This window comes from Scyliorhinus canicula, chromosome 8 (genome assembly GCF_902713615.1).
Source record: "Scyliorhinus canicula chromosome 8, sScyCan1.1, whole genome shotgun sequence".
NCBI lineage: Eukaryota > Metazoa > Chordata > Chondrichthyes > Carcharhiniformes > Scyliorhinidae > Scyliorhinus > Scyliorhinus canicula.
Window position 1 is genome coordinate 191,131,091 of NC_052153.1, and position 72,089 is coordinate 191,203,179.

General features: G+C 49.4%; 2 protein-coding genes across 2 annotated transcripts in view; one reads left to right on the top strand and one right to left on the bottom strand.

Moving 5' to 3' along the window:
- Positions 1 to 9,779: 9,779 nt before the first annotated feature.
- On the bottom strand, positions 9,780 to 33,459 carry LOC119970762 (sialic acid-binding Ig-like lectin 15). Its single transcript, XM_038805909.1, has 4 exons — positions 33,383 to 33,459; positions 21,916 to 22,281; positions 13,783 to 14,166; positions 9,780 to 9,988 (listed from the first exon to the last, which is right to left on the bottom strand). The coding sequence occupies exons 1-4, from the start codon at positions 33,429 to 33,431 to the stop codon at positions 9,984 to 9,986; spliced, it is 804 nt and encodes a 267-aa protein (XP_038661837.1). The 5' UTR covers positions 33,432 to 33,459; the 3' UTR covers positions 9,780 to 9,983.
- A 33,340-nt stretch (positions 33,460 to 66,799) lies between these two features.
- Positions 66,800 to 72,089, top strand: part of LOC119969944 (sodium-dependent multivitamin transporter-like) — an 84,056-nt gene continuing 78,766 nt past the window's right edge. The window contains exon 1 of the mRNA XM_038803911.1: positions 66,800 to 66,921. The gene's annotated coding sequence lies outside the window, so the exon portion shown is untranslated. The remainder of the gene's footprint in view (positions 66,922 to 72,089) is intronic.

Below are 72,089 nucleotides of genomic sequence, written 5' to 3' on the forward strand. Positions count from 1 at the left end.
CATGAAAGGGCCGGCGTGGTCAATATGCAGGCGGGTCCACGGTCTGCCTGGCCATTCCCACGGGTGCAATGGCGCCGCTGGTGGCACTCTTTGCCCCTGTTGGCACTCCTGGCACCGACGTACCAAGGCTGGTGTGTCTGTGTCCAAACCTGGCCACCAAACGTGGCTTCGAGCTAGCATCTTCATTTTAGACACCCCTGGGTGTCCGTAATGTAACTCGGTTAAGATTGCCTGACGGCCCTGAGCTGGGACTATTACCCGGGCTCCCCATTATAGGATACCGTCTTCTACGGTTATTTGGTCCCTTCTGCTCCAGTATGGATGAATCTGGGGCTCCACTGGTCTTTCCAGTTCCCCTGTTAGCATTAAATGCTTCATCTTGGATAAAACTGGGTCTTTTTGCGTCCACAACCGAATATGTTGTGCGTCTACTGGTAGGGTGTCCAAAAAATTTAGAGTCATTACTGTTTCCTCTACTTTTGGTATTTGCGGCGGAGTGTCCGGGAGGGGAAGTCTGCTCAAAGCATCTACATGTGCTACTCGCGTTCCCGGTCTGTGCTCCAGAACGTATCTATATGCCGGCAGTAGCAACGCCCAGCGTTGGATTCTAGCTGATGCAATCGGGGGTATTGACTTGTCTTCTTTTAATAACCCTAATAACGGCTTATGGTCCGTCACTATGGTGAATTTCCACCCGTACAGATACTGGTGACATTTTCTTACTGCGAATATCACCGCCAGTCCTTCCTTCTCGATTTGGGCGTACTTCCTCTCAGCCATCGCCAAGGTCCTCGAAGCATAGGCTATTGGCCGTTCTTCCCCATTCCTTCCTCTATGGGCTAAGACGGCTCCTACCCCGTAGGGGGATGCAACACAAGTGACCACCAACTCCTTCCTTAGGTCATAATGCTCTAGGACATTTTTCGATGACAGCTGTTCCTTAATGTCCCTAAATGCTCGGTTTTGGCGGGAGGACCATTTCCATTCTTGCCCCTTTTTTAGTAGCTGGTGGAGGGGTTCCAGGATGGACGCCCTATTTTCAATAAATTTTCCATAATAGGTTACCAACCCTAGAAATGATCGTAACTCCTGGACCGTGGTGGGAGCTGGGGCTTCTTTTATTGCCCTTACTCTGTCTTCTAATGGGTGTAAGCCTGACTCGTCTACTTTATATCCCAGGTACGTCACTTGTGGGGCCAGAAAAACACATTTTTCCCTTTTTAGCCGTACGCCTGCCTTTGCGAAACGCCTGAGCACTTCCTCCAGGTTCCTTAAGTGTTCCCTGTTTGTCCTACCCGTGATTAAGACATCGTCCAAATAAATCACCACCTGCGGTAGTCCCTGCAGAATATTTTCCATCGTACGCTGGAATATAGCGCAGGCTGATGACACTCCGAAAGGTAGCCTAGTATAACCAAAAAGGCCCTTCAGGGTGTTGATCGTAGCGAACTTCTGGGAGCCCTTGTCCAGTTTTAACTGCAGGTAGGCGTGGCTCATGTCCAGTTTTGTGAACAAAAGCCCACCTGCCAATTTGGCATATAGGTCGTCTATTTTCAGGATTGGGTATTTGTCCAGCAGTGCGTATTTGTTTACCGTCTGTTTGGAATCTCCACAGAGACGTATGGAGCCGTCTGGCTTCAAAATTGGTACCACTGGCGCTGCCCATTCCGAGAACTGTACTGGTCTGATAATGCCGTCGCGCCGTAACCTTTCTATTTCGTCATCTACTTTCTTCCTTAATGCAAAAGGTACCGGCCTGGCCTTACAAAATTTCGGAAGGGCTTCTGGGTCCACGTGCAAAGTTGCTTTGGCGCCTATGATTTCCCCCAAACCTTCCTGGAAGACCTCCGGGTATTTTTGGAGTACTCCACAGAACTGCCCACTTCCACTCTGGAAAATTTTCATCCAATCTAATTTTAGGTCTGTTGGAACCAACAATTCTATGGACACGTGCTTGTAGGATTAGAATAGCGGTTTTAATATACTTACAACAGAGCCAGCCTGTTAGCCGTTGAACTTTCGGTGAACTGGCTGGCTGACCCTGTGGCACGGATCTTATACAGCAGCTCCAGGGGGAGGAGCCCTGGGCGGAGCAAAGGGAGTAGCCCAGTACAAACTCTCGAGTACTCCCAGAGCTACTCCCCCTGGTGGTCAGATAGTGCAACTGCACTTACAATATTGATGCATATATACAGATTATAATACCGTGTGAATTCTCATTCACCACAAGGTCTTTCAGCCAGTTTCATCCAATTAAGCTTGGTCTGGAGCCCTCTACTATCGTCAACGGTAATCTGAGCAATTGTTTTTCATATTCCACGGGCACATGAGTCGTGCCAAGAACTTCCAGGGGTTCCCCCATGTAGGTTTTAAGTTTTGTCGATGTTTTTGTTAGGGTTAGTGGCTGGAGTCCATCTTTGATTTTTCTAAATGCTGCCACTCCCATTACTGATACGGCCGCACCCTTGTCTATTTCCATTATTGTCGGCCGCCCATTCACCCGTATGGTAATCTTAATGGGTTCTGCTTTCTTTGTTGCAATACTATATAATTGTTCCCCTTCGGAGGAGGATGGGGCGTCTAGGTTGTGTACTTCCCTGCGTCCCCACCTGCTATTCCTCTTTTGCCACCTCCTTCTAGGGTTTCTGTCGCTGTTACCCCACTCTGTCTGGTGCCAGAAAGGGTCCTTCTCTGTTGGGGGAGTCTCAGCCGGTACTTCCCTCTGTCTCCAGTTAGTCCTGGCAGACTTGGGGGCAGTTCTGGGGTTTTCCTTTTTCCCTCTATTCCTCAGGTTTTTCCTGAGAGCGGCTATCTGGTAGCAGGACCTGTTGTGGTAGTCCCTCTCACAGGTATCTACCTCCATTGGCGTGCCCTGTAGTTCCTGCGCCCCACTTGCTGCCTTTTCTAGGGACAGTGCGAGCTGTAACGCTTGCCTGCAGTCTAGCTCCGTTTCCGCCAACCGGTGTTTCTGTATTGTGAGGTCGTTTATACCACACACTAACCGGTCCCGAAGCATTTCATTTAGCGTCGGGCCGAACTCACATTTTTCCGCCAGCCTTCTCAGGCGGGTCAAGAAATTTGTGACTGACTCCCTGTCTTCCCGCTTCGCTGTGTAGAATCTGTACCTACGCAAAATGAGGGGTGGTTTTGGGTCGTACTGCTCTTTCACCAATTTTGTTACTTCTTGGAAAGTTTTCATGTCCGGCGCATCGGGATAAGTCAGACTACGTATAATGGCGAAAGCTGAGGGTCCGCACGCCGACAGCAGGATAAGCCGTCTCCTTTCGTCCGTCAGTATATCATTTGCCCGGAAGAAGTAACACATTCTCTCCACATACTGGGACCAGTCCTCAATAGCCGGGTCGAATGCCTCTAACCTCCCAAAAAATGCCATTTTTAAAATGGCAAGGCTTACCCTCCGAGTGCGGCAGCTGGTCTCCGCAAAATTCTTAGTTTACCTCGTCGCCACTGTAGTAATCCACGAGAGGCAGGAGTTCCGTCACCACACCAATATTTATTTACAATAACGATATTACAGGAGCAGCTACAAACAGTGCTGCTAGCAGTCCAGTCAACTTAAGACTGGCTCACAAAGCCTACACAGGTGATTATATGGGCCCCCTCAATGAGCTATCATCGAGGGAGCTCATACTCCAATTGGCCAACCAATAAAGCCAATTGGAGTTCATTAGATGCCAGTTACATGTGGCTCTCACCACACCCGCAACAAAAGCAGCAGCAATCTGCAAAAGCATTTCTTCAATGGTGTCATCAGCTGGCACATTTGGATCAATGTCGCGCACCAGGTTCCGCAGCGTCTTCTTGCTTCAGACCAGATTGCCTTCTGGACTCGCACGTCTGCCTGAGCCAGTGTTCCAGGACCCAGGTACCTTTGAAAAAATTGTCCTTCTTTCCAGCTACAGAAAAGGAAGGAAACAGCAACAGCAGCCTCCAGGCATCAGCAGCCACCAGCAGGAGCAAGCAGCAAACACAACCTGCAGCTGTGAACTGCTCCCACAATTAACATTGGTTAGCTCTGTGCTTCACAGCTCCAGGGTCCCAGGTTCAATTCCCGGCTTGGGTCACTGTCTGTGCGGAGTCTGCACGTTCTCCCCGTGTCTGCGTGGGTTTCCTCCGGGTGCTCCGGTTTCCTCCCACAGTCCAAAGATGTGCGGGTTAGGTGGATTGGCCATGATAAATTGCCCTTAGTGTCCAAAAAAGGTTGGGTGGGGTTACAGGGTTTCAGGGATAGGGTGGAGGTGTGGGTTTTAGTGGGGTGCTCTTTGAAGGGGTCGGTGCGGACTTGATGGGCCGAATGGCCTCCTTCTACACTATAGATTCTATGATTTCAAATATTGGCCAGGATGCTGGGGGGAACATGCCAGCTCTCCTCCATAATAGTGACTGAGATATTTTGTGTTCAGGTCAGACAGGCCTCAGTTTAACATCCCATCGAACTTCGGGTGGCGGCCATGGGGGAGTGGGCCTCACATTTGATAGCTCCCGCCTGTAACGGTCTTTTGAACCTTTTTCCCACGTTTTTTTCAGATTTTATGGGATAAGTCAGTGAAGAGTGAGACAGTGAGGAGAAATCCCCCTCCGGTGTAGGGAGAATTGGACCAGACGTGGCCGTGTGAGAAGATAAAGTTCGACAAGGGAGACGCGAGCAGTGCTGGTAACGCGGGACAGCACGGCGGAGAGCAAGGGCCCCCGCGGCACAGTGGTCGACGGAGCAGCTGGTGAAGTTTTTCGAGGAATGCTTCGCCAAGCTGAAGAAGGACACGCTGGACCCGATTAAGCTTCGATTGATCAAGTGGTTCAGAATCAGGAAACCCACGGGAGAGCGATCCAGGAGGTGGAACAAAAGTTGTCCGAGCACCAGGAGTATATAACCGTGCTGGAAAGCAAGGTGGGGATGATGACCGACCGCCAGGAAAGAATGCAGGAGAAGCTGGAGGACCTGGAGTACGGGTCCAGGAGGCAGAATCTCAGAATTGTTGGCCTCCCTGAAGGCAGTGAGGGATCGGATGCGAGGGCCTATGTGACGGACATGTTGGAGAAGTTGATGGGGGCTGGGGCGTTCCCTCGGCCCCTGGAATTGGACAGAGCGCACAGAGCCCTCGCGAGGAAGCCCAGAGCAAACGAGTCGCCGAGGGCCATGGTGGTACGTTTTGGACAAGGAACACGTTTTGAGGTGGGCCAAGAAAGAACGGAGCAGCAGGTGGGAGAACTGTGAGCTGCGCATCTATCAAGACCTGGGAGCGGATTTGGCCAAGAGGCGAGCTGGGTTCAATCGGGCAAAAACGACCCTCTTTAAGGAGGAGGTGAAGTTCGGGATGCTGTACCCAGCCCGCCTGTGGGTCACACATGAGGAACGGGACTTCTACTCTGAAACGCCAGAAGAAGTATAGACCTTCATTAAAGAAATGAAGCTGGAGGTGAATTAAAAGACACTTAAGCCTTGGAGAAGTACTGTGGCAGCGATTTGTGGTGCTGGTTTGTATAAATTTAAGTAGCTCTATGTGAAATAATGGGCTGTGTGGATGGTTAAAGGTTGATCTGTCTTGAGGAAGGCAAGGGGGTGATCTAAGAGTACGGGGAAAAGGCAAGCAGAATGTTGGCGCACCAGCTCAGGAAAAGGGAGGCGGCCAGGGAGATAGGTAAAGTAAAGAGTAGAGACAAGAATACTGTCCTGGACCCAGCGGGGCTGAAAGAGGTGTTTAAAGACTTTTACAGTCAATTATATGAGTCGGAAGCCCCGGCTGGGGTGGAGGGGATGAGGCAATTTCTGGATCAGTTAAGGTTCCCGAGGGTGGAGGAGGACCTGGTGGAGGGGCTGGGAGCCCCAATTGAGATTGAGGAAATAATCAAGGGGCTGGAGGGCATGCAGTCGGGCAAGGCCCCGGGGCCTGACAGCTACCCGGTGGAATTCTACAAGAAGTTTTCAGAGATATTGAGCCCACTGCTGGTGAGGACATTTAAAGAAGCAAGAGAGAAGGCAGTCCTCCCCCCAACAATGTCGCAGGCCTCGATTTCATTGATCCTGAAACGGGAGAAGGATCCGGAGCAATACGGGTCATACAGGCCAATTTCTCTACTGAATGTGGATGCCAAACTGCTGGCTAAGATACTGGCCACAAGGATAGAGGACTGTGTCCCGGGGGTGATAGGGGAAGACCAGATGGGATTTGTTAAGGGAAGGCAACTCTGGGCCAATGTTCAAAGGTTTCTAAATGTTATTATGATGCCCTCAGAAGGAGAGGAGGTGGAGATGGTGGTAGCGATGGATGCGGAGAAGGCGTTTGATCGGGTAGAGTGGAATTACCTGTGGGAGACGCTGGGAAGGTTTGGGTTTGTGGAAGGCTTTATTGACTGGGTGCGGTTGCTCTATCAGACACCAGTAGCGAGTGTGCGTACGAACTGGCTGATGTCGGGGTATTTTGAACTATACCGAGGGACGAGGCAAGGGTGCCCCCTCTCCCCGTTACTGTTTGCTCTGGCCATAGAGCCATTGGCCATGGCGTTAAGAACCTCTAGGAACTGGAAAGGGCTGGTTCGAGGTGGGGGTGGAGCACTGGGTCCCGCTTTACGCAGATGACCTGCTCTTGTACATTTCGGACCCGTTGGAGGGGATGGGGAGTAATGCGAATCTTGGGGGAATTTGGCAATTTTTCAGGGTATAAATTGTACATGGGGAAAAGCGATGGAGGCAATAGGACAGGAGAAGAGACTGGGAGAGCTGCCGCTTAGAATGGTAGGGAAGAGCTTTCGATATCTGGGAATGCAGGTGGCCTGGGAATGGGAGGCACTGCACAAGTTAAACCTATTCTGGTTGGTAGGACAAATGGAAGGGGATTTTGAGGGATGGGACTTGCTCCCGCTATCACTGGCGGGGAGGGTACAGACTGTGAAAATGACGGTTCTCCCCAGATTTCTGTTTGTCTTTCAGTGCCTCCCCATCTTCATCCCGAAGGCCTTTTTCAAGCGGGTGAATAAGATTATTTTGGGCTTTGTGTGGGCGGGTAAAACCCCGCGAGTGAAGAAAGTGTTGCTGAAGCGCAGTCGGGGGGAGGGTGGGTTGGCGCTGCCGGACCTCTGCAATTACTATTGGGCGGCTAATATAGCCATGATTAGGAAGTGGGTAGTGGGGGAGGGGTCGGCATGGGAACGGATGGAGGCGGCGTCATGTACAGACACCAGTCTGGGAGCATTGGTAACGGCACCACTGCCGTTCTCGCCGGCCCGATACTCCACAAGTGGTGGCTCTGAGAATCTGGGGGAATTGGAGGAGTTATAATAACCATAGGTTGGATTGGATTGGATTGGATTGGATTTGTTTATTGTCACGTGTACCGAGGTACAGTGAAAAGTATTTTTCTATTTGGTTTGTACCGGGTAGGCTAGATGGCGGGTTCCGGAGTTGGCAAAGGGCAGGAATTAGTAGGATGGAACAAAGAACAAAGAACAAAGAAAATTACAGCACAGGAACAGGCCCTTCGGCCCTCCCAGCCTGCGCCGATCCAGATCCTTTATCTAAACCTGTCTCCTATTTTCCAAGGTCTACTTCCCTCTGTTCCCCACCCGTTCATATATTAGAACAGTACAGCACAGAACAGGCCCTTCGGCCCTCGATGTTGTGCCGAGCAATGATCACCCTACTCAAGCCCACGTATACCTATCCCAGTAACCCAACAACCCCCATTAACCTTATTATTTTTTAGGACACTAAGGGCAATTTAGCCTGGCCAATCCACCTAACCCGCACATCTTTGGACTGTGGGAGGAAACCGGAGCACCCGGAGGAAACCCACGCACACACGGGGAGGATGTGCAGACTCCGCACAGACAGTGACCCAACCGGGAATCGAACCTGGGACCCTGGAGCTGTGAAGCATTTATGCTAACCACCATGCTACCGTGTTACCCCTGCATCTGTCTAGATGCATCTTAAATGATGCTATCGTGCCCGCCTCTACCTCCTCCGCTGGCAAAGCGTTTCAGGCACCCACCACCCTCTGCATAAAAAACTTTCCACGCACATCTCCCTTAAACTTTCCCCCTCTCACCTTGAAATCGTGACCCCTTGTAATTGACACCCCCAATCTTGGAAAAAGCTTGTTGCTATCCACCCTGTCCATACCTCTCATAATTTTGGATCTATTTATCGACGGGAGCTTTCCCAGCTTGAAAGCTTTGGAGGATGAATTTAAATTGCCAGCAGGGAATGGGTTTAGGTATTTGCAGGTGCACGACTTCCTGAGAAAATAGGTGCCGGCCTTTCCGCTGCTGCCGCCAAGGGGGATACAGGATAGAGTAGTCTCCAGTACCTGGGTGGGAGAGGGGAGGAGTTTAAGGGCAAGTGGGAGGACGAGCTAGGAGGAGAGGCAGATGCGGGGCTATGGGTGGATGCCCTAAGCAGCGTTAATACCTCCTCATCATGTGCCTGATTCAATTTAAGGTAGTTGACCGGGCACACATGACAGCGGCTAGGATGAGTAAGTTCTTCGGGGTAGAGGACAGGTGTGCGAGGTGCGCGGGAAGCTCAGCAAATCATGTCCACATGTTTTGGGCATGCCTGAAGCTTAGAGAGTTTTGGCAGGTTTTGCTCAGGCAATGTCCACGGTGCTAAAAACACGGGTGGTGCCGAGTCCAAAGGTAGCGATCTTTGGAATGTCGGAAGATCCGGGAGTTCAGGGAGCGAAAGAGGCCGACATCCTGGCCTTTGCCTCACCGGTAGCCCGGAGACGGATCTTATTAATGTGGAGGGACTCGAAGCCCCCGAGTATAGAGACCTGGGTCAGCGACATGGCTGGGTTTCTCAGCCTCGAGAAAATAAAGTTTGCCTTAAGAGGGTCAATGTTAGGGTTCATCGGGAGGTGGCAGCCGTTTGTCGACTTTCTCGGGGAAATTAAAATGTCAGCAGACACAGGGGGCGCGATTCTCCCAAAGGGAGACAAAGTGCCAACGCCAGAGTGAAAACCGGAGTGTTTCACTCCGGCGTCGGAGGCTGCTCCTTGCCCCCTATTCTCCCACCCCCAGGGGGCTAGGAGCGGCGGCGCGTTAAACTCGTGCGCCAGGCCTTGACGCCTGTGTCAAAGCGGCGCCGCCTGAATGACGCGGCCGGCGGCGCCTAAATAACGTCACCCATGGATACGCGGTTGCCGTCCTCCCCTCCGCCGCCCCGCAAGACATGGAGGATTGATCTTGCGGGGCGGCAGAGGGAAAAGAGTGCGTCTTTCAGAGACGCCGGCCTGACGATCGGTGGGCATCGATCGCGGGCCAGACCCTCCCTGAGCACCCCCCTGGTGCTCGATCTTCCCTCCGCCCCCCACAGGCCCCACACGCAGCAGTCACGCGCTGTTCACGCCAGCAGCAACCAGATGTGGTTGGCGCCGGCGTGAACCGGTCGTATTAGGCAGGCCGCTCGGCCCATCCGGGCCGGAGAATCGCCGCTCGACCGGAGCGGCGATTCTCCGAGCGGCCTGTCGCAAAACGCGACCGACACGCCGTTTTGGGGGGGGGGGGGGGGGGTGGGAGAATCACGTGCGGGTGCCAGGGCGGCGTGGTGTGAATCAACCGGCGTTGGGGTCAGAGAATAACACCCACAGTATTCCAAAGGGGGGGGGGGGCGGATTGTTGTTGCATAGTTGAGGTGCGTGAAGATTGGGCTGGAGGGGGAAATGTTTATTTTACCATGTTGTTGTCATTGTTTATGTCACTGTAATAAAAATTTTCAAATACCTTAATTAAATATTTAAATAAAAGTTTAACATCCCATCAGATCTTTGACAATGCAGTACTTCCTCAGCACAGTAGAGGGAGCCACAGCCTAGCGAGAGAAACAAGAACGGAGCAAAGACAAATCCTGTGGATGCTCCACCTTCAGGACTGGAGCCTAGTGGAGACGGACTGGAGACAAGCAAAGGGTCATATGGGGGGTCAGGGGGCGCAGGTATTTTCTCACCCTCAGCTTGTACAGTCGCTCAATCTGTGGGAAGAAACAGAAGAGTTAATAATTTTCAACTGGAGCTCATCCAAGAGATGTTCAATATTTTAAATGTACTGTAGATAAGAGATGGTGGATGGAAACTTCGCCACAGTCCCAGGGGATCATAGGCTGCTCGGCCCTCTGACAGGTGGGTGGTTTAACCTGAGGGTCACCACAGGCGGCGGGCGGGCGCTGCCCATTTTGCAGGATGGCTGTATGCTGGTGGAAGGCAGATCACTTGCAGGTAGGTCTAACATCAACTACTGGTACCATGATGTGTTGGGTACTCTGGATCCGTGGAGACTGCGTTTACCTCAGCAGTAACACATACAGGCTACCAACACTTGAAATAGTACAACACTATTTTATTAAGCTAGAAACTGTTGAACATACTTTCACTGTGGGTCGACACTATGTTAGATTAAACTAAAGACCTATGTCTATCCTAAACAGTCTATACTATCAACACATGGTAAAGATCTGTGCTGCAAGCTGTGAGCTCTGTCCTTCTGAGAGGCTGCATCCCGAATCAACGGGAAAACTCATGCCCTCTGTCTTTATAGTGAGTGTGCTCTAACTAGTGATTGGCTGCTGTGTTGTGTGTGTTGATTGGTCTTGCTGTGTGTCAATCAGTGTATGTGTCTGCACCATGATATACTGATGTGTATTATGACAGTTACGTTGAGAGGGCTGGGCCTTCATAGATAACCTCAGCCGGTACGGGAATTGAACCCAGGGTCGTCGGCATCTCTCCCCATCATGAATCAGCTCTCCAGCTAACTGGGCTAACCGACCCATATTAAACGACAGATATTTAATATATAGAATAATATAGAATTTAAAATTAACACTGTAAAGTCAGGCCAGGTCTCCAACCTTAAAGTTGAGGAAGATGCTTAAGATTTTTGAAGGACACAGAACATACGGGCAAGGAGCAGGAGGAGGCTATTCGGCCAATCTGCCATTTATTAAAAATTAATTTCTCGGGATGTGGGTGTCGCTGGCTAAACCAGCATTTATTGCCCATCCCTAATTGCCCCTTGTGAGCTTAAGTGGGTCGGTACAGACTCAATGGGCAAAATGACATCCTTCTGCACTGTATGTTCTATGCTCTATGTTGACCGGCGTCCCATCACCATCAGTGTTTTATTATGAATTTATCAGTTAATTGAATTTAAATTTCTCCCGCTGCTGTGGTGGGATTTGAACTCATCTTTCGAGGGAATTAGTTGCGGCCTTTGGGTCATTAGCTCAGCGCCATTACCATAATGCCACCAAACCTTTACTAAGCCTGGGAGAAGCAGATTTATAATTTGCATTCTGCTTTCTTACCTTTTTCCACTATTAACACTCTTTCCCGTACCAGCCTCCCCGAACAGGCACCGGAATGTGGTGACTAGGGGCTTTTCACAGTAACTTCATTTGAAGCCCACTCGTGACAATAAGCGATTTTCATTCATTCATTTCATTCATCCCTGAATGGCATCATTAACACTCCCCTTTGTCTCATGTCCATGTAATGACTCAGACCAGGCCTTTGAGATTGGCCAATTGCAATACGAGTTCCCTGATTAGTGGGCCAATCAGGGATTTTTTTTTTTTGTATATAGCAGGGATTGTCAGATCCTCTGCACTCCCAGGGTGAATAGCGAGCTGAATGCACATGGTTGTACTGCTGTTGGTTTTGTTAATAAAAGGAATTCCTTGATCCCGGATTGCCTTGATCCACTACAGTTTGCCTACCGCTGCAACAGGTCCACAGCAGACGCCATCTCCATGGCCCTGCACTCTACCCTGGAACAGCCTCCCGGACAGGCGCCGGAATGTGGCGACTAGGGGCTTTTCACAGTAACTTCATTTGAAGCCTACTCGTGACAATAAGCGATTTTCCTTTCATTTCACCTAGATAACAAAGATACTGATGTCAGACTCCTATTTATCGACTACAGCTCAGCCTTCAACACCATCATTCCTACGGAACTCATCTCCAAACTACGTGGCCTTGGCCTCGGCTCCTCCCTCTAGGACTGGATCCTGAACTTTCAAACCCACAGGCCACGATCAGTAAAGATAGGCAACAGCACCTCCTCCACGATCATCCTCAACACCGGTGCCCCACAAGGCTGTGTCCTCAGCCCCCTACTATTCTGATTATATGGTGTGGAGATGCCGGTGTTGGACTGGGGTGAGCACAGTAAGAAGTCTTACAACACCAGGTTAAAGTCCAACAGGTTTGTTTCAAACACTAGCTTTCGGAGCGCTGCTCCTCCCTCAGGTGAAAGGAGGAAGGAACAGCGCTCCGAAAGCTAATTCTCCTTGCACACCTATGACCGTGTGGCCAAATTCCCCTTCAACTTGATTTTCAAGTTTGCTGATGACACCACCGTAGTTGTTCAGATTTCAAACAATGACGAGTCAGAGTACAGGAATGAGATAGAGAATCTGGTGAACTGGTGTGATGACAATAATCTCTCCCTCAATGTCAACAAAATGAAGGAGATTGTCCTCAACTTCAGGAAGCGTAGTGGAGAACATGCCCCTGTCTACATCAATGGGAACAAAGTAGAACGGGTCGAGTTTTTAGGTGTACAGATCACCAACAGCCTGACCTGGTCCCCCCCATACCGATACGATAGTTAAGAAAGCCCACCAACGACTACTTTCTCAGAAGACTAAGGAAATTTGGCATGACCTACCACCAACTTCTACAGATGCATCATAGAAAGCATTCTTTCTGGTTGAACCACAGCTTGGTATGGATCCTGTTCTGCCCAAGACCGCAGGAAACTACAAAAGGTCATGAATGTAGCCCAGTCCATCACGCAAACTAGCCTCCCACCCATTGACACTGTCTACAATTCCCGCTGCCTCAGAAAGGCAGCCAGCATAATTAAGGACCCCACGCACTCCGGACATACTCTCTTCCACCTTCTTCCGTCAGGAAAAAGATACCAAAGTTTGAGGTCACGTACCGACCGACTCAGGAACAGCTTCTTCCCTGCTGCCATCAAACTTTTGAATGGACCTACCTCGTATTAAGTTGATCTTTTCTCTACACCTTGCTATAACTGTAACATTATATTCTGCAGTCTCTCCTTCCTTCCCTATGTACGGAATGCATTGTTTGTACAGCATGCAAGAAACAATACTGTTCACTGTAAACTAATACATGTGACAATAATAAATCAAATCAAAATCAAAGGAATTCTGGTGAAAGGACTTCTGACTTATTACAGTGACGACGAGGAAAAAGGAACGACCCGAAGGAACCTGCTCATTGTCAGTCGCCACATATTGAGGGTAAGCCTATTACAGTCCATATCTGTCAATATCTCCTTTGCCCCAACTTATCCCTGTTCTTCTATTCTGTCCCACCTCCTCCACCCTCTTCTCCTACTACATAATTCGTTGCTTATCTCATAAAGTCATAGAGTTTTACAGCACAGAAAGAGGCCCTTTGGCCCATTGCGCCTGCACCTATCTATTCTACTCCCATTTTCCAGCACCTGATCGGTAGCCTTGTAGGCCGTGGAATTTCAAATGTTCACCTCAACGCTTCTTAAATGTTGTGAGGGTTCCTTTCTTCAGTTCCGCAGAAGGGTTGTTTGGACTTGAAGCATTAACTCTATTTCTCTTCACAGGTGCTGCCAGACCTACTGCGTTTATCCAACATTTACTGTTTATATTATCATTTTCAATCACATTTAGGGCCCACTTTGTCAATTTAAATGAACAATTGTTTTTGCTTGTTCCTCCTTTGAATCACAAAACAGGCAAAAGCGAAATGGACGTACCTTTTATTTTGATGAATAGAATTATCCCTGTTATCAGGAGGAGGAGAAATTTAATCAGGGGGATGAGGCAGAACATCCCAATGATGAAGTTTGAGTAGTTGAAGCCAGCAGTGCCTAAAAGAATCTGACGGACATCTCTCCCGTGCTCATTGACAGCCACACAGCCGTATGTCCCTCTCAGCGTTGGGTCGAGAAACCTTCCTACAGTCTGATATTTGCCTGGCACTCGTGTGACCGTTGTGCCACCGCTGTCCTCGTGCACCGTGCTGTTTTCAGGGGCGATCCATGTGATGTTGGCAGGTGGCTCCCCTTCAACGCGGCACACAATGGTGTCTCCGGTTATATCATCCGTCACGGCCGACAGATCCAAGATGGTGGCTGGGGCTTGGGGAAGAAAGAGAGATGCAGATGAACAGTTTGGATTAGAACATAGAACATAGAACAGTACAGCACAGAACAGGCCCTTCGGCCCTCAATGTTGTGCCGAGCCATGATCACCCTACTCAAACCCACGAATCCACCCTATACCCATAACCCAACAACCCCCCCCCTTAACCTTACTTTTAAGGACACTACGGGCAATTTATCACGGCCAATCCACCTAATCCGCACATCTTTGGACTGTGGGAGGAAACCGGAGCACCCGGAGGAAACCCACGCACACAGGGGGAGGACGTGCAGACTCCGCACAGACAGTGACCCAGCCGGGAATCGAATCTGGGACCCTGGAGCTGTGAAGCATTTATGCTAACCACCATGCTACCCTGCTGCCAATTGGATTGGATTTTGTTTATTGTCACGTGTACCGAGGTGCAGTGAAAAGTATTTTTCTGGGGGCAGCTCAAACAGATCGTTTAATACATGAAAAGAAGCTAAAAGAAAAAGAAAAGACATAAAAGGGCAACACAAGGTCCACAATGTAGATACATAGACACCGTCATCGGGTGAAGCACACAGGGGTGTCATATTAATCAGGTCAGTCCATAAGAGGGTCATTTAGCATTCTGGTAACAGTGGGGAAGAAGCTGTTTTTGAGTCTGTTCGTGCGTGTTCTCAGACTTTTGTATCTCCTGCCCGATGCAAGAAGTTGGAAGAGTGAGTAAGCCGGGTGGGAGGGGTCTTTGATTATGCTGCCCGCTTTCCCCCGGCAGCGGGAGGTGTAGATGGAGTCAATGGATGGGAGGCGGGTTCGTGTGATGGACTGGGCTGTGTTCACGACTCTCTGAAGTTTCTTACAGTCCTGGGCCGAGTAGTTGCCATACCAGGCTGTGATGCAGCCCGATAGGATGCTTTCTATGGGGCATCTGTAAAAGTTGGTAAGGGTTAATGTGGAGAGGCTGAATTTCCTTAGTTTCCTGAGGAAGTATAGGCGCTGTTGTGCTTTCCTGGTGGCACCGTTGACATGGGCGTCGCTGACTGGACCAGCATTTATTGCCCATCCCTAATTGCCCTTGCGAAGGCAGTGCCAACCTGCCTTCTCGAACTGCTGCAGTCCAACTGGTGTAGGTACACCCACTGTGCTGTTAGGGAGGGAAATTGGTAAAGTCCGAATGGAACATCAGATCTGAATGAAGGATAAGTCGCAACACTCTGATTTTTAATCTCGAGTCCTGTCTGAAGCTTGTTAGTTGTAAGCTTGTGTCAAAACTAAACACATCCACACCCTGTTCAGAAAAGCAACTTTTGCATCGCAGGAATATATTCCAATTGGTGAAACCCATTTCACGAGGAATAAATTGAGGTTCTTGGAGGATGTGGGGAGGCTGGTGTCCCGCACAGACTTATCAGAATAAAACCAGGACTTCAACCGTCGATTTTTAAAAAAGTAAAAAGGATTTGATGGAGTTGACACAGAGAATCTGTTTGCTGTGGTGAAGAGCCCAGAATAAGGGGATATTATCTTAAAGTTCGAACCGCTCATGTGTGAAATCGGGAAACGTTTTTAACGCGCGGATGGTCCTATGAGGTATTTTGATATCTCTGATATTTCTGTTACACTGTGAGGCATGGAGTGTGGAGCACATCGGGATGGAGGGAGAGGAATGCTGACCCAGGGCATCATCAAGGGGCTCATATTGAATTTTTAAAAATAAAGATAGTTTTAACTGAACAGGGACTCACACACACACACACACAAATCAGGACATGTAATTTCAACTGTCATGAAGGTGGTGATGTGTTGGGTAAGCTGGGTCTGCGAGGACTGCGTTTACTGTAGTAGTGAGAGAGACAGGCTTCCAACACTTAAAGAAATGCAACTCGATTTTATTGAACTCTTAACTATCATACATACTTTAACTGTGGGTTGACACTATGCTGACTTGACTGGAGACCTGAGGCTAACCTGACCAGACTATCTTACTACCACATGGTGTTTGTTCTAGTTGCTGCTCACGGGCTCTGACTGTCTCAGAGGCTGGATCCCAAGAGAACAGGAAAACTAGTGCCCTCTGGCTTTATAGTGGCCGTGTTCTGTCTGGTGATTGGCTGCTGTGTTCTGTGTGTTTATTGGTCATCCTGTGTGTCAATCACTGCCTGTCTGTGCACCATCATACACGTGTGTGTATGTTATGACAGGTGGTGGCCCAGACTAATTGCACAACCTGACACTCCCTCCACAACAACTCACATAGACAATGTCCCCTCTGGAAATGTGGAAATGGGTTTCTCCCAGACTTTTCAAGATACACGTGTTATGTTCTTGTATTGTTCTCCAAGATACCCAAACCCGTCGTGTTTATAAAGAACATAGTGTTGCCCTGTAATAATGTTGGTGAACCACAAGCCTTCCCTTATATCGATCAAATGACCGCACAACCAGTTAGTTAGTTCAAAAGATGGTTTACTTACACACACGAGTTACCTCGACATGCACACACAATATCTACAACGAGTTAAACTACACCTATCAGCTACAATCACCGATACTTAACTTCAGGGTGACCGGCACTGTGCAAATGGATAAGGCCTTTATCTGGATTTCACTTGGCTGGTTCGAAGAAAGTGGCTCTGTCTCTGCTGGGCTCATCCATCAGGTAGCGATCGTTGGTCTTGAACTTGGCTGGCTGTTCCTGCTACAATTGGGTTAGCACAAGCCGGATCCAAAAGAGACAGAACACATGGCTGTGTCCTCTTTTATCCCTCTGAGATCTTGCGCTCTTTGGGGCGGTCCTTAACCTTGGACCCAATAGTTCGACAGGGCTCTGATCACTGTCTTCGATTTCGGCCAATAAAGGGGCGGGTGCCTTGGTAGCTGGGCGGGTCCTTAGTGTCATTGACCTTGGCACTTTCTGAGTGAGTGGAGTGGCGCCAATCAGTCTGTGGCTGTACCGGTTGTTTGATTGGAGTTCTATTGTCCTTGGAAAATGGGCCATTAAAATGCAAACGAGCGGGGGTTTCGATCAGGTCTGGTTACCTGTGTTACAGATACACATAGGCTCTGTATCTGTCTGAGTACTGGGTTGGCCATAATTCCCATGGTCCTTTGCAAGTGGCTATCTTAGATGGCTACAATAGAGTTTAAACCAACGCTAGTTTATTTTACACTACTTGAAATGGTTTGCACACTCTACTGAGTAACAGCTAATAAAATAATAGCATTGAATCTATGTTACAGTAATTAATTATCTCTCACTAATACAACCTACACTCTAACTCAACCTCACATTTTCCTGCTTCATCAACTTCTCCAACAGCTTCTCCCAGAATGCTTAGAGACGCAGCCTTTTATAAGACTACTCGGTGATGCCATCTACTGTTGATATAAAGGAACATCACCTTGTTAATCCTTTACTCTCCTTATATTATACATATCATTACAACACGTATTCCATCCAGTGCTGGTTTGCAGCTGGAGATCCTTCCTCCTCCGGCAGAGAGCAGGAAATGACCACATGCAGATGATCTTGCAAAGCCTTGGCGGGATTGATAAGACACTGAAACCTGATTGGATGACCCAGATATGTCAAGGGACCCGGGTCAAAAAGCCACAGTCCACAGAAAACACTGGGCGGGATTCTCCGTTTTGCCGGCACCCGGGAGTTTTCCGATGGTGTGGGGCTGCCCCCAATGGGAAACCCCATTGATGGGCTGGTGTAACGGAGAATCCCGCCGGCGGGTCGGGGAAGAAATGTGGCACGGCGGGGCGGAGAATCCCGCCCATGATCTATGCAGACGGCTTAAATGCCATTGCCCTTTTTGTAATGACCAGTTTGAAATGATTGGAATGTTCTTTCAGATATTTTATGAATGAAGCATACTTTTGCAAAAATGAAGTCATGTGGAAGAACTGACGAATCGGGGTTGAATCCCTGCATGCGGGTCTTACGGGTGTAATACAGGGGCTGTTTAGCACAGAGCTAAATCGCTGGCTTTTAAAGCAGACCAGCAGCACGGTTCGATTCCCGTACCAGCCTCCCCGGACAGGCGCCCGAATGTGGCGACTAGGGGCTTTTCACAGTAACTTCATTGAAGCCTACTCGTGACAATAAGCAATTTTCATTTTCATTTCATTTTCAATAAGTATACACCATTGTTTAGTGAGTTAATAAAGTGGAAAAGTATGCTAAGTTTGTTTTGTGTCATTAATACCTAGTACGGCATCCGGACCTTTGATGGAAGTGAGACCCCCTCCCCTGCCATATTAGACATCAAGAATCCTCTTTTCCACAGAGTTGTGAATGCCAGTTGGAGCTTTTAAGACTGCAGATAATTCTTGAGTAAGAATTTGGAGCAAAAGTAGGGAAGTTAAAATAGGCGGAGACGGTTCTGGAGAAACCATCGTTGAATGTTGTAAAAACCCATCTGGTTTACTGACGTCTTTTTGGGAAGGAAGTCTGCCGCCCTTACCTAGTCTGATTACATGTGACTCCAGACCCACATGTGACTCTTAAATGCCCGCTGTATTGGCCCAGCTGGATGGCCAATGCTGGCCTTGCCAGTGATGGCCACATGCCATGAAAAAATAAAGGACAATAAGTAGAGACGATCCATGCTTTAAATAAATGCCGGAGCAGGCTCGATGGGCTGAATGGCCGACGTCTGCACTATAAATTCTATAATTCCATGGGCTCCCAGTGTTCCATCAACTGGGAATCTTCTGCACAAATCCATTATTCTATATGTTGTTTTCAATCTTGAATCTCTGACGCTTATTAATTATGTGTCAGGGACCAAATTGACGAACATGTCCACATTTGTACAATCCAGTTCATAAACATTTCGCTTTGAATAATGCCTGGTCAATACTGCTTGTTTGGTATCGACACATGAGTTGGATATTGGAATGCAGAGTAAAATGTCAAAATTTTCCGACGATACTAAGTTTGGAGGGAGTGATAAATAGTGAAGACGATACGACTCGACAGCAATAGGACACGGGTGGGTTATCAGAGTGAGTGAAGTTGGAGATGGATTTCATAACAGGTGACGCATTTTGGCAGCGGGGGTAAGGAGAAGCAATAGAAGTTAATGGCAAAAATTCAAAAGAGTGTGCGGGGGTAGAAGGTGCATTAATTATTCAAGACACAGGCAGGACACGGTGAGAGAAATGATTAGCAACAGTTATGGAGTCCTGGGCTTGAATCGAGGTATTGAGGGCAGAAGCAGGGAAGTTATGCTGAACTTTTCTGGAGCTCTGGTTAGGCGCAACGAGAGTATTGCGTCCAGTTTTGCTCACCACGCTTTGGGAAGGATGTGAGGGCCATCGGGAGGGAGCAAAGGAGATTTCCCAGAATGGTTCCGGGGATGGGAGGTGTCGCCATCTGGGTTGGCCACTTACAACAGGAAACATGGACGTTCGCAAAGCCTAAAGGGAAATATGGCCAATGTAAGATTCAGGCAGGCACAGAGCCAGCATGTATATTCGTGAGCAGAGAATCCAGACAGCATAGAAACCCCCCCAACCGATTAGCATATTAATGGCCCATCTCCATAGGACAAAGGACTGATACTCAGGTAACCGATACAATTCCAGACAACCCGGCGCCACTCCCTTTACTCAGGAAGCATAAACAGCCAAGGTCAATGGCCGCTTAGGACACGCCCAGCCATCAAGGCACCCGCCCCCTTTATTGGCTCAGATCGAAGGCAGTGATCGAGAACTGCCCAATTAATTGGGTCCAAACCTAAGGACCGCCCAAAGGAGCGCAGAAACTCCCCAGGGATAAAGAGAGACACTGCCATGTGTTCGATCTCTTTTGGACCTGGCACTCCGGCAACGTCCATCTCCAGCTGCAGCACCACCAGAATCAAGTTCAAGTTCAACGCCCGCTACCAGGCGGATGATCCTAGTCGAACCGCTTCTCCAGATCCAGCAGATCCAGATTCGAACAAAGGCCACTGTTCCTCTGACCTAAGCCAGGTGCCTGAAGTTAAGTACAGGTTGTCATAGTTGTTAGGTGTAGTTTAGCTCGTAGTGTTTTTGTTGCATGTGTCAGTTAATCTTGTGTGTAAATAAAGTATTATTGAACTTGAACTAACTAACTGGTTGTTGGGTCTTTGATCGATATCCTGTTGTGGTGGTATCATTTGATACCTGGGGACTCTGAAAACAATATAATATCGATATCTAGACAAAAGAAGGGCAACCTTATTGACTGCCATATTTTTAGCGAGTAAATATAGCAACAGAGGGCTTTCAGTTCCAGGGTTAGGTTGGAGAAGTTGGGATTGTTCCCCTTGGAGCAGCAGAGATTGAGGGGAAATTTGATAGACGTGAACACAATTATGACAAGTTTAGATAAAATGGACAAATAAAATCTCTTCCCGTTAGCTAATGATACAGGGACTGGGGGGGAGGCACAGATTGATGGTGTTTGGGTAAGAGATGGAGTGGGGGAACGTGAAGAATGCAATGAATAATCTGGAACTGATGGAAGAGGAGGTGACCAATAATTTCAAAAGAAAATTGTATTGGCACTTGAGAATAAGCCAGGTAAAGACGATTGAACGTGGGATTTGGACTGAATGGATTGAGAGGCAGCATGAACTCAATGAAAACCTCCTTCTGTGCCATTGTGATTCTACGATTAATATTTAATTTTTGAAGTGGGACAAATTGGATAGCTTTTTAGAAGTGTCAGCAGAGACACAATACTATGAATAGACTCCTTCTCGGCTTGATCATGCTACGATTCTATGAAGTAGGTTTTAGTATTTTAGTCCATACGTTGTGCCTCTACAGTAAACATTTACTCCCTCCATCACTGACACACAGTAGCAGCCGTGTGTACCATCTACAAGATGACCTGCTGGAACTCACCAAGGCTCCTTTGACAGCATCTTCCAAGCCTACAACCTCTACTGAAGAATCTTGCTTTGGACAACATGAAGATGGCTTCATAGTCTTGGATATATTAGGTCTTTCTTAACAACTGAAACTATATGGGCATATATAGTAGAAGATACAGGTATGGAGCTGACTCCATCCTAGGTCTTTACACATCTACACCCATCTGTAGACTGAACCTAGCTCTGGGTCATATGTCTCCTTACGTCACTGTGTGGGTGATACTGAACTCAGTCCCACATTAACAGTATATGTCCAGATCTTACCGCTACATCTACCATCTAGAAGGACAACAACCAACGAACAAAGAACAAAGAAAAGAACAGCACAGGAACAGGCCCTTCAGCCCTCCAAGCCTGTGCCGACCAGTCTAACCTAAAACCGTACGCAGATCCGAGGTCTTTATCCCTCTATTCCCATCCTATTGTATCTGCTTCCACCACCTCCTCCGGCAGCGAGTTCCAGGCACCCACTACCCTCTGTCGGCAGCAGATATCTGGGAACACCACCACCTGGAGATTCCCTTCCAAGCCACTCGCCATCCTGACTTGGAAATATTTTGCTGTTCCTTCACTGCCCTTGGGGCTACATCCTGGAACTCCCTCCCTAACAGCACAGTGGATGTTCTTGCACCCACGGACGGCAGCGGTTCAAGCAGGCAGCTCACAACCACCTTCTAAAGGGCAACTAGGGACGGGCAACAAATGCCCACCTGAACAGTGACACACACATCCCATGAATTCATTTAAAAAATATATCAAAACTATCCAATGGCTAAATCAGAAAATATACCGGTTGTCAAAAGTTAGGTTTTCATACTATCGTCGACCTTGATCTTTTCTTACCAACAACCCGTAGTGTCGTCACATCCTGAATCACATTTTCCCGTCTCCTTTTCTTGATGTGGACGTGACAGAAGTAATCACTGGTGTCGTTCAGCTGCAGGTCACTGATCCTGAGGGAGGCGTCTCCTTGGGTAAGGTTTCCGATCAGTTCATATCGATCTTCTTCATTGACAGTAACCGAGTTGGTGACGTGAGATTTAGCAGCGAGGGAACGAGTGTGATTAAACACGGTGCACTCTGTGTATGGATCCCCCTTCATCCAGAGGACAGTGACGGAGCTGGCAAACCGGTCAGGGGGAGTGAAGGTGCAGGGCAGCGTGACAGAATCTCCTTTCATCCCAGTCACAGGCCCCGTGTTGTTCTTACCTGAGATAGGGAAAGATTTGAAAGAATATACAATGTAAGCCTACTTGTGACACCAATAAAGATTATTATTATATGGATAGAGTTTACATTCTGTTGGTCCGTGTGGCAATATTCACTGAATCAGAAAGTGAAGCACCTTTAAAACAAATACGAGAAAAAATTGCATTTCTGTAGCACCTTTCACAACCTTGCGATGTCTGAAAGCACTTTTGAAGTTTAGTCACTGCTGCAATACAGGAAACACAGCAACCAATTTGTACACAGCAAGCTCCACAACCAGCAACGTGATCATGACCAGGTTCTGTTTTTATTGCCATCGGCTGAGGGGTAGACATTGACCCGGACACTTGGGGTTACCTCCACAGCTCGTTTTCCACATGAGGGCCATGGGAGCGTTTCCAAACCCTGAACGATCAGGTGAGACATCAGTTTGCGTTCTTACCTGAAAGGTGGCACTTCTGACAATGCAGCACTCCTCCAGAACCCAAATAGGTGGAGGATATTCGGCCCTTTGAGCCTACTCTGCTATTCGGTAAGATCATGGCTGGGCGGGTTGTGTCTCAACCCTGCTTTCCTGTCCACCTCCCCTTGGCTCCATTGTCTGTCAGAAATCTGTCTCACTCAGTTTGAATATATTCAATGACCCAGCTTCCCCTGCTTTCTGGGAAAGAGGATTCCACAGACTAACGACTCTCCGAAAACATTCCCTTTTTCTCCATCTTATTTCAAAACCTTTGCCCCCAGGTTCTAGTCCCCGCCACCCCACAAAGGAAACACCTGTCAGGTATCTACCCTGTCAAATCCCCTCAGGATCTTATGTGTACAATACTGATTACGGTTATAGCGTGTCAACATGAAAAAGACCCATTTATCCCTACTCTCAGTTTCCTCTAAGCTCAATGCATGCAAATATTTTAACCCCCACGACATGAGATATTCTTTTGCATAGTAACCTTTGATGGGGCATAGTTTTTAACAAAAGGAGGCTGCCATTTAAGGCGTAGTTGAGAATAACTTATTTCCTCTCTGAGGCTCCTGAATCTTTGGCACTCTCTGACCCAGAGATAGGGGGAGGCAGGGTCAATGAATATTTTTAAGGCTGAGGTGGATGGATGCCGAGCTGACAAGGAAGTCAAAGGTTATCAGGGGGCAGGCGGAATGTGACGTTGAGGCCACAATCACATTAGCCATGATCATATTGAGTGGCGCAGTGGTCCAAGGGGCCGAATGGCCTACTCTTACTCAAAATTCATATGTCCCAATGTTCATGTGAGGCAACGCCTGAGTTAATTGCCTTAGAATACTCCGTTTCTGATCTCCTCTTGTGGCCTTAGTATTTATATGGCTGATTCAGTCTTGTTTCTGGCAATGTTGAAGCCGATGTTGAAGGCAGGGAGTTCTGTGGCGGGATTGCCATTAAATATCAAAGGGAGATGTTTAGGTTCCCTCTTGTTGGAAATGGTGCCTGGTACCTGGGAGGTGTGAATGTTACTTGCCACTTATCAGCCCAAACTTGAATGTGGACTATGTGTTGCTGCACATGAACACGGACTGCTTGAGTATCTGGGAATGATGGAGTTCAGGGGTTAGGTGTACAGGAAATGAAACAAACAGGACTGTGAAGTGAGGAAAAGGTGGGGGTGGGGGGGTGGGGGGGGGATATTTGAAATGAAACGAAAATTGTTTATTGTCACGAGTAGGCTTCAAATGAAGTTACTGTGAAAAGCCCCTAGTTGCCACATTCCGGCGCCTGATCGGGGAGGCTGGCACGGGAATCGAACCGTGCTGCTGGCCTGCCTTGGTCTGCTTTCAAAGCCAGCGATTTAGCCCAGTGTGCTAAACCAGCCCCTGACAGCTCTCTCAAAGAGCCAGCCTGGACACTGTGAGCCAAATGGCCTCGCATGACTCTCTGATCCCAACTGTCGACAATCTGATTTTTCAACTTTCAACAAATTCTCACCTGCCACCACAAGAATTGTTTGAAATGAGCTTCGGGGTGTTTTATTGGAATATTCCTTCAGATTCACAAGACAAACAGTTTGCCGATAGTTATCGTGTCGGGATAGCTGTTTCATCATTTTTTAAAAAATATTTTTTATTCACCTTTTTCACATTTTCTCTCAAATTTACACCCAACAATAAACAATCATCAGTAATGAATGTAATGTCAATCCCCATATCAATAACAACGATCCCATCCTCCCACCAAACCCCAGACATTGGCCCGCATGTTAACATAAACAAATGACAAAAGGAATCAGGAATCACCCTTCGTCACCATTAACACATACAGTCTCCCTCCCCCAACCCTCCCAGCCCCCAACCCCCCTAATGCTCGATGTGATCCAATTCTAAAAAGTGCAGAATGAATAACGCCCAAGAATTGTAGAACCCCTACATCCTTCCCCTCAGTTCAAATTTGACCTTTTCAAGCTTTAAGAATTCCAACAGGTCCCCCCGCCACGTCAGAAAACAGGTTGGAGAGGTTGATCTCCACCTTAACAGGATCCGTCTTCGGGCGATCAACGAAGCGAAGGCTACAACATCTGCCTCCGCGCCCGTTTCCAACCCTGGCTGGTCCGACTCCCCGAATATGGCCTCCTGAGGGCCCCGGGCCAGTTTCACGTGCACCACTTTAGAGATTACCCTAAAAACCTCCTTCCAGTAATCCTCCAGCTTTGGGCAGGACCAAAACATATAAATGTGGTTCATATTCCACATATGAACCATCTTCTACTCCCTCAGAGAGCCGGCACATCCTCGCCCTTGTGAGGTGTGCTCTGTACACCACCTTCAGCTGTATCAGCCCCAACCTCGCACACAAGGTGGAGGCACTCACCCTCCGGAGCACCTCACACCAGAACCCCTCCTCCATACCCTCTCCCAACTCTTCCTCTCACTTTGCCTTGATCCCTTCTAGCGGCGCCTTCTCCTCCTCCAAAATAGCCCCGTAAACTGCCGATACTACCCCCTTCTCCAGTCCTCCTGTCGTCAGCACCTCCTCCAGCAATGTGGAAGCCGGCTCTACTGGGAAGCTCTGTACCTCCTTTCTGGCAAAGTCTCGAATCTGCATGTATCTAAATATTTCCCCCTGCTCCAGCCCATACTTACCTGTTTAATCATTATGGAAGCGTCATTCTCTCTTGGATTCCCCATCACTCGATAACGCTCGCCATTATTCTGGTGGATCCGATTCGCAAACCGGCTGCTCTGTGGGTTTAGCGATGGGTAATTTGTGTGACTAAAAAGCACCATATTTGTTCACTTTTCCATCCACGTGACTGTGATCTTACCTTTATACCGCAGCTGAGGGTGAGTGAACTTGCAGAACAGACCAGTGGCCTTCCCTTTCCGACCCGTCACCTTATCTGGTGTCTCCACGCTCCAGCCGTTCTCGCTGAAACCTGCGCAGCATCACAACGTAACTCAGAAGGGCACAGAATTAATAAAAGATCTCTCAACCTTCTCAAACTTCCTCCAGTGCATTCTCAGACTAGCGAGGGCTCCTTTGACAGCCCCACATCTAGAAGGACAAGGGCAGCAGCTGCATAGGAAAACCACCACCTGGAGAGTCTCCTCTAAGTCACTCACCACCCTGACTTGGAAATATATCGGCCGTTCCTTCACTGTCGCTGGGTCAAAATCCTGGAACCCCCTCCCTAACAGCAGAGTGGGTGTACCTACACCATATGGACTGCAGCGGTTCAAGAAGGCAGCTCACCACCCTTATCAAGGATAAATAGGGATGGGGCGATGGGCAGTAAGTATTGGTTATGCTGGTGATTCCAAACAATTAATTAAGAAAAAGACTTTCCTTCCAAAAACCTATTTTTTTCTTAACTCGTTCACAGGATGTGGGTGTCGCTGGCTGGGTCAGCATTTATTGTCCATCCCTAATTGCCCTTGAACTGAGTGGCTTGCTCGGCCATTTCAGAGGGCAGTTTATTGTCAACCCCATTGCTGTGGATCTGGAGTCACATGTAGGCCAGGCAGGGTAAGGACTGCAGATTTCCTTCCCTAAAGGACATTAGTGAACCGGTTGGGTTTTTAATGACAATCGATGATGGTTTCATGAGTTTAATTCCCGGTTTTTATTGAATTCAAATTTGGTGGTGGAGGCAGGAACTCTCATAACATTTAAGAAGTATGTAGATGTAGCGTTTGCGATCTCAGGACAGACAAGGGTGTGGGCCAAGTGATGGAAAAAATGGGACTAGGATGGTTGTTTTTGACCGGCGCAGAGGCGATGGGCAGAATGGCCTTTCCGTGCCGAATGATTCTATGACTATGAGTGACTGCGACAGAAAAAGGAGAGAGAGAGGAAGAACTTCGGAGAGAGAGAGAGGGACAAACAGAGTCTGTGAGAGAAAGAGAGAGACAGGGAGACTGTGAGAATATGTGAGAAGACTGAGAACCTGGGAAAAGGTCAAAAGCCTCAAACATAAAAGAGAAAGCAAAAGCAACTAAATTTCCTCAGAATTACAAGCCAGTTCTGAAAGCGAAGCTGGTTATTGCTCCCTGGCGAGGAAAATGGTTTGAGTTTCCGTCTGATGAAACATCTTAGTGGGCAGTGAGAGCGTTGGACCAGACAGGATGAAATATCTTCTTCATCGAGCCTATCTAATGATCTTGTCGATACCTCTGAGACAGCATTCATTCCAACCCATTGCAAAACCTATTCTGGCGTGAATTGAGCTGCTACTGATTTAACATTCATCCCACGCTCCTTGATTTCAATCCAAGACACCGAGCTGCTCTTTTAAACATCCTGCAGCTTGCTAACCCATTGCAGGGCTCTCTGACCTGCAGCCCCATTCTGAAACAGTTATTCGTCCAGCCACCTTCCTTTAGGAGGAGTTTAAATTGGTTTTATTTGGTTGGGTGCCTGCTCTCCCTATCCGTTACTCTGGGAAATCTTCAGTTCTCTCCTGAGATCTGTTGGTATTCACAGCTCCCCCTGTTCCATTCTATTTTCCCAGTCCATGTTCAGCAGCCAAGTAACATCGGCAGGGTCTGTGTCCCCATTGCCTTAACTCCAATAACAAATTAACTGGGGTTTCTGCAGCCTCAGCAGTTCATGGCATTGTGCTTAAGCAGACCAATAAGAACATAAGAACATAAGAACTAGGAGCAGGAGTAGGCCATCTGGCCCCTCGAGCCTGCTCCGCCATTCAATGAGATCATGGCTGATCCTTTGTGGACTCAGCTCCACTTTCCGGCCCGAACACCATAACCCTTAATCCCTTTATTCTTCAAAAAACTATCTATCTTTACCTTAAAAACATTTAATGAAGGAGCCTCAACTGCTTCACTGGGCAAGGAATTCCATAGATTCACAACCCTTTGGGTGAAGAGGTTCCTCCTAAACTCAGTCCTAAATCTACTTCCCCTTATTTTGAGGCTATGTCCCCTAGTTCTGCTTTCGCCCGCCTGTGGAAACAACCTGCCCGCATCTATCCTATCTATTCCCTTCATAATTTTAAATGTTTCTATAAGATCCCCCCTCATCCTTCTAAATTCCAATGAGTACAGTCCCAGTCTACTCAACCTCTCCTCATAATCCAACCCCTTCAGCTCTGGGATTAACCTAGTGAATCTCCTCTGCACACCCTCCAGTGCCAGTACGTCCTTTCTCAGGTAAGGAGACCAAAACTGAACACAATACTCCAGGTGTGGCCTCAATAACACCTTATACAATTGAAACTTAACCTCCCTAGTCTTAAACTCCATCCCTCTAGCAATGAAGGACAAAATTCCATTTGCCTTCTTAATCACCTGTTGCACCTGTAAACCAACTTTCTGTGACTCATGCACTAGCATACCCAGGTCTCTCTGCACAGCGGCATGCTTTAATATTTTATCGTTTAAATAATAATAATAATTTAAAGGGGCTGGTTTAGCTCACTGAGCTAAATCGCTGGCTTTTAAAGCAGACCAAGCAGGCCAGCAGCACGATTCGATTCCCGTACCAGCCTCCCCGGACAGGCGCCGGAATGTGGCGACTAGGGGCTTTTCACAGTAACTTCATTGAAGCCTACTCGTGACAATAAGCGATTTTCATTTCATTTCATTTTATTTCATAATCCCGTTTGCTGTTATTCCTACCAAAATGGATAACCTCACATTTGTCAACATTGTATTCCATCTTAACCTATCCAAATCCCTCTGCAGACTTCCAGTATCCTCTGCACTTTTCGCTTTACCACTCATCTTAGTGTCATCTGCAAACTTGGACACATTGCCCTTGGTCCCCAACTCCAAATCATCTATGTAAATTGTGAACAATTGTGGGCCCAACACGGCTCCCTGAGGGACACCACTAGCTACTGATTGCCAACCAGAGAAACACCCATTAATCCCCACTCTTTGCTTTCTATTAATTAACCAATCCTCTATCCATGCTACTACTTTACCCTTAATGCCATGAATCTTTATCTTATGCAGCAACCTTTTGTGTGGCACCTTGTCAAAGGCTTTCTGGAAATCCAGATATACCACATCCATTGGCTCCCCGTTATCTACTGCACTGGTAATGTCCTCAAAAAATTCCACTAAATTAGTTAGGCACAACCTGCCTTTTATGAACCCATGCTGCGTCTGCCCAATGGGACAATTTCTATCCAGATGCCTCGCTATTTCTTCCTTGATGATAGATTCCAGCATCTTCCCTACTACCGAAGTTAAGCTCACTGGCCTATAATTTCCTCCTCTCTGCCTACCTCCTTTTTTAAACAGTGGTGTCACGTTTGCTAATTTCCAATCCACCGAGACCACCCCAGAGTCCAGTGAATTTTGGTAAATCATCATTAGTGCATCTGCAATTTCCCTAGCCATTTCTTTTAGCACTCTGGGATGCATTCCATCAGGGCCAGGAGACTTGTCTATCTTTAGCCCCATTAGCTTGCCCATCACTACCTCCTTAGTGGTAACAATCCTCTCAAGGTCCTCACCTGCCATAGCCTCATTTCTATCAGTCGCTGGCATTTTATTTGTGTCTTCCACTGTGAAGACCGACCCAAAAAACCTGTTGAGTTCCTCAGCCATTTCCTCATCTCCCATTATTAAAACTCCCTTCTCATCCTCTAAAGGACCAATATTTACCTTAGCCAATCTTTTTTGTTTCATAGATTTGTAAAATCTTTTGCTGTCTGTTTTTATATTCTGAGCAAGTTTACTCTCATACTCTATCTTACTCTTTATAGCTTTTTTAGTAGCTTTCTGTTGCCCCCTAAAGATTTCCCAGTCCTCTAGTCTCCCACCAATCTTTGCCACTTTATATGCTTTTTCCTTCAATTTGATACTCTCCCTTATTTCCTTAGATATCCACGGTCGATTTTCTACCGTCCTTCCTTTTTGTTGGTATAAACCTTTGCTGAGCACTGTGAAAAATCGCTTGGAAGGTTCTCCACTGTTCCTCAACTGTTCCACCATAAAGTCTTTGCTCCCAGTCTACCTTAGCTAGTTCTTCTCTCATCCCATTGTAATCTCCTTTGTTTAAACACAAAACACTAGTATTTGATTTTACTTTCTCACCCTCCATCTATATTTTAAATTCCACCATATTGTGATCGCTCCTTCCGAGAGGATCCCTAACTATGAGATCATGTGAGGTTGGGATTATTGGAGGGCATATGTGAAAGCTCCAGGGATACAAATATAGGATATAGGGCGCAGAAACAGGCCATTTGGCCCAACCAGTCTATGCCAGAGTTTCTGTTCCACTGGAGCTAAAGAAAATGATTTGATAACATTTTTCCTCAGTAACTGAAATTTCTAATGTCCAAAATGCCGCCCTTTGGGAAGGCGGTTGCATAGTGGTTTTCTCACTGGACCAGTATTCCAGCGGCCCAGGGTACTTTGTGGTCCCAGGTTCAAATCCCGCCATTGCAGATGGTAAAATTTGAAATCAATAAAAATCTGGAATTAAAAGTCTAATACTGACCATGAAACCCTTGTTGTAAAAACCCAACTGGTTCACTAACGTCCTTCAGGGAAGGAAATCTGCCATCCTTAGTCTGGCCTATGTGTGATTCCCGACCCACAAAAAGGTGGTTGACTCTTAACTGCCCCCCTTAGGAGCAATTAGGTATGGGCAATAAATGCTGGCACTGCCTGCGACGGCCATGAATTAATAAAAAAAGGTTTTTTTCTTTATCCATTAATGAGGTGTGGGTGTTTCTGGCTGGGCCAGCATTTATTGCTCATCCCTAAATGCCCTTGGGAAGGTGGTGATGTGTTGCCTTCTCGTACTGCTGCGGCCCATGTGGTGTAGGTACACCCACAGTGCTGTTAGGGAGGGAGTTCCAGGGTTTTGATCCAGTGGCAGTGAAGGAACGGCCGATATATTTCCAAATCAGGATGGTGGCGTTCCTTTGTTGGGAATCTCCAGGTGGTGGTGTTCCTTTGTCTCTGCCGTCCTTGTCCTTCTAGATGGTGGTGGTCGTGGGTTTGGAAGGTGCCGCCTAAGGAGCTTTGGTAAGTTGCTGCAGTGCATCTTGTAGATGGTACACACGGCTGTTACTGTGCGTCGGTGGTGAATGTTTGTGGTTAGGGTGCCAATAAAGCGGGGCTGCCTTGATCTGGATGGTGTTGAGTTCCTTGGGTGATCTTGGAGCTACACTCATCCAGGCAAATGGATAATATTCCACCACACTCCTGACTAAAATGAAGAATACAAATTTCTCAATGACATGATTAACTGCAGCAAATGAAAATTCTTGTGTGTTTTAAAGCCTTCATTAAAATCTTTACTTAAAGGTCTCAACCTTCTCCAAAACCTGAGCTTGGACTGGATAGATTTTCCCCGAGCTATGATTCCGGTTAGATTGTGAAATCTGAGCATACGTGGTGTACCCATTCCCCTGGGTGCATCTCAGTGTAATTCAGTCATCTGCATTGATACATCCACCCAGGGTTGGAAACTCCAAGTTACGCAATGTCTTGCTCACTGAAGCTCATCCTGCAAGCTGCCATCCTGTTATACCCACCACCAGTAACTGCTGTGGATGCGTTGGCAAAGCACATGAAGATACTGTCACCTGGTGGCCGTGCGGTCGGGGCAATGCATGGGCAAGTGAACAGTGCATCCCAAAGCCCCTGGAATCATTAGCACCCTTCATGGTAACCCATGATAGGCTTGATGTCAATTGGCGGACTCCGCCTCTGTCTACTGCCCACCCAAAGCACCCAGACCTCTCTCCCCTTCCATTCCAATCAACGACAGCCGGGTGAACCCCCACTTTTGGAAGTACTTCATTTTGGTTGAAAGATTGAAAAGAGACATTTTGAACGAATCATTTTAAAGAGGGTTCACGGACAGAGAGACGTGTTCTGCATGTGGACAAATCTTTAAAAGTGATGGAACAAGCAAAATATGGTGGTTTTATTAAAATAGGGATAAAGGCTTTTAAAAAATTAAACTCACAGGACGTGGGCATCGCTGGCTAGCCCAGCATTTAGTTGCCCTTGAGAAGATGGAGGTGAGCCGCCTTCTTGAACCGCTGCAGTCCATGAGGCGTAGGTACACCCACTGTGCTGTTAGGGAGAGAGTTCCAGGACTTTGACCCAGCGACAGCGAAGGAACGGCCGATATATTTCCCAGTCAGGATGGTGAGTGACTCGGAGGGGAATTTCCAGGTGGTGGGGTTCCCATACGGCTGCTGCCCTTGTCCTTCTAGATGGTTGAGGTTGCGAGTTTGGAAGGTGCAACTGTACTGTTCCTCGCAATGGACATCAGCTAACCTCCTTACCCAGAGAGTGTGGAGCATATGTAGGATAGTTAATGTGAACAGTATAGGTGTATTTAATGGAAAACGAGATGGCCAGGATGGTAAAAGGAACAGAGTGATCTGTTGATCGGGTGAGTTGGATGAAGAGTGGAGACTTGTATGAAGTATAAACCTCAACATAGACCTAGGGCGGGCTTCTCCCATTCACCGCGCTGAAATCGCGCTTGGCGCGGGGGCTGACAATGGGCGTCAAACCCGAGATCGTGTCCGACGCCGCTCTCGCGAGAATCGGCGCCAATCGGACGCGCACGGTCGATGCGGCGCCGGTCGGGGGCCATCGAAAGAGGCCCCTGCGGCGATTCTCCAAGTGCAGCTGGCGGAGTTCCCGCCGGCGTGGTTCTCTCATGGTTCCACCCGGCAGGCACTCGGCTTGGCATCTACGGACTCAGTCCGCGGCCGCCCTAGTGGGGAGCAGGGGCATCATCCACCGGGCTGGGGTGGGGTCTGCAGGACGGCTAGGCTATCGATCGGGGGCCACCGATCCGCGGGCGCACGCGATCTGTGGGGGGGGGGTGCCTATCTTCTTGATGCTGCTCCGTGGTGTGGGACCGCCATGTTGTGCGGGGTGGCCGACGCAGGCTGCTGCCGTGTGCACGCGCGGACCCCTGACCGGACGTACAGGACCCTATATCGGCAGCCGGAGCTGCAAGGAGCACTCCAGGGCCCTGCTAGCCCCCTGCAAACCGGAGAATCACCCTGGGCTATTTCCAGGTAAGTCCAGAGTGATTGGCGCACGTTCTTTCGCTGGCGTGGGGGACATAGCCCCATTATTGGAGAATCCCGCCCCAGGTTCTGTTTCTCTGCTGTAACGTCTATGTCATTCTGTGTACCGAGCAGATCTATGACCACTCTGGACTGCCCAGTTCAGTGACTCATTCGACAAACTCAGTGAGCCACTGGGGTTGATACAATCATTAACTGGCTCATTTTTCTTCAATTTGTGTCAAACCACATAACAACAGTTTGTTGTTTTGTTAATTCAAAATGCTCCCACCACTTAACCAAAGGGTAAAAGAGCATCCAGCGTTTAGCATTAAACCTTAAAGTTTCTCCCAAGTATGGTAAAGAATTCATGAGGGTGACGAGATGTTTAACCAGTCTTGAAGTTAATCACCTTCGTACTGGACTTAGGAGTGACCGAGAAGGTGATTTCGAAGCTGTTAGTACTCGCTGTGGGTCCTCGCCGGGATCTGACTTGAATCCGTTAACAATCTATCAATAATCTAGAGAGCGAGAGGGTCAATTTCTGGCCGTTCATGACAAATTGAAAAGACAAAGAAATAAATGATTGCTACACTTAGTGAGTTACCCACCTCCAGTGCAAATGGCCATGGCGATGAGACAGATCAAAACGACCAGCATGGTCCTCCTCAATCCCCCACTCTTCAGTCTCTGGGCTGAATCCACTCAGCACTGAATGATCCTGAACCGCTTCTACTTTGCTTCCTCCAGGCAGTGAGCGTTAAAATGCACACTCCACCCACAGCCAGGCACTTTAACGCTTCGATTGCCAGGTTAAAGTGTGAACTGATTGCCTCCTGCAGACTGTTGAGATCCTCAAGAGATGAAAATGAAAATCGCTTATTGTCACGAGTAGGCTTCAATGAAGTTACTGTGAAAAGCCCCTAGTCGCCACATTCCGGCGCCTGTCCGGGGAGGCTGGTACGGGAATCGGACCGTGCTGCTGGCTTGCTTGGTCTGCTTTCAAAGCCAGCGATTTAGCCCAGTGAGCTAAACCAGCCGGTTAAAGAGACAATGGGAATCATCAGGGAGGACTTCGGACTTGATGCCTAGGTGGGAAAACTGGCATTGCGGAGTCTCAGCTCCCTGAAATCAGCCCGATTTCAATGTGAAACCAAGGGATCTGAAAGTGACACATATTCGCAGCACTGGAAAAGGTCCTTCAGCACAACGGATCAATGTTGGTGTTTATGGTCCACACGAGCTTCCTCCAGCCAGTCTTCATCCAACGCGATCAACAGGTCCTTCTATGCCCCTCTTCTATACCCCTCTCCCTTGTGTGTTTATCGAGCTCGTCCCTAAATGCAGCTTTGGGTGGCAGGGTGGCACAATGGTTGGCACAGCTGACTTACAGAGGCAGGGACAGAATCGAACATGGGTCCCTGGAGTCTGCACATTCTCTCCGTGTCTGCGTGGGTTTCCTCCGGGTGCTCCGGTTTCCTCCCACAGTCCAAAAATGTGCGGGTTAGGTGGATTGGCTGTGCTAAATTGCCCCTTAGTGTCCAAAAGGTTAGGTGGGGTTACTGGGTTATTGGGATAGGGTGGCAGCCTGAACCCAGGTAGGGTGCTCTTTCAGAGGGTTGGTGTGGACCCAATGGGCCGAATGGCCTCCTTCTGCACTGCAGGGATTCTATCTTCGATGAATTGTCTCACCTGTGGTGTTGAGTTCTCACCATTTCCCAGATAAACATAGTTCTCCTGAATTCCTGCCTATTGGATTATTAGTGACTGTTTTATATTCATGGGCCATGAGATTGGACTCCTCCATGACTGGGAAAATCTTCTCTGCGTCTGCCCTGCAGAACTCTTTCAACATTTTAAAGATCTCTGTCGGGTCACTGCTCAGTTTTCTCTTTTCTAAGGTCAAGATTTGCATTCATAGTTCAGAAAAGTAAAGTTGGCATCGTCCCAGAGGGCCATCGGCTGCTTTCCCCTTTGAGGGGGAGAGCTGACTGGTGGTGGTTTAATCTGAGGGTCACCACACCTCAGGCAAGGGGCAAGTTTGAGAAGGCCAGCAGGTATGGGTATTTAACTTCAGCCGGTATGGGAATGCATATAGCACCATCTATGCCCGCTGGGCATTTTAAATCACTTCACAAGCCAAGGCAGTACATCTGAAGTGTAGCCACTTTGGAAACAGAGTGGCCAATTTGCACACAGCAAACTCCCAGGAACATAATAATGAAAATTGCTTATTGTCACAAGTAGGCTTCAATGAAGTTACTGTGAAAAGCCCCTAGTCGCCACATTCCGGCGCCTGTTCGGGGAGGCCGGTATGGGAATTGAACCCGCGCTGCTGGCATTGTTCTGCATTACAAGCCAGCTATTTAGCCCACTATGCTAAACCAGTCCCAGTGTGTCATGAAAACATATTAGGGAAATCCAATGTTAATGGGCCTCAAAAGATTGCAAACAGCTGGAAACTTACAGCAATTTAGTAAGAATGGGTGAAGAACAAGAATAGATCTAGGGGCAGCACGGTGGCGCAGTAGTTAGCATTGCTGCCTCACGGCGCCGAGGTCCCAGGTTCGAATCCCGGCCCTGGTTCATTGTCCGGGTGGAGTTTGCACATTCTCCCCGTGTTTGCTTGGGTTTCACCCCCCCCCAACCCAAAGACATGTAGGGTAGGTGGATTGGCCACGCTAAATTGCCCCTTAATTGGAAAAAACGAATTGGGTACTCTAAAATAAATAAAAAGAACAAGAATAGATCTGAATGGGTCGTTAGGATTCAAAGGATAAGATTTAACCTGTGAAAGGAAGGTGTCATAGGGAGGGGGATAAAGTGTATGTTGGGACTCTTGTTTGATCTTCTAATGAGAGTAGATGGTCTGGTTAATTGGAGGTGTCAGAAATATGACTTTGTTGCTTATTATTCACTTGAATACACTTGGATAAGAACTGAATCAAAACTTAGAAACAAAATATCAAACAATACATAAAAGGGGTCAAACACATGACAAAAAAGCATGAAACATAAAAGCGTACAGAAATCACTTTACAAACAAACAAATGGATAGATAATTCAGGAATTCAGGATCGAAACATTAACCGCAAGGTCTTACTTTTAAGGGACTCCTGATGGATGGTCTAATCCCTCATTTACTCTCATTAGTTTCTAATTCTCAGCTGAGACCTCCTGATTTGTTCAAATGGCTATCTGTTCTTTCGGAGATGATTTATGAATCAAACACTAGCCGTTACTTAAGATTGACTGATGTCCATCAAAGTTAATTCAGTGTTGACGTGCACAGCCTCAGGAGAATAGGTTCCTCACGCCACTGCTAGCCATAGCCCTTGCTGTAACTAATTAGTTGATACATTTTTATTGCTAAATGCACTGAAATACAATAGTCTATTCATTATATGAAGCATTCACGGAAACAAACAATGTCTGAATTTCCACAGACAAGATAGCAGAGTTCAATAGTTGATTCATGATCTAAAACAATGACTGTATTTTCACAGCCAAGGCACCTTTAATAATTTCACTCTTTAGCTATGAATAAATTAATGAATCAATAAATAAATAATTTATCAGTGAGTTTACTTTTCTTTTAAACAGTAAAAATTAAAATAAAGAGATAAAGTAGTTTACTTTTCTTTTAAACTCGAAAAGTTTAAATAATGAGATGAAGTCTGGGAGAGAACTGTTCTAAAGGAATTGAGTAAGATGAGGAAGGGATCAAAGGGAAAAACATTAAATAATAATCTTTATTGTCACAAGTAGGCTTACATTAATACTGCAATGAAGTTACTGTGAAAAACTGTTCGTGTACACTGAGGGAGAATTCTGAATGTCCAATTCACCTAACAAGCACGTCTTTCAGGATTGTGGGAGGAAACCGGAGCACCCGGAGGAAACCTACGCAGACACGGGAAGAACGTGCAGACTCCACACAGACAGTGACCCAAGCTATTCCTGAACATTATCGGTGTGGTTCGGTGTCAAATGTTTTGTCTGACAACCACCTTGCCTCAGGATTTAGCAATATGTTAAAGGCGTTATATAAATGCACATTGTTATTGTTGTCCGACTCACATTCTGGTTTTTTTTCTGTGAGATTTTTCACTCTGAGCACGGTGTTCTGACTGATCGGTTCCCCGGGTTGGGAAGTTAGTATCTGACAGGGGAGCGAGGTGAAGCTGTGAGCTGTATATTCCTATTGACCTTCAGGTTCTCGTTCAGTATCTGAGCTCGCAGCTACCTCACCTGGCATTTCTGCCAATAAAAAAAATCACCTTGCTTATTTTTAAATTGAGCCTGCCTACGGAGAAGGAGCAGAGATTAAGCCCTTTGAACTTTTTTTAAACATTCGTTGGAAGGACGTATGCGTCGCTGGTGAGGCCAGCAATTGTTTTCCATCCCAATTGCCCCTTGAGAAGGTGGTGGTCAGGCTGCAGTCCACCAGGTGTAGGTACACCCAAAGTGCTGTTAGGGCAGACGTGCCAGGATTTTGACCCAACAACAGTGAAACCGGCCCCACCATTCAATAAGATCATGGCTGATCAGATAGTGACCTTAACTCCACTTTCCTGGTGGTAACTGTGAAACGATCTCGATTGTTGTCAAAGCCTATCTGGTTCACAAATGTCCTTTCGGAAATCCACCATCCTTACCTGGTCTGACCTACATGTGACTCCAGGCCCCTAGCAATGTGGCTGACATTGAAATGGGCGAACAAACAGCTCGGTTCAAGGACAATTAATGGTAAGAAATAAATGTTGGCCTTACCAGTGGTGCCCACATCTCACGAAAGAATGAACAAACAAAACATTTTTAGCTTCAGGGATTGTGAGGAGGACATCACTATTGGGCGCTGACACTGTGCCAAGATGCACTCCCGTGGTATTGACTCCATGTTGATATTCCCTCTCTATCTCCCCACCTCTCCCAGTCCACAACAGGCGGCATCTCCCTGGCCCTACACGCATCCCTAGAGCATCTCGACAACAAGGACTCCTACATCAGACTCCTATTTATTGACTACAGCTCCGCCTTCAACACCATAATCTCAGCCAAGCTCATATCAAAGCTCCAAAACCTAAGACTTGGTTCCTCCCTCTGCAACTGGATCCTCGATTTTCTGACCAACAGACCACAATCAGTAAGAATGAACAACAACACCTCCTCCACAATAGTCCTCAATACCGGAGCCCTGCAAGACTGCATACTTAGCCCCCTTCTCTACCCCCTGTACACACGTGACTGCGTGGATTATTTTGGTTCCAACTCCATCTACAAGTTTGCTGAGGATACGACCACAGTGGGCCGGATCTCGAACAACGATGAGTCAGAATACAGGAGGGAGATAGAGAACCTAGTGGAGTGGTGCAGCAACAACAATCTCTCCCTCAATCCCAGCAAAACTAAAGAGCTGGTCATTGACTTCAGGAAGCAAAGTACTGTACAACCCCCCCCCCCCCCCGTCAGCATCAACGGGGCCGAGGTGGAGATGGTTAGCAGTTTCAAATTCCTGGGGGTGCACATCTCCAAAAATCTGTCCTGATCCACCCACGTCAACGCTAGTCCACATTAACTCTTACCAATTTTTACAGATGCTACACAGAAAGTACATTTGTGCGTTAAGAAAAGTAAACTAGTTTCAGTTTCATTTACGTTGATTTTTGGACCCTTGGTGCCTGGGAATCTGGATAGACTCCTGAATGAGGTCTTTTGGGTTTGTTGTGTGTATATACATTTTTATGAGGTTTTACAACCCTTTGAGATGGGCTAAATGTTTAGTGATTGTGAGGGGGAAAACACAAAGTAGAAAAAGCTTTTCCAATGTCTAGTGACAGTAATGGAGAGACTTGGGCAAAGAGAAATGATAGCTCAGTGTGTGTCAGAGAGTGAAGACAGGGGCTGGAATTCCCCGTTCCTGAGGCTAATTACCGGCACCACTGGAGATTCCACACGTGGTTCACGACAGGAAAATCGCCGCGTACCCCTCACCGATTCCGGTACCGGTGAGGGGCTAGCACCAGCGCCGCGTGAGCCACCCATGGATCGTGCGGAAAACGGCCGGAGAATGGACGGGACCCGGGCCGCGCATGCGCAAGGCTGACGGCCTGCACCAGTCGCGCCGGAAAACATGGCGCCGGCCGTTCTCGAACCCTAAACCACCCATCCCAATGCCACAGCCCACCCCTGACAGCCCCCCCCCCACCGCTCCCCCCCAGCCCGAGCAGGAACCCCCCAGCCAGCGGCATGGATCCCAGACGTGTGTGCGACGCTTGGCACCGTCTGAAGCCGGGGCGCCAGGATCCCGGCCACTGAGACCACACGTGGCCCGCGCCGTAGGGAACGTGGCCCATCTGGGGCGGAGCATCGTGAGTGGGCCAGCCGATCGGCTTGCAACTGCACGAGGCGCGCGTCCCGATGATGCAGGGGGCGGAGCATTGCAAACCGCCGTCAAACCGGCGGCCCACCCCAGATCCAGGGTCGGAGTGCATTCTCCACCCGATTTCCAATCCCCATTTTGGCATCGGGCTACGGAGAATCCCGCCCATGGGCTTTCCGCTCTCTGAGAAGAAACCATTACAAGGCTATTGAAACAGTAATTGACTGAATAATCCGTTATAGAACTCAGTGAAGTGATCAGTTTAGCAGGAGGTGCTACAGAAAGACTGAGTTTAGAGAATTATTTTGGTTGGCTTGTGGAGAGATGCACGTTGACTGAAAAGTATTCAGGAATTCACTGTAAGAAAGTTGTTTGCAACTATGCCTGTCACAAATAAGAAGTCTTTGTGTGTCAAGCTGGTGATAACTTCACAGGTTTGTGTGTCTGCAAACATATTGCTGGGGTAAAGGAATAGTGTGAATTTAAAGCATCTTCTTGTGTTTGTATCGAAATCTTTCCAAACTTTTTGTCTGGTTACGTATTGTTGATTTTTTGTTTTGTTTTAATAAATGTTTTATTTTGTGTTAAAGTTCATCACCAAACCCCAGTGAATTTGTTCAGTAATTTGGTTTCTAAAGAAAATGTTACGATCTATCAAGGCAGGTTTCATTCTGGGATTTGATTGTCCATTACAGGGATTGTAGCACTCCTCTTAAAACCGCAATGGGCAGAGGACAAATGTACCCAATCAGCCCGCACTGCAAAATACAAAACAAAATAGCAAATGTTACTTATGATTCTACAATTGGGCAGCACTTGCTGAACAATTCTGAGCGCACGGACAACCATCAGCCGGCTTCCTAATGGGCTCATTTATGCCTGCTACAGGAGGCATGCATTCATCGAAGGAACCCATTCTCTGCAAACAAAAGGAATATGGCCAAGCCTTGTGTCTTTTCTTGAATTCCCTGGGAACTGAGGGAACCTCTAGTTTCCTGTTGCTTTCTCCACAGCAACACTTGGGCCAATCAGAGTCGACTTGTCAACTAACCTTTTCTCCTTCACTATTCTTAATTTTTTTGCCATTTATATTCGATGCCCCGATCTTTTATAACTTAAGTTGCCGGGAGTTTGACAGCGTGATTTTGTGAGTCCCGCCCCTTTTTCTTTCCAAGTCCCTAAAAATGCGGGAGAGGAAGCCATCGTCGGAGTCGGAAGGCTTCCATTCTCTTTTCCCTGCTCGCCACCCACAGTCTCAGGAATAAACCGAGAAACATTTGCCCATTGAAACATAGAAAACAGGAGCAGGAGTCGGCCAGTTGGCTCTTCGAGCCTGCTCCACCATTCATTATGATAATGGCTGACCCTCTATCTCTATACTCCCTAATAGGACTCTGAGTGCCTTGGAATGTTTTCCACAGTAAAGGTTGCTATGTAAATGCAGGTTGTTGTTGAGACAGGAGGCAGGTTCAGCAGTATCATTGGATGTAATTATTGCAGGTTGGCAGGGAGGGGGGGGGGGCTCACTGTTGCCAGTTTATATCATGCAAGAGGTCAGGTCTTTGTCTGCATTAGCTGCAAGTGGCAGGTAACAGGAGGAAGTCCGTCACATCGCCCCGTGTATTGAGAAGGTTCAGGCCGGTCAGTCCTCTTTGCTAAGACCATAAGACACGGGAGCAGAATTACGCCACTCGGCCCATCGAGTCTGCTCGAAAGTGCTGGAAAAACCCCAGGTCAGGCAGCACGTGCGAAGGGAGCACCAGGGTTTATGGGGAAAGTTTTCCCAGCTCACGTGAGGTGAGAACAAGATAAGGTTGAGGGTAAATTCATGGGGAGCCGCAACAGGTTGGCTCCCCGAACCATGTTGGGCCATGGGGGAATTTTACCGATGATGGGAAAGGGTTCAGGCAGCCTTCCCCGATGCAAGGTGACAGGAAGCCAATATAAGTATGCAAAGGCTATATATAGCAGCACCCAGAGTTCAAACTGTACGACAAAGCTGGCACCATTTTACTGGAGGAAACACTGACTTGTACTGGAAAAACACATTGTCGTGAACATTTTAAAATGACCGGCTGCTTCCATTCAGCCCATCCCACGCAGTGATGGCCAACGTATCATGACTAAACTTCCCTCTGAGTCATTGCTCAGGACGATATCTTGACCAATCAAAGACAAGCTGCCTGGTTTAAACATTTTAATCAATGCTTGGCTGGTTAACCTGTTGACCTTCAACTGGGGTTACTGGTTTTGGGGATAAGGGTGAGGTGTGGGGCTTAAATGGGGCGCTCTTCCAAGGGCCGGTGCAGACCCGATGGGCCGAATGGCCCCCCTCTGCACTGTAAATTCTGTAATTCTATGATTCCATGATAACTGGGGCATTCTGCATGGCAATGCCTCCACCAATCTGAGGTCACTCGCCAACCAATTGGCACGTTCCTCTCGTACAGTCCAAAGTTGTAGTTACCCCTGACGTTGTGTTACAGCAATTTTCCTGATGGGTGCAAGAGGAAAAGCTTCGACAAAATGTCTTTTTCAGCAACACTCAAGTTCTGTACTGTCAAACGACTATTCCAAATAAAAATAACAGAAGAGAAATCCCTCCGAGGTAATCACATGGGCCCTTCCGATTTGGTTAGAAAACCAATCCTTGCCCCCCCTCCTCCCCCACCCCCCCAGGCTGTCGCTGGGAGGCCGCCTGCATTTGAGGCCTCCTAGCTTGCCAGCTCGTTGATTGATAAACTATCTCATGGTGAACAGAAAGGTTAATGTTCTGGCTTCCCCTGGGTTTAGCACACGCATTCCTCCGGAATTTTATCGCTCTGTAAAATTCAATCATATTTCTTTTACGGCCCAGATTGTAAAAGGCTCTGGATTTTGTTGGAGGAAAGAACTGCAGGACCCACTCCAGCATCATTAATGTGTTACAGGGTGTGGTAGTCACCACTGTTTGTATAATACTTGTATTAGAGGTAATACGGTAAGGCTCCTGTACTACAGGTACGGGGGTAGATCCCTGCCTGCTGGCTCCGCCCAGTAGGCGGAGTATAAGTGTGTGTGCACACCGAGCTGCAGCCATTTCGGCAGCAGCTACAGGAGGGAGCACATCTCTGCGTAACAAAGCCTCGATTACTCTCTACTCTCGTCTCGACGTAATTGATAGTGCATCACAGGGACCTTAGGCTGTTGGACGTGGCCTGTGAGAGCTACAGTCTGACACCGAGAGGACTCTCATTTAAACTAACCCACCCATCAGAGGTCCGACAGCGTTGGATTAACCCCAAAGTAAAATGCCAATGATGCCAGAATCCCTGAGGACCACAGGCTGGTCTCCCCTTTGAGAGCTGATTTAACCTGAGGGTCACCACACCTCAGGCCCAGGGGCAAGGTGGAGAAGGCGAGGCCTTCATGAATGACCTCAGCCGACACGGGAATTGAACCCGCGCTGTCGACGTCGCTCCATATCACAAACCAGCTGTCGAGCCAACCACCCCAATATTTTAGTAGTGAGTAAGTTCTCAATCGAGGGGCCAGGCTCCCTCGAGAGAAAGTAAAGAGGTCATTCAGCCCATTGGGTCTAGTCAATATCCCTTCAAATACTTATTCAGTTCCCTTTAGGGTTACTCCACCCGAGAAGCGGCACGGTGGCGCAGTGGTTAGCACTGCTTCCTCACGGCGCCGATGTCCCAGGTTCAATCCCGGTTCTGGGTCACTGTCCGTGTGGAGTTTGCACATTCTCCCCATGTTTGCATGGCTCTGACCCCCACAACCTAAAGATGTGCAGGGTAGCATTAAATTTCCCCTTAATTGTAAAAATAAATAATTGGAGACACTAAATTTATTTAAATAAAAAGAGTTACTCCACCCTTCAGGAGCATTTCAGATCACAACAACTCGCTGTGTAAAAAATCCCTTTGGTTTTTTTGCCAATCAATTTAAATCCATGTCTTTCAGTTATCGACTCTCCTGTCAGTGTCTGTGACATACTTTACAACAACCTGAGGTTATATAAGCTGCTGCAGAAACACAATTACCTTCCTCTCTAACCAAGTAATGGACTAAAAGGATCTTGGGTCTTTCTTCATCGAGCAGTTCCTACCAGTCCCTGTGCTCACTCTCTGAACCCGAGGGGCTAACAGAAAGACTCTGGAAAAAGTTAATGACTGTTCATTCTGCAAACTCAGCCTGAACCTGCTCGACTGGAAGATCAGGTTTGGTTTTTTTTTTGGAAGTGGGTTGCCAGGCCAACTGTCTGATTGGTCACCCGTCTGGTTTACTGTCAGGTCCTGGCCAGCTGTGAGAGAATCAAGAGTTGAGAGGATCAGCCCATCGTGTGAAAGATCCCTGGGTGAGTGGGACACACAGCGGTGGAAGTGAGGAACCCGGAATTTGCAAAATAGTACACTGTGCTTTTTGGAGATTTAGCTTTTGAACAGCAGAACTCAGACTCTGTGGCACCCGAGAGATTCGAGGGGTTCAGTTTGATTGGTTGGCTGGTGGCCAATGAATTGGCAAAAGGCCGTATTCTGCTGGGTGACAAGCAGTGATTGGGTCCTCCTGGAGTGGGATGGTTTTCAGAGGGTGCAGGAAGTGACAATCGGATCCCGCACACTCTCTCTCTCTCTCTCCCACCCGCTCTCTCGCTCTCTTTCGCTGCCTCGCTCTCACTCTCTTACTCTCTCGCTTGCACTCTCTCTTTCCAGAAATGCTGCCCACTGCTGATCTCTGAACCGGTGGAGGGACTCTTGAGACCTGGGTGGATCTACAGTGAAAACCATTACAGACAGAAAATAAAAATCTCGAACTCAAGGCGTGGATTGAAGAAAGGGGTACTGAGAGATGTCCATCTGAAACAACGACCCTTATCCTTTTACTTTCATCATTATATTACACCCCTCTTTCCCCGTCTGTCTTGTGTGTGTGTAGAGGGTGGGGCAAGTTAAAGAGGGGGGGGAGTGTTAGGAAGTAGATGATAGTCAACCAATTTACAGCATAGTTACAGTTTTTGTTATTAATAATTAATTGTGTTGACATTTACAAACCTATTGACTGTACTTATTGAGCAGTCCTGGACCAAAGACTTTGGGTAGTTTCTAAGAATTAATTTGTTAACTTTGGGGCAGCATGGTAGCATAGTGGTTAGCATCAATGCTTCACAGCTCCAGGGTCCCAGGTTCGGTTCCCAGCTGGGTCACTGTCTGTGCGGAGTCTGCTCGTCCTCCCCGTGTGTGCGTGGGTTTCCTCCGGGTGCTCCGGTTTCCTCCCACAGTCCAAAGATGTGCGGGTTAGGTGGATTGGCCATGATAAATTGCCCATAGTGTCCTAAAAAGTAAGGTTAAGGGGAAGTTGTTGGGTTGCGGGTATAGGGTGGATATGTGAGTTTGAGTAGGGTGATCATTGCTCGGCACAACATCGAGGGCCGAAGGGCCTGTTCTGTGCTGTACTGTTCTAAAAAAACTTCAGTTGTGTTGTGAGTCCAGGTCAAGCAGGGCTGGAATTGACCGCGCGCCAGCCCAGGTTGTTGTGACATAATTTGGGGGCTTGGTTTCACAATCTTTGGAATGATAGACAGCAATTTCTGGGTTACCGTATAAATTAAAAAGAGGCATCAGGATGGCTGTGGAGGCTGCTAAGCTTGTTCTTCAGGTGGACGACTTGGGTGGGATTCTCCGACCCCCCGCCGGGTAAAACCCGCCCCCGCAGTCTGCCGAATTCTCCGGCGCCGGGGATTTGGTGGTGGCAGGAATTGCGCCACGCCGGTCAGCGGCCGCTGGTAGCGGCCCCACCTCCCTCCCGGCGATTCTCCAGCCCACGATGGGCCGAGTGGCCACCCATTTTTGCCGGGTCCCGCCGGTGTATGTTACGACAGATACTTACCGGCGGGACCTGGCTCCGCGGGCAGCCTCCGGGGTCCTCGGGGGGGTGCGGGGAGATCTGGCCCCGGGGGGGGGGGTGCCCCCATGGTGGCCTGGCCCGCGATTGGAGCCCACCGATCCACAGGCGGGCCTGTGCCGTGGGAGCACACTATTCCTCCGCGCCGGCTGGTGTATCGGTCCGCGATGGCCGGCGCGGAGATGAACCCCCCTTGCGCATGCGCTGGGATGACGCCAGCACACGCTGGCGCTCCCGCACATGCGCTAACTCATGCCAGCCAGCGGAGGCCCGGTGCCGGCCTAGCCCCTGAAGGTGCGGAGTCCTCCGCACCTTTGGAGCGGCCCGAAGCTGGAGTGGTTCACGGCACTCCTTTGCGTCGGTGTTGTCTGCCCCACCGGCTTCCGAAAAACCCCGCCCCTTGGTTTATTCAAATGGGCTTCGAGGAGTGGATGGTGGCACAGTGGTTAGCACTGCTGCCTCACAGTGCCGAGGACCCGGGTTCGATCCGGCCCCCGGGTCACTGTCCGTGTGGAGTTTGCACATTCTCCCCGTGTTTGCGTGGGTCTCACTCCCACAACTTAAAGATATGCGGCGTGGGTGAATTGGCCACGTTAAATTGCCCCTTGATTGAAAAAATTGAATTGGGTGCACTATTTTTAAAAAAAATTAAATAAAGGGACTTTGAAAAGACAAACTAATCGCACTGGCAAGTGAATTGAAAATAGAGTTGCTGGCTGAAGTTTGGAAGCAGAGATAATTGAAGCGATCTGTCAGCATTTAAATTTGAAAGAAATGCCAGATACACAGCTTGGGTCATGGCAAGAATCAGTAGAATTAGCTAAAATCCAGTTACAAATGAAACAACTGGGGATACAGCAAAAAGAAAAAGATTTTCAAATGGAAATTGAAACGAGGAGAGGAATTAGAGAGAGAGGAAAACGCATTAGAGAGAGACAGTTTCAGCTTGAAGCACTGGAAATTAAAAGGGGAGTTAGAGGGGAGCTTAATCCTAAAACAGAACCCAGTGGTGATATGTTTACGTTTATATCGACTCTCCCAAAATTTGAAGAAAAGAAAGCAGAAATATTTTTTAGGGCATTTGAGAAAATAGCAAATGGAGTGACTGGAAGAAAAGTGGACATTATCACTGCAAAGTAAATTGACGGAGATTATGGGCGGGATTCTCCGACCCCCCGCCGGGTTGGAGAATCGCCGGGGCGGCGGCGTGAATCCCGTCCCTGCCGTCGTCCGAATTCTCCGGCACCGGTGTTTTGGCGGGGGTGGGAATCGCGGCACGCCGGCTGCTGGGAGTGCCCCCCCCCCCCCGGCGATGCTCTGTCCCGCGATGGGCCGAGTGGCCGCCCGTTTTCGGCGGGTCCCCCCGGCGTAAATCACAACAGGTCCTTACTGGCGGGACCTGGCTCCACGGGCGGCCTGCAGAGTCCTCGGGGGGTGGGGGGGGGGGGGGGGGGGGGGGGGGATCTGGCCCCAGGGCGGCAGGTGCCCCCAGGGTGGCCTGGCCCGCGATCGGGGCCCACCGATCCGCGGGCGGGCCTGTGCCGCCGTGGGGGCACTCTCACCCTCCGCACCGGCCGCTGTCAACCTCCGCCATGGCCGGTGAGCAGAAGAACCCCCCCTGTGCCTTCGCTGGGATGACGGCAGCACACGCTGGTGCTCCCGCGCATGCGCCAACTCGCGCCGGCCGACGGAGGCCCTTCGGCGCCGGTTGGCATGGCGCCAAGCTCTTCCATGCCGGCTGGCACGATGCCGCCAAACTCTCCCGCGCCAGCCTAGCCCCTGAAGGTGCGGACGATTCCGCACCTTCGGGGCAGCCCGACCCCGGAGTGGTTCACGCCACTCCGTGGGGCTGGAGTGGCCTGACCCGCCGGTTCACAGAGAACCCCGCCCTATGTTTCCCTGTCAGAAGGGGTGTCTGAGGATTACGACGAGGTAAAAAAGGCCACTCTGGGTGCATATGAATTAGTTCTCGAGGCATATCGGCAAAAATGTCAGAATTTAAGGAGACAGCGAGGACAGACTTACGTTGAATTTGAAAGGGTTCAGCAGAACAATTGTAATAGGTGTGTACTAACATTGGGAGTTGAAACTACCTGTGATGCTGTGAGAGTCGCTGTCTTCTGTGATAAGAACCCAAGTTAGACTAGCTCTAACTTACTTGAGAAAGGATGTACTGGCACTGGAGGGTGTGCAGAGGAGATTCACTAGGTTAATCCCAGAGCTGAAGGGGTTGGATTATGAGGAGAGGTTGAGTAGACTGGGACTGTACTCGTTGGAATTTAGAAGGATAAGGGGGGATCTTATCGAAACATTTAAAATTATGAAGGGAATAGATAGGATAGATGCGGGCAGGTTGTTTCCACTGGCGGGTGAAAGCAGAACTAGGGGACATAGCCTCAAAATAAGGGGAAGTAGATTTAGGACTGAGTTTAGGAGGAACATCTTCACCCAAAGGGTTGTGAATCTATGGAATTCCTTGCCCAGTGAAGCAGTTGAGGCTCCTTCATTAAATGTTTTTAAGGTAAAGATAGATAGTTTTTTGAAGAATAAAGGGATTAAGGGTTATAGTGTTCGGGCCGGAAAGTGGAGCTGATTCCACAAAAGATCAGCCATGATCTCATTGAATGGCGGAGCAGGCTCAAGGGGCCAGATGGCCTACTCCTGCTCCTAGTTCTTATGTTCTTCTGTTCTGTATGTTGAAGACCAAAGGGGGAGGACCGCTGGAAAAGCAGCAATAATGGCCGACGATCATAAGCTGATCCATAAATTAAAACCTTTGCTCCGTCACCCCCATAATTTCGAAAAGGATAAGAAGTGGAAGAGTGAAAGGAGGGTGGGTTGCCAAGGTAAGGGATGGATGGCTGGGAATACTCCGAGATCTCCTTCTCAGACCAGGAAGGAAGGTACCGAGGGTGGAAGTGAGATTCGAAGGCCTACGTGTTACCATGGTAATAAGGTGGGGCACATTCCATCAGCGTGTCGGAAGTTGCGAGGAAAGCCCATTGGATTTGTTGAAGTTCACAAGGAGGATTCTGAAAAAGGAACGCAGGTGGAGAATACTACAGAGCAGACTAGCTCTAACTGGATTCAGGAGACCTGAGATAAACACTGCTGTGGGAGCAGGTGTGATGAATGAGGTAGAGGAACGATATGCCGGGTTTTCATCGAAGGGGAAGATTGCCCCATTTTCATCAACTGGTGCGGCCAAACCTATAACTATGGACACAGGTGCTCTGCAAACTCTCTTACTGGAGGGGGGTTTGGTTGCCACTCCAGAGAGGTCAGTGAAAGTTAAGATATTAGTGAGTGGAATTAGTGGAGATTATATCCCAGTTCCATTGACCAATCTTCCATTGAAGATTGATTTTGCTGTTCCTGACGGTACTAATTCCAGAAGGAGGAGGGATGGGAGACCTCCAATTTGGCTGGTCATCTGGAACGTGAAGGGATTGGGCAGCCCAGTGAAGGGGTCGAGAGTTTTTTTCTCACCTGATGTGGTGTTTTTGAAGGAGATCCATTGGTGGGTGAGGGATTGGGACCAGACCCCGGAGGGGGTGGGTGGGGCATGTGTCTCACACGGGCTTCGATGGAAGAACCATCGGCAGCACGGCAGTTAAGGGCAGCACGGCAGCATGGTGGTTAGCATAAATGCTTCACAGCTCCAGGGTCCCAGGTTCGATTCCCGGCTGGGTCACTGTCTGTGCGGAGTCTGCACGTCCTCCCCGTGTGTGCGTGGGTTTCCTTCGGGTGCTCCGGTTTCCTCCCACAGTCCAAAGATGTGCGGGTTGGGTGGATTGGCCATGCTAAATTGCCCTTAGTGTCCTAAAGAATAAGGTTAATGGGGGGGGGGGGGGGGGGGGTTGTTGGGTTACTGGTATAGGGTGGATACGTTGACTTGAGTAGGGTGATCATTGCTCGGCACAACATCGAGGGCCGAAGGGCCTGTTCTGTGCTGCACTGTTCTATGTTCTAACCCGAGATACAGCAATTTTGGTGAATAAGCAGGTTGACCCCTATGAACCATCGGGATTGTGGCAGATCCTAATGGTAGGTACGTGATGGTTAGTTAGTCTCTGGCAGGCACCTTGGTAGTCATGGTAAATGTACGTGCCCCCAACTGGGATTGATCCGGAGTCTGCTGGCCTCTCTCACTGATATCGATGCACATCGGCTGGTGTTGGGCGGGGACTTCAATTGTGTGCTGGAACCTAATGCATCGTTCGGGGCCCACGTCTCTGGCTCTCGTGCAGATGATGAAGGTTCTTTGGGGCCCCCATGGAGCAGGTGGGGGGAGCGGACCTGTGGAGATTTCTCCAGCCGCACAATAAGGAGTTTTCATTCTTTTCACGTGTGCATGAGATCTAGTCAAGGATAGACTTTTTGTCTTCGGGTATGTCCCTGCTTCCTGGGTCAAAAGGGCGGAATAAATCGGCGAGAGTAACCTCTGACCGTGCTCCACATTTTGTGGATCTGGAGCAGGAAACTGATCCCATCCAATGGGCACCATGGAGGTTAGATGTGACACTACGAGCGGAGAAGGGGTTCTGAGAGGGCAAGTCTCTGGCCAATGAGGAATACATCTGGTTTAATGGGACTGGATTGGGAGGCAAGAGGATAGGTAATCTCTTATAAAGCGCACTTAGACAGGTCTTTGAGGGCAGATTGGTCGCGGCTGGTGGGGGTGACCTTGGAAACGGATCGTTGCTATTCGGAGGACCCTACCCTGGAGTTCCTGGCAATCAGGGAGCAGCTGCAAATGCAGTTCGATCTGGCAGCCTGGTAAACCAGGGGCTAAACAACTGGCTTGTAATGCAGAACAAGGCCAGCAGCGGGGGTTCAATTCCCATTCCGGCCTCCCCGAACAGGCGCCGGAATGTGGCGACTAGGGGCTTTTCACAGTAACTTGATTGAAGCCTACTCGTGACAATAAGCGATTATTATTATGATTATCCACGGGGAAGGTGGTGGACCAGCTACGGCGGTCGGGCATGGGGAGAATGCAGGCCGTCTACTGGCGCAGCAGCTGAGGCAGCCGGCGGCTTCCCGGGAGATTGTACAGATCAGGGAATCGAGCGGCAGTTTGGTGACTGCACTGAAGGAAGTCAATGCAACATTTGAAGCTTTCCATAGGGATCGCTATAGGTCAGATCCCCCGGAGAGGGCGTCGGACATGGCGGAGTTCTTCGGGGGGGGGTTGCCTTTCCCGATGATAGAGGGGGAGAGTAGGAAGGAGTTGGAGACCCCGTTAGGCTCGGAGGAGGTGCTGAGGGTGATTGGGCTGATGCAAATGGGTAATGCTTCTGGCCCAGATGTGTTTCCCATTGAGTTTTGTAAGGAGTTTGCGGACAAGCTGTTGCCATTGATGGCAGATATGTTTCATGATGCTTTTGCTTGGAGAAGATGCTGGGTTGGTACAGGGAGTCGGATACCATACGGGAGACGATGGAGGTACGTTTGTGTAAGGGGTTGAGCTTATGGGTTCTGTTGACAGTGCCACTCTCGTTGTCCCCAACAAAATATACCTCAAACCCGGTGGTGAAGATATGGAGGCAGTTCAGGCAACATTAGCAGCTGAGTGCCATGTTATTGTATAAGTGGTGTACCCCGATATGTGTTCACCATGTGTTTGCACCATCGGGTCTGGATGTACCTTTAAGGTATGGGAAGGGACGGGGCCAGAATGCTTTAGCAACCTGTTTATGGAGAGGAGGTTTCCCAGTTGGGAGGCGTTATCGTTGAATTCGCAATTACCAGGGTCACACTTGTTCCAATACCTTCAGTTGCTTGACCTGGTTTGTGGAGTTTGTCCTGCTTTTACAGCAGGTCAGCACCCCACTCTGCTGGGGGGGGGGGGGGGGGGGGATCTTCCTGTTGCTGGGATCTGGAGGGGGGCAGGGGGGTGTCTCTCAAATATTCCTGGATGGATCGTCCCTTTTGGGAATTTCTGAAGCTGTGAAAGGCACTATAGCAATGTCAGTCTTTCTTTTCAGTGAATTGTTGGGAGGGGGGAGGGGGTTGGGGGAGGGTTGGGGGGGGGGGAGTGACAAGTTTGCTGGAGGACATTAGTGCACAAATTAGTTTTTATGAAAATCTAATAGTTTTTCATGACTATGTTAACAGCCGACACTTTATTACATTCCTTCATTTAATTAGCAACAATAAACACCTAATGAGATTGCCAGCAGTTTATAGCACCCTACAGCAGACTGGCATCTTTTCACAGTTGGATTTGCAGTTTTAAAGGGGCTGTTAGCTCATTACGTGTGATTACAAACTCTGCTCTGTCGTGCAGAGGAACCTCAAATTTGGACCACTTTACTGTCGCGATCAACCTTCAGTGAGATGTCAAGGACATCTCGGACGGCAACAAACTTTAGCGAAGCCACCTTCTAATCGACCCCTTACCCCCAGGTAGAGGTTTCCTCTTTGAGTTGGGCTGCTAGACTCAGCTCAGTCCAAAGATATGCAGGTTAGGTGGATTGGCCATGCTAAACTGCCCCTTAGTGTCCAAAAAAAGGTTGGGTGGGGTTACCGGAATACGGGGATGGGGTGGAGGTGTGGGCTTGAGTATGGTACTCTTTCCAAAGGCTGGTGCAGACTCGATGGGCCGAATGGCCTCCTTCTACACTGTAAATTCTCTGATTCTGTGATTCTATTTCAATGTTTCAGAAGGTAGAATGAAGGTAGAATGATACCTGGACTTCAAGCGTTAAATTATGGTGCGAGATAACACAAATGATGTATTCCCTGGAATCGAAAAGGTTAAGAAGTCATTTGATCAAAGTTTCCCAAGTTATTGGGGGAACCAGCAAGGGGAGATACTATAAAAGCTCAGGAGTGATAAATGACAAGGTTATTTTACGATCAGTTGTTTTTCACGATCAGTTACTTGTTAGGACAGATCTTGAATACTGCTGAAAAGAGAGACCTATTGCTGAAGCTTTCTGTGTTGCACTCATCAGGACAAACACAGAAATACCAAATTTCAAACAATCACAACAATTTCTGCTACAGGAGAAATGAGTACTGATTGGTTGGCAAGTAAACTCTGATTGGATGAGCCGTTGCCATAGAGAAAGCAACGGGAGGATCCCCAAATTCCAGGGTAATTCAGAAAAGGTGCAAGCAAGGCTTGAATATTTTTATTTTGCTTTCTGAGAATGTATCACTGTGTGAATATACATTGCTTCAGCTTGGGCTGACAAGTGACAAGTTATATTTGAAAATGAATGAAATGAAAATCGCTTATTGTCACGAGTAGGCTTCAATGAAGTTACTGTGAAAAGCCCCTAGTCGCCACATTCCGGCGCCTGTCCGGGGAGGCTGGTACGGGAATCGAACCGTGCTGCTGGCCTGCTTTAAAAGCCAGCGATTTAGCCCAGTGAGCTAAACCAGCCCCTGCCTATTTGTGCCACACAAGTGCCAGGCAATGACCATCTCCTACAAGAGAGGATCTAACCATCGCCCCTTGACATTCAATGGCATTACCATCGCTGAATCCCCCACAATCAACACCCTGGGGGTTACCATTAATCAGAAACTGAACTGGACCCAGCCATATTAATACTGTGGCTACAAGAGAAGGTCAAAGGCTTGGAATCCTATGAGAATAAATCATGTCCTGATCACCCCAAAGCCTGTCCACCATCTACAAGGCACAAGTCAGGAGTGTAATGGAATATTACCCATGTGTCTGGATGAGTGCAACATTCAAGAAGGTCGACACCATCCAGGACTAAGCAACCCGCTTGATTGTTACCCCCTTCCACAAGCAATCCCTACACCACTGACAAACAGTGGAGTTGTGTGTACCATCTACAAGATGCACTGCAGGAATTCGCCAAGGTTCCTTAGGCAGCACCTTCCAAACCCACGGCCACCACCACCTAGAAGGACAAGAGAAGCAGATACCTGGGAACCCCACCAGCCGGAGGTTCCCCTCCCAGTCACTCACCACCCTGACTGGGAAATATATCGGCCGTTCCCTCACTGCCGCTGGGGCAAAATCCTGGAACTCCCTTCCTAACTGCACAGTGGATGTACCTACACCACGTGGACTGCAGCGGCTCAAGAAGGCAGCTCACCACCACCTTCTGAAGGGAAACTAGGGATGGGCAATAAATGCTGGGCCTAACCAGCGACGCCCACATCCCGTAAATGGATTTCTGAAACGCTTGGAAAAGCTCAAAGTAAAATGACCTGTTACAAGACTTCAGTTCGACGATGAGCTGAAGCTGGGGTTGTTCTACCCTGGACCAAAGATACTTAAGCGGAGATTTAGTCAAAACCATGAAAGGTTTTGATGGAGTAAATTGAGAAGAAATTGTTTCCAGTGGCAGAAGGTTGCGGAGCCAAAGGGCACAGATGTAAGGAATTGGTAAAAGATTAAGAAAATTATCGAATGATTTAAATTTCCAGAAGAGAGAAATGTCATTCGAACCCCCTTGTGTCTGTGCTGGTTGAATAAGAGATATCTGACCTAATCGAGCAGGGGGGTGAGGAGAATATTTTTATGCGGTGAATTGCTGTGATCTGCAATGCGCTGGCTGTAAGGATAGTGGAAGTAGGGCAACATTCAAAAGTGAATTGGATGAGGCAGCACGGCGGCGCAGTGGTTAGCACTGCAGCATCACGGCGCCGAAGTCCCAGGTTCGATCCCGGCTCCGGGTCACTGTCCGTGTGGAGTTTCACATTTTCCCCGTGTTTACGTGGGTCTTACCCCCCACAACCCAAAGATGTGCAGGACAGATCAATTGGCCACGCTAAATGTCCCCTTAATTGGAAAAAATGAATTGAGTCCTCTAAATTTATAAAAAAGAAACAAAAATACAAGTGAATTGGATACACTTGAAAGGGGAAGAAGTTGCCGGGTTCTGGGGAAAGCATGGAGAGTGGGACTATTGGATAGCTCTTTCAAATAGCTCGCATGGAATTGATTGGCTGAATGGCTTCCTACTCTGATGTGTCATTCTCTAATTCCATTAAGAAGAAGCCATTACAACTGGGCGGCACGGTAGCCCGGTAGTTAGCACAGTTGCTTCACAGCTCCAGGGTCCCAGGTTCGATTCCCGGTTCGGGTGACTGTCTGTGTCGAGTTTGCACTTTCACCCCACGTCTGCGTGGGTTTCCTCCGGGTGCTCCGGTTTCCTCCCACGGTCCACAGATGTGCAGGTTAGGTGGATGAGACATGAGAACCTTTCTAAGATCTATACCTGTCTCTTGTTCCTTGACAATTATTTGCTGGGACATCAATAGTGAGTTAGAAGACACGTCGTCTGACTCTGCGGCATGAACATTGACAAGATTCATTTCAGAAAGAATCATGGGACAATGTTTCTTTAGAGGATCACTGATTCTTTTTACTCATTCATTCCTGAGCTACGGGTGGCCCTGGATTTTGTTGTCCAGCCCATACATTGAATCTACACAGCGCAGAAGGAGGCCATTCAGCCCATCGTGTCTGCACCGCCCCTCTGAAAGGGCACCCTACCTAGGCCTAATCCCCTGCCCTGTCTCTGGAACCCCATCTAATCTTTATGACAATAAGGAGCAACTTCAGCATGGCCAGTCCACCGAACCTGCACGTCTTTGGACTGTGGGAGGAAACCGGAGCACCCGGAGGAAACCCACGCAGACACGGGGAGAACGTGCAGACTCCACACAGACAGTCATCTGAGGCCGAAATCACACCGGGGTCCCTGCCGCTGTGAGGCAGCAGTGCTAATCACTGTGCCGCCGTTACTCTGGGTAGCTGGTGATGGACAGAGTTAAGAGTAATTAGGAAATATAAGAATTCTTGTAATTTTATTACCCTGCCACTAGATTGCAGTACCTCACTTACTCAACACAACACCAGGAGTGAAAGTGTCAAGGAGCTGGAATCTGTTGAGCATTCACTCGCCCCAAGTAGACTCTGAGTTATTAACCATTATGTCACTGCCTTTATCTCTGAATGTTTGAAAATGTATTGTAAATTCTGGCCTTTCTAAGGCCGGCTTCCTGAGAATTAATTACACAGCTGAGTGACGATTGACATGTTTTATCATTGATAGCACAGTGATTAGCACTGTTGCTTCACAGCTCCAGGGTCCCAGGTTCAATTCCTGGCTTGGGTCACTGTCTGTGCAGAGTCTGCATGTTCTCCCCGTGTCTGCGTGGGTTTCCTCCGGGTGCTCCGGTTTCCTCCCACAGTCCAAAGATGTGCAGGTTAGGTGGATTGGCCATGCTAAATTGCCCTTCGTGTCCAAAAACGTTAGGTGGGGGTTACTGGGTTACGGGGATAGGGTAGAGGTGTGGGCTTGGGTAGAGTGCTCTTTCCAAGGGCCGGTGCAGACTCGATGGGCCGAATGGCCTCCTTCTGCACTGTAACTTCTATGATTCTATGAATGAAAGATACAAATTTATATTGTGCTTTTCACCCTCTTCGGACATTTCAAAGCATTTTCCACCGTGCAATATAAGAAACACAGAAGGCAATTGGTGCACAGCAAGCTCCCATAAACAGCAATGTGGTAATGAGCGAATAATCTGTTTTTGCATTGTTGATTGAGGATTAAATATTGGATTGGGCACTGGGGAAAACTCCCTGTTTCTCTTCAGAACAGTGCCATTGGAGCTCTCACATCAGGCAGATATAGCCTTATAGTTTATCATCTTGCCATGATGTGCACTCATGCACATAATGAGATACAGACAGGCAGTGACAGACACCCAGTACAGCCAATCAACACACAGGACAGAACACAACCAATCACCAAGCAGAACAGTAGAAGGTGGTCTCTCCCTCTATAAAACACACGAGGCATCAACACTCTGCCTCTTTCCACTGGTGACAACTGTAGTGACAGTCAGGGTGTGTATATCAGTTAGTACCTTCTACACGTGGCTCAGAGCTGGTCTGGTCTAGTTAGTTATAGTAAGCATGCTTAGATTAATAGAGTGTCAAACCCACAGTGGACTGTGTGCACTGCTTAACAAGTTCAATAAAGCGTATTGAACTAACATCACAGTTTGGAATCTACTTTCAAGTACAACTGCATCCAGTTGCAGTCCGTGTTACCCCAGGGTGATTAACACGACACATCTCACCCAAAACATACCCCACTTTGGACAGTGCAGCACTCCCTCAATGCTGTCCTTGAGTGTCAGCTGTGATGTTTACTCAAGCCCTGGAAAGGGAGGCTATTCAAGAACTCTCCTAGTGTCGCTGCCTCACCTTTTCCCCACAGCCCAGCCAATCTTTCCTCAGGTAATAATCCAATTCTCTTGTCAAAGCCTCGATTGAATCTGCCTCCACCACACTAAAATAGTGTGTAAAATAGTCTTTCCTCATGTCACCATTGTCTCAATCCTTCCACCAATGGCAAGTTTCTCAATCGATTCCGTCCTGGCCCCTCATGATTGATATGCTTCGATCAAATCTCCTCTCACACTTCTCTTCTCCAAGGACAGCCCCAGCTCCTCCAATCTGTCCACGTCACTGAAATTCCTCATCCCTTTGGACCATTCCCCTGACTCTTTCCTGCACCCTCTTCAATGCCTTCACCTTCTTCTAATCCAGACCATTGTGACTGAGATGTGATTGTGCGAACCGCTGAACCGTAGTAAAGTCGCCACAGTCCCAGATGACCGTCGGCTGCTTTCCCCTTTGAGGGGGGAGAGCTGACTGGTGGGGGTTTAACCTGAGGATCACCACACCTCAGGTGAGGGGCAAGATTGAGAAGGCAGGGCCTTCATGGATAACCTCAGCTGGTACGGGAATTGAACCCGCACTGTTGGCTTCGTTGTGCATCACGAACCAGGATTTAGGGCGGTACTGCCCCCTCACCTGGTTCCATGCTATCTCCATATCATGCTGAGGGAAGAGAGGGTGGCATCGTGGTGATGTCACTGGGCTAGCAGTCCAGAGGCCCAAGATGGTGCTCCAGGGACATGGGACATGTGTTCAAATCCCACTGCAGCAGCTGGTTGGATTTCGATTCAATTAATAAAATCTGGGATTGAAAGCGAATGGAAAATGAAATGAAATGAAAATCGCTTCTTGTCACAAGTAGGCTTCAAATGGAGTTACTGTGAAAAGCCCCTAGTTGCCACATTCCGGCGCCTGTTCGGGGAGGCTAGTACGGTGCTAATCGGTAGCATTGGCAGCACGGTAGCATTGTGGATAGCACAATTGCTTCACAGCTCCAGGGTCCCAGGTTCGATTCCGGCTTGGGTCACTGTCTGTGCGGAGTCTGCACGTCCTCCCCGTGTCTGCGTGGGTTTCCTCTGGGTGCTCCGGTTTCCTCCCACAGTCCAAAGATGTGCAGGTTAGGTGGATTGGCCATGCTAAATTGCCCTTAGTGTCCAAGATTGCCCTTAGTGTTGGGTGGGGTTACTGGGTTATGGGGATAGGGTGCAGACTCGATGGGCCGAATGGCCTCCTTCTGCACTGTAAATTCTATGATAATCATGGTGACCATGAAATAATTGTTGAAAGAACCCACCTGGTTCGCTAATGCCCTTTAAGGAAGGAAATCTGCCAACCTTACCTGGTCTCCAGATCCACGGCAACGTGACTCTTAACCGCCCTCTGAAATGGCCTCGCAAGCCACTCAGCTCAAGGGCAATTAGGGATGGACCAGCCCAGGGTCACCCACGTCCCATCGAAGAATAAATAATCTCTCCAGATTCAGCGAGAGGATCACCAGTGAAGGCTTCTCACCCGACCACCTCTGGTGGCCCCTGAGGATCTAACCTTGCCCCCGCTCACATTTCTCATCAATATGCTGCCCCTCGGTGATGTATCCAAAAACAGAACACCTGAACACTGAGGAAGTTGGCGTTTGTTGCTTCAGTTCTGAACGAACCTCACCAATTCAGAGTATGTAAAATGCTGATTGCAAGAATCAGTTGCGATTAAGCAAACCAGTTAATGAACTGCGGTATGTGAATTTCAGTGCCAGTGTGGTGTCAGGTACATAGGCTGTATGGCCCAACGACTGTCACATCACATCAAACAGCACGAGCATGTGCTTGCAAAAGTCAGAGCATAATGTCCAACATCAGGCGTGATTCTGCGGTTGGGCAGCACCTGCAGAACAATCCTATTTGCCCCAATTCCTCGAACATCCAATTTAACATTATCAGTTGTTAATGTGGCAATGTGGCTCACCTATGTTGCGAGAAACTACATACGATCAAACATAGGGACCTGTCCACTGCAGGCGAAAGGAACACGCTCAGGCATTTCACCATTTTGAAATAAAAAGAGTGGAGCAGAATAGTTCCCTGGTGCATTCTCCATGGCAACGACCCAACCAGAATTGGCACCCTTTTCTAATGCAGTATAAATTGTTGCTCCCTTTAAAGTTTGACATTATTGCATCTGTCCTGCTGAGTGCAAGTCAAAAAGCTTTGTCAGCATGTCTCTTTGTTCAGCAATAATATTTGGTTCAGCCTCTGTCATCTATTTGTTAAATTAACCGTCCACTGATGATTTATATACTTTGTAAGTATTGTGATTTAAAGTTAATAATCAATTGCTGGGGCTCAATCTTGAAGATTTGACTCTGCACTTATGTGTCTTAAGGGGATGATCAATTCAACTGGAAGCAAGTGGCATAACGCAGTTGAGCAGGTCACTCTTGGGTTTACACTGGGTTATAAATCTCAGACTGTTCCTGTTGAAGTGAAGAGGTTCAGGATTTTTTGCGGTTCCTCAAACAACCTCTCTCTAAATGTCGGAAAGACCAAGGAACTGATCGTCGACTTCAGGAAGCGCAGCACGACACACACTCCCATCTGCATCAATGGCTCCGAAGTGGAGGTGGTCGATAGCTTTAAGTTCCTGGGGGTCACCATCATCAACAGTCTGTCCTGGTCCACTCACGTTGATGCAACAGTCAAGAAAGCCCAACAACGTCTCTACTTCCTACAGAAGCTAAAGAAATTTGGCAGGTCTGCATCGACTCTCACAAACATCTACAGATGAGCCATAGAGAGCATCCTATCCGGCTGCATCACAGCTTGGGTATGGCAACTGCTCAGCCCAAGACCACAAGAAACTGCAGAGTGTAGTGAACTCAGCCCAATGCATCACACAAGCTTGCCCCCCCCCCCCCACATTGATTCTGTCTACACCTCCCACTGCCTCAGGAAAGCAGACAGCATTGTCAGAGACCCTTCCCACCCAGGCATTGCCTTCTTCCAGACCCATCCATCAGGCAGAAGATACAGAAGTCTGAAGACCCTGCACATCCAGACATAGGAACAGCTTGTTCCCCACAGCTACAAGACTCCTCAACGACTTCCCCTCGGACTGATCTGTTCCCTGTAAGAACACTATTCACAACGCCCTATGCTGCTCTTGCTCATGTATTTGCTTTGTTTGGCCCCTTGTTCCACACTGCAACCAATCACTGTTTATCGATGAACCATTTGTCAATGTTCTCTGTCGATTATTCTCTTTGTCTACTATGTACATACTGTACGTTCCCTTGGCAAGAAAAGTACTTTTCACTGTACTTCGGTACATGTGACAATAAATCAAATCAAATCGATAAGTATTTGTTTGGACACTGATTCCAGTGCTCTTACAAACTTTTGACTTAAGCAGGAAGACAACCGGCATTAATTTTAGACAGAAACAGACCAGAATATTTCCTTTATTTCAAACACTGATTTCTTTCTTTCACTCTTTGGATCTTGGCATCGCTTGCAAAGTTAACAACTCAGGTTGAGAGCATTTTAATGCAATAAGATGCACCATGGCTACTGACAGATTAGATACGTAACAAAATTTGACACTGATCCACACAAACAGAAACAAGGCACACAAAAAACACTCCCTCCCTCCTGAAGCCACAACCCCCTCACCCCTTCCCTCCTGCAGCCACACCCACTCCCTGCTAAAGCCATAGATACATAGAGGATAGGAGCAGGAGGAGGCCTTTTGGCCCTTCGAGCCTGTTCCGCCATTCATCACGATCATGGCTGATCATCCAACTCAATAGCCTAATCCTGCTTGCTCCCCATTAACCTTTGATCCCATTCGCCCCAAGTGCTATATCCAGCCGCCTCTTGAATATATTCAATATTTTAGCATCAACTACTTCCTGTGGCAATGAATTCCACAGGCTCACCGCTCTTTGGGTGAAGAAATGTCTCCTCATCTCTGTCCAAAAGGTTTACCCTGAATCCTCAGACTGTGACCCCAGGCTCCGGACACACCCACCATTAGGAACATCTTTGCTGCATCTACCCTGTATAGTCCTGTTAGAATTTTATAAGTCTCTATGAGATCCTCCCCTCATTCTTCTGAACTCCAGCGAGAACAATCCCAGTCTAGTCAATCTCTCCTCATATGACAGTTTCGCCATCTCTGGAATCAGTCTGGTAAACCTTCGCTGCGCTCCCTCGAGAGCAAGAACATCCTTCCTCAGAGAAGGAGACCAAAACTGCACACAATATTCCAGGTGTGACCTCCTGCACTCGAACGCTCTCGCAATGAAGGCCAACATATCATTAGCCTTCTTTACCGCCTGCTGCGTCTGCATGCTTATCTTCTGCATCTGGTGCACAAGGACACCCAGGTCCCGCTGCACACTCCCCTCTCCTAATTGAAATGAAATGAAAATTAATTATTGTCACGAGTAGGCTTCAATGAAGTTACTGTGAAAAGCCCCTAGTCGCCACATTCGGGCACCTGTCCGGGGAGGCTGGTACGGGAATCGAACCGTGCTGCTGGCCTGCTTTAAAAGCCAGCGATTTAGCCCAGTGAGCTAAACCATTTACAACCATCGAGGTAATAATCTGCCTTCCTGTTTTTGCTTCCAAACTGAATAACTTCACACTTATCCAAATTATACTGCATCTGCCATTGATTTGCCCACTCGCCCAGATCTTGCTGTAGGATCCCTGCATCCTCATTACAATTCACCCTCCCACCTAATTTGGTATCATCTGCAAACTTTGAGATGTTACATTTTGTTCCCTCATCCAAATCATTAATGTATATTGTGAATAGCTGGGGTTCCAGCACCTATCCCTGTGGTACCCCACTGGTTACTGCCTGCCAATTTGAAAAGGACCCATTCATCCCTACTCTTTGTTTCCTCAATACACTTCCCCCAATCCCATGTGCTTCACTTTTGCACAATAATCTCTTAAACCACACCCCTCCCTCCTGAAGACACCCCCTCCCTGCTGAAGCTGCACCCCCTCCCTCCTGAAGCCACACCCCTCTCTCCCGAAGCTGCACCCCTCCCTCCCTCCCTTGCCACTGCGTGGAAAAACTTGGTTCCAACTCCATCTACAAGTTTGCTGACGATACGACCATAGTGGGCCGGATCTCGAATAACGACGAGTCAGAATACAGGAGGGACATAGAGAACCTAGTGGAGTGGTAGTGGTGTAGCGACAACAATCTCTCCCTCAATGCCAGCAAATCTAAAGAGCTGGTCATTGACTTCAGGAAGCAAAGTTTTGTACACACCCCCGTCAGCATCAACGGGGCCGAGGTGGAGATGGTTAGCAGTTTCAAATTCCTTGGGGTGCACATCTCCAAAAATCTGTCCTGGTCCACCCACGTCGACGCTACCACCAAGAAAGCACAACAGCGCCTATACTTCCTCAGGAAACTAAGGAAATTTGGCATGTCCACATTAACCTGTACCAACCTTTACAGATGCACTATAGAAAGCATCCTATCGGGCTGCATCACAGCCTGGTATGGCAACTGCTCGGCCCAGGACCGCAAGAAACTTCAGAGAGTCGTGAATACCGCCCAGTCCATCACACAAACCTGCCTCCCATCTGTTGACTCCATCTGCACCTCCTGCTGCCTGGGGAAAGCGGGCAGCATAATCAAAGCCCCCTCCCACCTGGCTTACTCACTCTTCCAGCCTCTTCCATTGGGCAGGAGATACAGAAGTCTGAGAACATGTACGAACAGATTCAAAAACAGCTTCTTCCCCACTGTCACCAGACTCCTAAATGACCCTCTGATGGACTGACCTCATTAACACTACACACTGTATGCTTCACCCGATGCTGGTGTTAGAACATAGAACATAGAACATAGAACGATACAGCGCAGTACAGGCCCTTCGGCCCTCGATGTTGCACCGACATGGAAAAAATCTAAAGGCCATCTAACCTACACTATGCCCTTATCATCCATATGCTTATCCAATAAATTTTTAAATGCCCTCAATGTTGGCGAGTTCACTACTGTTGCAGGTAGGGCATTCCACGGCCTCACCACTCTTTGCGTAAAAAAAACCACCTCTGACCTCTGTCCTATATCTATTACCCCTCAATTTAAGGCTATGTCCCCTCGTGCTAGCCACCTCCATCCGCGGGAGAAGGCTCTCGCTGTCCACCCTATCTAACCCTCTGATCATTTTGTATGCCTCTATTAAGTCACCTCTTAACCTTCTTCTCTCTAACGAAAACAACTTCAAGTCCATGAGCCTTTCCTCATAAGATTTTCCCTCCATACCAGGCAACATCCTGGTAAATCTCCTCTGCACCCGTTCCAAAGCTTCCACGTCCTTCCTATAATGAGGCGACCAGAACTGTACGCAATACTCCAAATGCGGCCGTACTAGAGTTTTGTACAACTGCAACATGACCTCATGGCTCCGGAACTCAATCCCTCTACCAATAAAGGCCAACACACCATAGGCCTTCTTCACAACCCTATCAACCTGGGTGGCAACTTTCAGGGATCTATGTACATGGACACCGAGATCCCTCTGCTCATCCACACTACCAAGAATTTTACCATTAGCCAAATATTCCGCATTTCTGTTATTCTTTCCAAAGTGAATCACCTCACACTTCTCCACATTAAACTCCATTTGCCACCTCTCAGCCCAGCTCTGCAGCTTATCTATGTCCCTCTGTAACCTGCAACATCCTTCCGCACTGTCTACAACTCCACCGACTTTAGTGTCGTCTGCAAATTTACTCACCCATCCTTCTGCGCCCTCCTCTAGGTCATTTATAAAAATGACAAACAGCAACGGCCCCAGAACAGATCCTTGTGGTACGCCACTCGTAACTGAACTCCATTCTGAACATTTCCCATCAACTACCACTCTCTGTCTTCTTTCAACTAGCCAATTTCTGATCCACATCTCTAAATCACCCTCAATCCCCAGCCTCCGTATTTTCTGCAATAGACGACCGTGGGGAACCTTATCAAACGCTTTACTGAAATCCATATACACCACATCAACTGCTCTACCCTCGTCTACCTGTTCAGTCACCTTCTCAAAGAACTCGATAAGGTTTGTGAGGCATGACCTACCCTTCACAAAACCATGCTGACTGTCCCTAATCATATTATTCCTATCTAGATGATTATAAATTGTATCTTTTATAATCCTCTCCAAGACTTTACCCACCACAGACGTTAGGCTCACCGGCCTATAGTTACCGGGGTTATCTCTACTCCCCTTCTTGAACAAAGGGACCACATTTGCTATCCTCCAGTCCTCTGGCACTATTCCTGTAGCCAATGATGACCTAAAAATCAAAGCCAAAGGCTCCGCAATCTCTTCCCTGGCTTCCCAGAGAATCCTAGGATAAATCCCATCTGGCCCCGGGGACTTATCTATTTTCACCTTGTCCAGAATTGCCAACACTTCTTCCCTACGCACCTCAATGCCATCTATTCTAATAGCCTGGGTCTCAGCATTCTCCTCCACAATATTATCTTTTTCTTGAGTGAATACTGACAAAAAGTATTCATTTAGTATCTCGCTTATCTCCTCAGCCTCCACACACAACTTCCCACCACTGTCCTTGACTGGCCCTACTCTTACCCTAGTCATTCTTTTATTCCTGACATACCTATAGAAAGCTTTTGGGTTTTCCTTGATCCTACCTGCCAAAGACTTCTCATGTCCCCTCCTTGCTCGTCTCAGCTCTCTCTTTAGATCCTTCCTCGCTTCCTTGTAACTATCAAGCGCCCCAACTGAAACTTCACGCCTCATCTTCACATAGGCCTCCTTCTTCCTCTTAACAAGAGATTCCACTTCTTTGGTAAACCACGGTTCCCTCGCTCGACCCCTTCCTCCCTGCCTGACTGGTACGTACTTATCAAGAACATGCAATAGCTGTTCCTTGAACAAGCTCCACATATCCAGTGTGCCCAACCCTTGCAGCCTACTTCTCCAACCAACACATCCTAAGTCATGTCTAATGGCATCATAATTGCCCTTCCCCCAGCTATAACTCTTGCCCTGCGGGGTATACTTATCCCTTTCCATCACTAATGTAAAGGTCACCGAATTGTGGTCACTGTTTCCAAAGTGCTCACCTACCTCCAGATCTAACACCTGGCCTGGTTCGTTACCCAAAACCAAATCCAATGTGGCCTCGCCTCTTGTTGGCCTGTCAACATATTGTGTCAGGAAACCCTCCTGCACACATTGTACAAAGAATGACCCATCTAATGTACTCGAACTATATCTTTTCCAGTCAATATTTGGAAAGTTAAAGTCTCCCATAACAACTACCCTGTTACTTTCGCTCTTTTCCAGAATCACCTTCGCCATCCTTTCCTCTACATCCCTAGAACTATTAGGTGGCCTATAGAAAACTCCCAACAGGGTGACCTCTCCTTTCCTGTTTCTAACCTCAGCCCATACTACCTCAGAAGAAGAGTCCCCATCTAGCATCCTTTCCACCACCGTAATACTGTCCTTGACTAGCAGCGCCACACCTCCCCCTCTTTTGCCCCCTTCTCTGAGCTTACTAAAACACCTAAACCCCGGAACCTGCAACAACCATTCCTGTCCCTGCTCTATCCATGTCTCTGAAATGGCCACAACATCGAAGTCCCAGGTACCAACCCATGCTGCCAGTTCCCCTACCTTATTTCGTATACTCCTGGCATTGAAGTAGACACACTTCAAACCACCTACCTGAACACTGGCACCCTCCTGCGAAGTCAAATCTGTGCTCCTGACCTCTATACTCTCAATCTCCCGTACCCCAAAACTACAATCCAGGTTCCCATGCCCCTGCTGAATTAGTTTAAACCCCCCCAAAGAGCACTAACAAATCTCCCCCCCAGGATATTGGTGCCCCTCAGGTTCAGATGTAGACCATCCTGTCTATAGAGGTCCCACCTTCCCCAGAAAGAGCCCCAGTTATCCAGAAATCTGAATCCCTCCCGCCTGCACCATCCCTGTAGCCACGTGTTTAATTGCTCTCTCTCCCTATTCCTCATCTCACTATCACGTGGCACGGGCAACAACCCAGAGATAACAACTCTGTTTGTTCTCGCTCTGAGCTTCCATCCTAGCTCCCTAAAGGCCTGCCTGACATCCTTGTCCCCTTTCCTACCTATGTCGTTAGTGCCAATGTGGACTACGACTTGGGGCTGCTCCCCCTCCCCCTTAAGGACCCGGAAAACACGATCCGAGACATCACGTACCCTTGCACCTGGGAGGCAACATACCAAACGTGAGTCTCTCTTGCTCCCACAAAATCTCCTATCTGTGCCCCTGACTATTGAGTCCCCAATTACTAATGTTCTACTCCTTTCCCCCCCTTCCCTTCTGAGCAACAGGGACAGACTCCGTGCCAGAGGCCCGTACCCCATGGCTTACCCCTGGTAAGTCGTCCCCCCCACAAGTATCCAAAACGGTATACTTGTTACTCAGGGGAACGACCGCAGGGGGTCCCTGCACTGACTGCTTCTTCCCAGTCCCTCTTACAGTTACCCATCTATCTCCAGTCTTTGGTGTAACTACTTCCCTGAAGCTCCTATCTATGACCCCCTCTGCCTCCCGAATGATCCGAAGTTCATCCAGCTCAAGCTCCAGGTCCCTAACACGGTTTTTGAGGAGCTGGAGTTGGGTGCACTTCCCACAGATGAAATCAGCAGGGACGCTGACGGCGTCCCTCACCTCAAACATTCTGCAGGAGGAGCATTGTACTGCCTTCCCTGACATCACCTCTAGATTTAATAAAAAACAAGAAAAAGAAAAAGAAAGGAAGAGCTTACCTGATATTACTTCAAACCCTGCTCCCGCTGAAAGGTAAGCAAATTTTGTAGTTACATTGTGTACCTTGTGTTGCCCTATTATGTATTTTCTTTTATTCCCTTTTCTTCCCATGTACTTAATGAGCTGCTCGCAGAAAAATACTTTTCACTGCACCTCGGTACATCCAAATCCAATAGCCACACCTCTCCATCCTGAAGCCACACCCCCTCCACCCTGAAGCCACACCCCTCACTTCTGAAGCCACACCCCTCACTCCTGAAGCCACACCCCCTCCCTCTTGAGGCCACACCCCCTCCCTCTTGAGGCCACACCCCCTCCCTCTTGAGGCCACACCCCCTCCCACCTGAGGCCACACCCCCTCCCACCTGAGGCCACACCCCCTCCCACCTGAGGCCACACACCCTCCCTCTTGAGGCCACACACGCCTTCCCTCTTGAGGCCACACTCCCCTCCGTAAGGCGCACCCCTCGCCCCTGTAGCCCCGCCTCTTTCCCCACTGATGCCCCAGGTTTCTGAAAAAGGGAAAAAGAGGTTCGTTTTCACACATTAATCAGCGGCGAATGTGCCGCCATAGTTGTGGGAGGCGGATGTGCCGCAATGACTGTGCGGGGCGGATGTGCCGCCATGGCTGTGCGGGGCGGATGTGCCGCCATGTCTGTGTGAGGCGGATGTGCCGCAATGACTGTGCGGGGCGGATGTGCCGCCATGTCTGTGTGAGGCGGATGTGCCGCCATGGCTGTGCGGGGCGGATGTGTCGCCATGTCATTGCAGGGCGGATTTGACGGTTATGTCCATGCTGCGGGGCATCCACCCGCTTGGAGGAGCGGCAGAGTGTGCCCTTCATTGAAGTGGAAGACGGAGGGGAGAGAGGGTAAGAGGCAGCGACAGAGCGGAGACTGGCGGGGAGGGGGCAGGGTAACCGGGACCGGGGGAGTGCTGGTGGTGGTCGTGGTGCCGCTGTCCAGAGTCTGACACGGACACCTGCCTGGGAGAAACCGGCCCAGACCCCGGGGGTGGTGGGCACTGACCCCGGGCGGGGGGGTGGGCACTGACCCCGGGCGGGGGTGGGTGGGTGGGCACTGACCCGGGCGGGGGTGGGTGGGTGGGCACTGACCCCGGGGGGGGGTGGGGGGTGGGTGGGCACTGACCCCGGGGGGGGTGGGTGGGCACTGACCCTGGGCGGGGGGGTGGGCACTGACCCGGGCTGGGGGGGTGGGTGGGCACTGACCCTGGGCGGGGGGGGGGGGGGTGGGCACTGATGCGGGGGGTGGGCACTGACCGGGGGGGGGGGTGGGCACTGACCGGGGGGGGGGGGGGAGTGGGCACTGATGCGGGGGGTGGGCACTGACCGGGGGGGGGTGGGTGGGCACTGACCCTGGGCGGGGGGGGTGGGCACTGACCCGGGCTGGGGGGGTGGGTGGGCACTGACCCTGGGCGGGGGGGGGGGTGGGCACTGATGCGGGGGGTGGGCACTGACCGGGGGGGGGGGGGGTGGGCACTGACCGGGGGGGGGGCGGAGTGGGCACTGATGCGGGGGTGGGCACTGACCGGGGGGGGGGGGGTGGGCACTGACCGGGGGGGGGGGGGGGGGGGTGTGGGCACCTCATTGGAGGGCTGTGACTAGTGGTGTTCCACAGGGATCCGTGCTGGGACCTTTGCTGTTCGTAGTATATATAAATGATTTGGAGGAAAATTTAACTGGTCTGATTAGTAAGTTTGTGGACGACACAAAGGTTGGTGGAATTGCGGATAGCGATGAGGACTGTCAGAGGATACAGCAGGATTTAAATTGTTTGGAGACTTGGGCGGAGAGATGGCAGATGGTGTTTAATCCGGACAAATGTGAGGTAATGCATTTTGGAAGGTCTAATACAGGTAGGGAATATACAGTGAATGGTGGAACCCTCAAGAGTATTGAAAGTCAGAGAGATCTCGGTGTACAGGTCCACAGGTCACTGAAAGGGGCAACACAGGTGGAGAAGGTAGTCAAGAAGGCATACGACATGCTTACCTTCATTGGCCGGGGCATTGAGTATAAGAATTGGCAAGTCATGTTGCAGCTGTATAGAACCTTAGTTAGGCCACACCTTGGAGTATGGTGTTCAATTCTGGTCGCCACACTACCAGAAGGATGTGGAGGCTTTAGAGAGGGTGCAGAAGAGATTTACCAGGATGTTGCCTGGTATGGAAGGCATTAGCTATGAGGAGCGGTTGAATAAACTCAGTTTGTTCTCACTGGAACCATGGAGTTTGAGGGACGACCTGATAGAGGTCTACAAAATTATGAGAGGCATAAACAGAGTGGATAGTCAGAGGTTTTTCCCCAGGGTAGAGGGGTCAGTTACTAGGGGCATAGGTTTAAGGTGCGAGGGGCAAGGTTTAGAGGAGATGTACGAGGCAAGTTTTTTTACACAGAGGGTAGTGGGTGCCTGGAACTCGCTGCCGGAGGAGGTGGTTGAAAAAGGGACGATAGTGACATTTAAAGGGCATCCTGACAAATCCATGAATAGGATGGGAATAGAGGGATACGGACCCCGGAAGTGTAGAAGATTTTAGTTTGGACCGGCAGCATAGTTGGCACGGGCTTGAAGGGCCTGTTCCTGTGCTGTACTTTTCTTTGTTCTTTGTTTCTCCCGGGGGCACAGACTGAGCACAGTCCGATCCCACAGTACGGGGACACAACCCCAGGGCGCAGTCCGATCCTAGAGTACGGGTACACAGGCACAGTCTGATCCCACAGTACGGGGACACAGCCCCAGGGCACAGTCTGATCCCACAGCCCGCACAGTCCGATCCCACACCTCGCACAGTCCGATCCCACACCTCGCACAGTCCGATCCCACAGCCCGCACAGTCCGATCCCACAGCCCGCACAGTCCGATCCCACAGCCCGCACAGTCCGATCCCACAGCTCCGGGGCACATCCCGATCCCACAGTGTGACCAGGGGGATCGCCACCCACTGCTGCACGCTGGCACTGCTCCAAGCCCCCCAGAGGGTGCCCACCAGGGGCATCGAAGGGCACAGGACACTGTAAGCAGCAGGCTGCCTCCAACTGATGTGCATCCTGGGCTGACATCTAGTCAAACCGGTAGAGTTAGGAGGGCCAGGAAGATTGAGGATCACCAAGAGGGCACTGGGGGCAGGAAGGGGCGGCACCAGCGGGAGCGAGGGACAGTTAAGATCGCGATTGGACACCATTAAACATACATTACACCCAAGACATGTGAAGCCTCTGTCACGTTATTCTGCACTTGTCTACACCCCTTTCCCCCATTTGTGCCTTACCCCGGCCGCAGCCCCGTGGCCTCCTGCTGCGGTCTCCTCTCCCCCCCACCACTCCCCGCTGGGCACACTGTGTGCAGGTGATGGGACTCAGACTAGCCCATTGATTGAGGAGCACTGGCGCTCAGCTGTCTGCGGATTATCATCACCCTCCTGTCCTCGACAGTGACCCCCTGATGGTGCTGACACAGGCCCATCACCCTGGAGCGATGTTACACAGACCCTGGGAGGGTGGAACAGCACGATCGACGGGTCGGGTTAATGGGTGGGTGGGGAAATCGTTGGTGGGAGGTGGGCTTGGGGTGAGGGGATGGTGGGTGGGAAGTGGGACAGATGACGTACGGAGCCACGTCCTATGTGAAGCGGGGAAGGATGGGGGCCTCCCTGGGCATGCTGGACCCTCGTTGCCGCCCCCTGTCCATCCTCCGGATGCTCCCCAGGCTACTCCTCCAGCCCCTCCTGGTCCGGCACGTCTGAGGTGGCCACATGTTCCTCCAGCCCGTTGCCCTGCTACCGTGCCAGGTTGTGGAGGGCAGAGCAGACTGCCACAAAGCAGGCAGCCCTCCGGGGGGGTGTACTGCAGGGCACCACCAGAGCGGTCGAAGCATCGGAACCGTATTTTCAGCAATCTGAAGCACTGTTCAATGACAGACCGGGCGGCAGCATGGGCCTTGTTATATCGGGTCGCTCAATTGATCACTGGTCTCCATAGTGTCGTCAATAGCCAGGTCCTAAGCGGTTACTCCTTATGCTCAAGAGCCAACAGGTCACCCGGGGTTGTCCCGTGAGAGGGTGGGGATCTCCAACTGTCCCATGATTGGCTGACGTGCACACTCTCTGGGAAGCATGCACACACGTGTATGATCTTCATGTGATGGACATCCCAGGAGTGCAACCCATTACTGTTAATGAAGGGGGCTCCCGGGTGGGTGCAAGGAGGCATGCGTGCCATCTATTACCCCCTGGACCTGGGCCATCCGTGCAATGGACAGAATCCTGCTGTCTGGGCAACTTCTTGTGCCCGGTCTATGTCAAGGTTTATGTAGTTGGCTGCCCGGGAATACAGGTCACTGTGACTTCCAGGATGCACTTGTGGGCTGTAGCTTATGAGATGCCGCACAGGTCCCCACTCAAGCCCTGGAATGATCCTGAAGTTCAGGACTGTTGTGACCTTGACGGTCACCGGGAGCAGGTATCTTCCTCCATGTGGTGCCAAGTCTGCAAGGTGCCACACGCCGTCTCCTTATTGAGGCGCGCGCTGTCCGTCATCTATTTGAAAGACCAGTGATGCCTGCACACCTTGGGCCCTCTCTGGCCTCCCTCGCTGGGTTTCTCCTTGGCCTGATGGGCGGCCGGGTCCTCAGGGTGTGGGGCAGGCCGTGCACACACACCCGCTGCCTTCTCGGGCGCCTGTCTGCCTGGCCTGCCAGCAGCACCATGATGGCAGCTTCCGTGGGCTCCCCGGTCTCATCTGGAATGTGATATCTGTCTGGAATCGGAAAGGGTGTGAGACCGACGAACAGCTGTGGCTTCCACCCTGGGACCCTCGGATCCCCAGGTGCCCCCCCCCCCCCCCCCCCCCCCCCCCCCCATCACCCTGCCAACTCCGCCCTGCACAGGCACCCAAGCCACAGCAGGGTCCCCGGGGCACCGGACCCCAGACACTGTTGGAACGTTACTTGGACCTGGTGCTGGTTCCCTCCCCGGTCCACACACCCACCCTCTGGTCACGGGGATGCCCCCAGTGCTGACACCCAGCTCCTGGGGGGTTGGCATGCTGCCCGCTGCCTCTGCGGCATTGATGCCTCCAGAGTTCAGGACAAGTGTCCTGGTCTCACAGCCTGGTCGTGATGCTCGGCAGTAACACCCGCCTGCAACGTGGCACACCTACCCACGGGGACCCACCTGGGAGTTGTGAAGTGCTCGCACTATTAGAATTGCCAATTCCCCATTAGCGACAGCCTTCAGCTGTGTGGCAAGAGGCCGCCTCGGTCGGTTGGAGTTAAAGTGACCATCGCCATTTTACCACAGATGGGGCTCTGTCATGGAGGGGTCGGTGGGACAGACAGCTGGAGCTGCCCCCGTTAAGGGTATACACAATCCGGGGAGTGATATGCCAGACCCACTGCCCTCCCCCCAGCCCAGGGGCCAACCCCCACCAACGATGCTGGGGGAATGTGGGAGGGGAGTAAAGAGAGGATGGGGAGGGATAGATAGTGTTGAGGGTTATGGGGCGAGGCAGGTGGAGGGGGGAAATAGAGGATGTGTGGAGGGAGGAGAATGACTTGGGAGAGAGACGGTGGTGTGCGGAAAGGGAAGAGGGGGGGATGTGGAGGGAGCATGTGGGGATGAGAGGGTGTGTGGGGAGCGGAGGGGGGGGTGGGTGGTAAGGGGGTGGGGAAGGTGGAGATGGGGTAGGGGAGCGTCAGAGCTGGGGTGGGAAAGAGGGAGTGGAGTAGGTTGGGGGGGGTGGAGAAGAGTGAGGGAGCGAGGGGAGAGAGAAAGAGGTGGGGAGAGAGGGAGGGACTGAGTGGAGATAGATCAGAATTGGGTTGTGGGGTTAGAGAGACAGAGAGAAGTAAATGGAGGGTGAGTAAATAGAGCCAGACAGTGCTCCGAGACGGCCAGACAGAGCCCCGAGGCAGCCAGACAGAGCCCCGAGGCAGCCAGACAGAGCTCCGAGGCAGCCAGACAGATCCCCGAGACGGCCAGACAGAGCCCCGAGGCAGCCAGACAGAGCCCCGAGGCAGCCAG

Bases quoted from the DNA above. Each gene is read 5' to 3' on its own strand.
- LOC119970762 (XM_038805909.1), bottom strand. From the start codon at position 33,431: ATGCTGGTCGTTTTGATCTGTCTCATCGCCATGGCCATTTGCACTGGA. The intron at 22,282-33,382 runs GTGGGTAACTCA...TCCCTATCTCAG, and splicing joins CATGGCCATTTGCACTGGAG to GTAAGAACAACACGGGGCCT. The intron at 14,167-21,915 runs GTAAGAAAAGAT...TTCTTCCCCAAG, and splicing joins GACGACACTACGGGTTGTTG to CCCCAGCCACCATCTTGGAT.